The sequence below is a fragment of the Chelon labrosus genome (assembly GCF_963514085.1).
Source record: "Chelon labrosus genome assembly, chromosome: 4".
In the NCBI taxonomy this organism is placed as follows: Eukaryota; Metazoa; Chordata; class Actinopteri; order Mugiliformes; family Mugilidae; genus Chelon; species Chelon labrosus.
Window position 1 is genome coordinate 28,934,442 of NC_140340.1, and position 54,586 is coordinate 28,989,027.

General features: G+C 42.1%; 3 protein-coding genes across 10 annotated transcripts in view; all 3 read left to right on the forward strand.

Moving 5' to 3' along the window:
• Positions 1 to 2,919, forward strand: part of LOC311487288 (keratin, type I cytoskeletal 18-like) — a 3,646-nt gene extending 727 nt beyond the window's left edge. The window contains exons 2-7 of one of the 2 annotated variants that reach the window (XR_014699032.1): positions 1,119 to 1,201; positions 1,341 to 1,497; positions 1,593 to 1,757; positions 1,837 to 1,962; positions 2,209 to 2,493; positions 2,619 to 2,919. Coding sequence is in view for 1 of the 2 variants with exons in the window: in XM_084543506.1 (XP_084399632.1) it covers positions 1,119 to 1,201; positions 1,341 to 1,497; positions 1,593 to 1,757; positions 1,837 to 1,962; positions 2,209 to 2,429; positions 2,619 to 2,658 (792 nt within the window). In the remaining variant the exon portion in view is untranslated. The remainder of the gene's footprint in view (positions 1 to 1,118; positions 1,202 to 1,340; positions 1,498 to 1,592; positions 1,758 to 1,836; positions 1,963 to 2,208; positions 2,494 to 2,618) is intronic. The other variant, XM_084543506.1, reaches the window with a different exon arrangement.
• Positions 2,920 to 11,476: 8,557 nt separating this feature from the next.
• On the forward strand, positions 11,477 to 23,593 carry eif4ba (eukaryotic translation initiation factor 4Ba). 5 transcript variants are annotated; one of them, XM_084543492.1, is made up of 15 exons: positions 11,477 to 11,609; positions 13,357 to 13,497; positions 15,204 to 15,409; positions 16,077 to 16,193; positions 16,387 to 16,441; positions 16,533 to 16,679; positions 16,981 to 17,112; positions 17,312 to 17,476; positions 18,294 to 18,558; positions 18,734 to 18,822; positions 19,011 to 19,269; positions 19,468 to 19,505; positions 20,672 to 20,801; positions 21,313 to 21,385; positions 21,619 to 23,591. In XM_084543492.1, exons 1-15 carry the CDS (start codon positions 11,597 to 11,599, stop codon positions 21,694 to 21,696), a joined length of 1,908 nt encoding a protein of 635 aa, XP_084399618.1. In that variant the 5' UTR covers positions 11,477 to 11,596; the 3' UTR covers positions 21,697 to 23,591. The 5 variants fall into 5 exon arrangements, with proteins under 5 accessions (XP_084399618.1, XP_084399617.1, XP_084399619.1 ...); XM_084543491.1 differs by having other exon boundaries at positions 18,990 to 19,269; positions 21,619 to 23,590; XM_084543493.1 differs by lacking the exon at positions 21,313 to 21,385 and having other exon boundaries at positions 18,990 to 19,269; positions 21,619 to 23,593.
• Positions 23,594 to 25,009: 1,416 nt separating this feature from the next.
• On the forward strand, positions 25,010 to 52,214 carry LOC311487270 (tensin-2-like). 3 transcript variants are annotated; one of them, XM_084543473.1, is made up of 27 exons: positions 25,010 to 25,285; positions 32,193 to 32,298; positions 32,448 to 32,485; positions 40,707 to 40,739; positions 40,855 to 40,904; positions 40,998 to 41,181; positions 41,626 to 41,676; positions 41,855 to 41,977; positions 42,085 to 42,149; positions 42,506 to 42,589; positions 42,685 to 42,797; positions 42,958 to 43,018; positions 43,289 to 43,364; positions 43,831 to 43,960; positions 44,603 to 44,668; positions 44,770 to 44,886; positions 44,966 to 46,354; positions 46,460 to 46,610; positions 46,696 to 47,549; positions 47,671 to 47,802; positions 48,718 to 48,810; positions 48,997 to 49,074; positions 49,697 to 49,774; positions 49,942 to 50,110; positions 50,309 to 50,377; positions 50,678 to 50,707; positions 50,871 to 52,214. In XM_084543473.1, the coding sequence occupies exons 1-27, from the start codon at positions 25,163 to 25,165 to the stop codon at positions 51,013 to 51,015; spliced, it is 4,608 nt and encodes a 1,535-aa protein (XP_084399599.1). In that variant the 5' UTR covers positions 25,010 to 25,162; the 3' UTR covers positions 51,016 to 52,214. The 3 variants fall into 3 exon arrangements, with proteins under 3 accessions (XP_084399599.1, XP_084399600.1, XP_084399601.1); XM_084543474.1 differs by lacking the exon at positions 50,678 to 50,707; XM_084543475.1 differs by lacking the exons at positions 32,193 to 32,298; positions 32,448 to 32,485.
• Positions 52,215 to 54,586: the final 2,372 nt, after the last annotated feature.

The window sequence follows — 54,586 nt, forward strand, 5'->3', positions numbered from 1 at the left end:
ATCGTTTCAAACGCTGACCTATTTTATCATATTTACATAATGGCTTGGTGATATTTAAAACTGAGAAAGCTGAGATGAGCAGTACTTCCTTTGTGAGTTATCAAATTTCTGGCAAGAGAATGAAGGGTGTGGCTCTGTCCCTCCCCCAGAAAAACTACTCAGTGGCATAAACTGAGTAGAACTTCCTCTGATGAATCACCAGCACGAGGGTATCATCATGAGAGACTCACTGAAAAGCTCTCAGACAACCAGCAAACAAAAGCATTTCCAAATGGTTCTGCTTGTTAAATCAGAATTCGACAAGCATGCTGTGCTGAAGGAGGGCTTCAATGCGAACCAGATGTGTGGTAATGACATCTGCCCCCCTCCCTTCCCCCACACACGCACACACACCCACACACACGCACGCACACACACACACACATTCATGCACAAAAGATCTTGGGACTGGCATAGTGAGCAGAGTGTGCTCACACAGATGCTTGTGAGCGCTATGGTTGTAAAACAATTAGCTCCAGTTGGCAGAGTCAAATGTCACATTCCTCTCCAGAGACCAGTTCTTCAATACCCCATAATGACACATAGATGGTGCCCCTCCTTTTTTTGCGAGACATAAAGGAACAAGTATTTCCCCTTTCCTCTGTGACAGGATACAGTGGACACACGGGAATGCATGGACACACAACTAAACCCACTCATAAAGAATTTTGCCTTCTCTGCACACATAAACACATACAGCGATATATACAAAGGGAATGGCAGAGAGAGACAGTGCAGCTGGGTGGAAAGTAGAGAGAAGAAAATCTCCTCTTGAGGCAGGCAGGAAACTCATTTTTCCAACAACGCTAAAACAAACCAGATTCTGTTTTGGCACAGGAACATTCCCTCTTCCTGTTCTTCAGTTTGTGGTTCCTCTTTTATGACTGAATGTTACTATGGATTCAACCATGTTGTGGGCTTGATGTGTAATTGGGTTTCTGTTGCTACACAAGGAAAATATAGTGATGCCAAACAGCTCTGTGAGAAAACATTGCTGTTCTTTACCACTGCCTCTCTTTTCAAGACATAGTGCTGAGATCATGTTTACTTATAAATTCTTTTTTTTTTTGTCTGTACAGGTCTTTGATAAGATAGGGGAGAATGCCCGTTTCGTGCTCCAGATCGACAATGCCCGTCTCGCTGCTGATGACTTCAAAGTGAAGTATGTGACTTCGCTTTTCCTCTCATTTAATTCTTTGCAGCCTCAGCTGTTGAAAATTTTGAAAATTCATTGTGAGACTATTGTGTCAATAACAGCGCATTGTGTCTGTAATAAAATGTGTGTCTGCGCACTCCTTCAGGTTTGAGAATGAGATGGCCATTCGCCAGTCCGTGGAGGCCGACATTGCTGGGCTGAAGAAAGTCATAGATGAAACCAACATGAGCAGGATGAACATCGAGAGCGAGATTGAAGCTGTGAAGGAGGAGCTCCTGTTCCTGAAGAAGAACCACGAGAATGTGAGTTTGCATTATGGAGATTAATCAGCTCTTTTTGCTGTATAGATTCACAAGTCTTTCAGGTGCTGATTTCTCTCTTTTTGTCAAATTAACAGGAGGTGGTGGAGCTGAGGAATCAGATCTCCCAGTCCGGCGTGCAAGTGGATGTAGACGCTCCCAAAGGTCAGGACCTGGCCCAGCTCATGGAGGACATGAGAGCCAACTATGAGAAGATTGCAGCGAAGAATGTAGAAGACCTGAAACGATGGCATGAAAACCAGGTAATGCTCTTCTAAAAAAGAAATTAAAACTATAATGAAAGAGAATACACTTGTGATTGATATATTTTGTCCCTGTCAGATTGCAGAAGTGCAAGTACAGGTATCACAGAATACAGAAGCTCTCCAGGGGGCCCAAGTGGAGATGGGTGACTTGTCCAGACAGATACAGACCCTGGAAATTGAACTTGCATCTCAACAGAGTTTAGTAAGTATTTACAAATGTATTTCATTTTTTTCATTAACATGAAATGATGAACTCTTGTTGCTGAATCCTAACACCCTTACATCATTGCTACAAACTCTATAGTCCAGTCCATATTTCCTTATAACAGTATTATACACACAACAACCATTATTTTTTTCTACAGAAGTCGATGTTTTTTAAGCATACTCTCCTAATTTGGAATTTTAGAACAAATGTTTCATTCCTTCTTTTGAATCCCTCTATCAGAAAGCCTCTCTAGAGGACACACTAAACAACACAGAGCGACGCAACAACATGGAAATGGAGAAGTACAACAGCCTCATCATGCGCCTGGAGGAGGAACTGACCAACCTGCGCGCAAACATACAGCATCAGACCCAAGAGTATGAGGCGCTGCTCAACATGAAGATGAAACTTGAGGCTGAGATCAGCACTTACAAGACTCTGCTGGATGGTGGAGACTTCAAGTAAGAGTTATAAAGATGTGGAGGAGAAAAAACAGGTCAATGCAAGATGATGATGGTGGTGGAGGTGAATACAGACATTACTCGTTATCATAGTTTGCATGGTTGAGTGTAACTGAATTGTGAAATCAAGCAGTAGTGTTCAACGTGAATATTTTGAAAGTCAAAACTTTTCATTTGTGTTTGCTACAGGCTCCAGGATGCGCTGGACGAGCTGGCGGGCACAATGTAATTTGGAACAAAGAATCATCCCAACAATGAAAGCACAGTTGCCCACAACTATCAATTATGGAAGGAATGTCTTGCTGGCCCAACCAGCTAAAGCCATTTTTTGCACCAAGACCGCATACCATGTAAAGCTGAAATAATTCATGCAATTCTAAATAAAAGCATTCCTGCACACCACAGCAAAACAGACACAGCTGTTTCAAAAGCAACCACTGCCCGACCTGACAGCAAAATGGAAATGAATAAAACCACTTTTAAACCAATAGTCAAGGCTTGCGTGCATTTGTTATTGTGAGAATTTCCTCCTCCCTAATGCATGTTGTGTTATGTAAGTAATCACCTTTGCTGATTACAAAAAAAAGAAGTTGCACTTCTTCTACATTTCCCTTTTGCCTCAGTTATGAAAAGATATACACGTGGTTTACCGTTTTCTGAGTTTCAAAAATAAAATTAAAGCCAAACTTTAAAACGCCACTCTGCTTAAACTAAACTCAACCAAGAACCCCCTCTCTATGAAACAGCTAGCAGAGCTTAGGGGGCCGAGCCTACTCTGAGTGGCTTCAGTGAGCTTAGCAGGCACCGCCCATACGGGTTCAAGCTGAGATTTGAATCCTGCAGTGCTGTTGTTGAAGGAGAGATGTGGGGGAGATTTGAGAAAGCCTTTCAATGGACACAAAATCAGTATCCGCCCATGAGTGCCAGATAAGTCATTAGCGTGTTCATACCATTTTCCAGGCCATTATAAAGATTAAAATAACAAATTAAATACTGTGAAGAATGCCTACAAAGCATGTATTTTTCCAGAGTTGTGCCTGTTACAGGCACGTTAACTGCACATTATGGTGCAGGATATATCATGTTTGGCCACTAGAAGACAGAAAAACTCAAAAACAAGCAAGGAGCTATGCAGTGCTGACATATTCTGAAAGGATGTCTAAAATTGTTTGTGAACGAATATGGCTCAGTATTCATTACATTATATACTAGGTTTGGAGGGAGCTCTGGAACAGCCTTGTTCATGATAGACAGGAGATTCTTAGACCACTAGGTCTAGTTCTTAGACCACTGAGGTAGATGGTTGTGACTGCCTGCTTTATGTAGACCCCTGGTCTGATATGATGACCAAAGAGTAAACAAGGCATATCATCCCACAAGGACTCTTTTGAGTGCATTGCATATACAGTAACAGTAACAAATTAAATGTTAAATACTAAATTTACAGTTGGGAGGGGACTTTATCCTCTATTTCTGGTGTCAAAACTCTCATGCATCTTGTTTTTGTCCACTTGGGCAAATTCTTCCTCTTCATCTGGCCATCATTTTGGCTATGTAAGTGCATATGGCAATGTTTTGTAACAAAGCCTCTCTCTATGCAAAGTTTGAAATTTAAAAAAGATAATAATCTAATAATAATTATCGGTCAGCAGATATTGTGAAAAGAAAATTTCCTACCCTCTTGATGTGAAAGCACTGATATCACTCACACTAGATGTCTTCCATTCAGGTTTGATGATGACAATAATGTCATAACCTCTGGCAACAGGAATATAGTGGGAGTATACTTTTTGAAGTCCATTCTGCTGCAGGATCCGTGTCCTCTCTGTTCACAGTGGAAATGTCAGGAGAGGAAGAAGAGGAAGCAGAATGATCTATCTCCACCACAAAGTCCACATTAGACTCTCCTTCTGAGGATGTTTCACTTTCCTGCACTCTCTGGGAGTTACAGGCCATCTGCATCTTGCTCCTTGGTAGTTAAGGGAATGAAATGACCAGACAGTCAAGCTCCAAACAGTTTGTGACAGGACTCCAGCCAGGTGCATAAACTCACTAGCCATTGTTTTTGTTTTCTCCACAGTGAAGTGCAGTAAGAGAAAGGGCCCATGTTTTTATTTTCTTGAAAGAGTGCACATACGGCTGTGTGTACGCACACGCATGCACACACACCTTAAAATGGCCTGCTGAGCTCAATGACACAAACACAAAATCTAATGAAATAAACATTTTATGCATAGGCCCTATATTGGGGAAATGGCTGATCTTTATACACACCACTAATACAGTTGGTCTTCATGCCATGCAGACAATCTGATGTCATCCTCTGAAATACTATACATTTGTTCTCAGCAGCACACTGACAATGTTTTAATCAGTATAGTCTGTATGGTATGCTAGACTGTGATTGCATTTGTGGACCTTCAAATATCAACAGAAACATCAACAAAATAAGTTTTGGGGGATTTTTTAAACTCTTCTGCTGTGTGTCAGGTTGTTGATAAAGACGACGAGAAGGTGGGCCGGACTTTCCACACAGAAAGGCCCCAGTCGGGGCAAGTTAAAGTTGATCAGCAGACTGTGTAGCTTGTTTTTGACAATGATGGAGTTGAACGTGAGTTGTTTTTTAATATCTTAATATCGTTAGCTTCATAGCATAATTGCCTAAGTCATATTTTAACGTTTTCGTTAAATTATTTAGGCAATTATGCTATGAGGCTAACGATTTGTACGGTAACTCACTCCCCAAGACCTTGAGTGTCACTGGGGTTTTTGCCTCACATAGCCGTGACGTAGGCCGCTAAAGGACTAGCTTTAGCAGCTATGGCGACGGTTTCTATGGAGAGCATTTATGTTCGAAAGAGTGTTTATGTTTATGTATGTTTATGTTTGAAAAGGCGATTTCTAAACCACCATTTCACTCTGAAACTTTAGAGAAGAAAGTTCAACTCTGATTTCTGAGAAGACAGTCAACTAGTGACGACCAAAAATGGACCCGCTATAACTTCAAGCCATCTCCCATATTCTGTGGCAAAAGGGAGAACCTTTATATTATCTTAATATTTTATGACAAATAGATTAAACAGATTGCCAACTGGACAATCCCCAAGCACAGCTAAAATGATAAATTACATCTTGAACACAAGTTGTGGGGCAGAAGTCACTTTATTTTATGACTTTTGATTACTTGATTAATCTGTTTTCATTTTTATTTTGAATTGTTGATTACTCCTTGGTTGGTTCAAACATTTTCTCATTATCACCTATTTTTAATATGAAATCTATGAATAAAATAACTATTTCAGACTTATTACCTTATGATACTATTCATCATCACAAATGTTAAGATCTATGCAGCGTTGAACCAGTTTGTTTATTTAATTCTGCCATCAATTAGCTAAGATAGTGCTGAGTATTATTAAACTAACTGGCAGACCACAATGTTGCTTGTAATTGGAAATTCACTTGTATTATATACCAGTAAAAGGTTGCTTGGAGCGTATCCTTAGTGGAAAATAACATTGTTTAGTTTTATAGGTCTAAATGAACAAAAACAAATTGCTATTAACTTGCGAATTTACTAGGCATACTGCTATCCATTAGCATCTAAACAACCACAGTTAAAACAAAACAGTCCCAATAAAGACACTAATGTCTCATTTTGGTTGCTTTCTAGCTTTTATTAGTTCTTAGTTTGCAGGTAAGTTTAACACTTTCTTCTTCATCTCTTAAAAAAACAAAACGAAAAAAATCTCTTTAGTTTGTAGGTTACTTTCTAGTTTATATTAGTTCTTAATTTGTAGATACGTTTTAACTCTTTCACTCTTCTTCCTCACCTCCTTAAAAAAAACAAAAACACAAAAAAATCTGTTTAGCTTGTAGGTTAGTTTCTAGTATTTGACACCTTCTCCTTCCTCTCCTTAAAAAAACAAAAAAACATAAAAGCCCTTTAGTAAGTAGTTAAATTTAAGATTTGTATTACTTGGTAGCTGTAAAGATTTAATTCTTTGACATCTCATTCTTCATCCCCCTAAAAAGCAAAACAAAAACAAAAAACAAAACAAAAAAAATAATCTTATTAGTAGTAAGTAGTTAACTTTCTTATTTTCATTAGTTCTTAGTTTGTAGCCTTTAACACCTTTTTCTTCAACTAAAAAATATATTAAGTAATATTAACTAAACCCTAAACCTGGACCAGATCAGTTAACTAATATTAACTAAAAAAAAAAAAGTAAGTATTGCAAGCTATTCTAGTGCATGAGGCCAACCTTGGAAATCAAATTTACAACGTAAGGGTATACAGTTGAGGACAAAATTATTATCCCCCCTATGAAAATTTGATTCTTTTGAAAGTATTTCCCAAGTGCTGTTAAACAGAGAAAATATATTAAACACAGGTTTTTCAAACATCCTAGTTTTGTTTTGGATGCTTACATTATTTTACTTCCCACACAGAAATTAAATTATTTCACAAAAAACAAAAATTACCAGGGTCAAAATTATTAGCCCCCCTGATGTTAATAGTCAATTATGTATCCTTTTTTGCTGGATAACAGCCTGCAGTCGTTTGTTGTAGTTTTCAGCAAGTGTCCGACACATCTCCTGAGGAATACCAGCCCATTCTGGACCTTGGTCTTTAGTTCACCCCACATATTTTCTATGGTATTCAAGTCAGGGCTTTGTGCAGGCCACTCAATAACATTCACTTTGGTCTTCTGGAGGTAGTTCTCCACCAGGAGTGATGTGTGTTTTGGTTGTGTCGTGTTGTGTCGTTGTCGTGTTGGAAGTGTTGGAAGCGACGACCCAGATAGTTTTGCTGCTGACTGCTTGACATTTTCTTTCAAGATCTTCACATATCCTTCTTTCTTTATGATTCCTTCCACCTTGACCAGATTCCCAGTTCCATCCCCACAGTATAATACTCCCACCACCGTGTTTCACTGTGGGCATGGTGTTCTTTGGGTTATACGCCTCACTCTTCTTTCTCCAAACATAAGCAATGTTTCTATGGCCAAAGAGCTCTAGTTTCGTCTCATCTGACCAAAGGACATGCTTCCAGTATGCATAATCTTTCTCCAGGTCGTCCATTGCATACTACAGTCTGTCTCTCTGCAGAAGTGGAGTTTTTCTTGGTCTGCAACCTCGCAATCCATTCCTGTGCAGAGCTCTAGTGATTGTCTTCTTTGAGACTACAATTCTTGACATGGCTAAGTCATTCGCTAGGGTCTTGGCAGTTGTTCTGGGGTCTTCAGACACATCTCTCACTAGTTTTCTTTCCAGGGTCTTTGAAATGTTTCGCTTCCTACCTCTGCCAGGCTTGTTCTGTACAGTGTGGCTCTCTTTGAATTTCTTGATGATGCTTCTCACTCCACTTCGGGACACTTGGAAACGCTGTGATAACTTTGTCTATCCTTCTCCTGCTTTGTGAGCATCAACAATTCTCATTCGCAAGTCTAAACTGATTTCTTTTGTTTTTTTGCGTGATGCTTTCTCAGGTGCCAGCCAAAACCCTTACTGAAGGATTTATACTGTGTGTAAATTGGGAGATAACTCTTAATTTTAACTTGATTTTACAAGCTTTGAGCATTACAAAGTCAAAGCACATCATTGCACAACAGTGGTTTGTGCTATGGCTAAATAAAATGGTCACTTCTTAAGGGGGCTAATAATATTGACCCTGGTCATTTGTTGTTGTTTTTTTTCTTTTGAATAATTCTGTTATTGTGTGCAAATAGAAGTAATTTATGCTTTCTAAAGAAAACTAGTATGTTTAGAAATGCTATGTTGAAAATTCCATGCTCTGTTTAAAAAGCACTTGGGAAAATTTTGAAAAAACTTTAAATTTCATAGGGGGCCTAATATTTTGTCCTCAACTGTATAATCACATATTCACTTCTCCTGTCAGTGGTCGTAATGTTATGCCTGATCGGTGTATTGACCAATTGACCAATTAGTTAGAACTGCTATGTTACAGTGATTTTAGCCACTAGAGAGCAGCAGTACAGTGTTTTAAATGCTCTGTTTATACTGTGCCATAATTTGGAACCGCAAAAAAAAATGTTGTAAGCTTAAAATATTCAAGATTCAAGATTCAAGATTTCTTTATTGTCAGTTTCTCAATAGGTTCATACAGAAAAATCGAAAAAACTTTTCTCTCTCTTTCTCACATAATAATAAAAAGAAAAACCTAAATAGACCTAAAGTGGATGAAGTTGGCAGTGAAACAGTTACTATGTAAACATTCTGTATATATAAGTAAATATAGTGAATAAATAGAATAGAAATTGAATATCTGCAATTAAAATATCTGCAATTATTATATTATTACTGAGCTGCAGCTGCAGCTCTTTTTTTCCTCCAATATATCTTCAGAGATTAAAATTTGTCACTATTCCCCTGGTTCATTAGTTTGTTTCCCAGGTGTGAAACAACTGCAAATGGTGATCTCATGAGAAACTCACAGGACTATTGAAAGCCCAACTCCCCACCAGTTCTTCAGAATTGAAGAAGCTACTTGGATGAGTGGTGAAATGTCTTCAAGTCCAGTTACCTGTCTGTGGCGTTTTTGGACATTTCAAATGCAAAGCTTCAGTGTTTCAAAACATTTTTTGCAGGTTCAAATTATGGCATGAAAGCCGTGCCATAGGTTTGATTGTAATTTAGGAATCTCACAGCCTACACTTCTTTGTGTGATGTTCAAGACCAGCGTTCATATCATCTGAGCGATTGAGGCTGAAACAAGTATAACACACTTTAATTAAACAGTTTAGATTCTGTAAATTAATTCGTGGGCTTGTAAGTATAGGTCAGCTGAATGACTAATACAACATATAGTATAAGAGTTGTAACACTGAAGTCAGAACAGTAGGAAACAAGTTTGGATGGAACATTGTCAGAGGGTTAGGGTTAGGGAGGGATAGACCCTCTTAAAGACATATTGTCAAGTGTTCAACACAAGGCAACTCGTTGTAATGCAACAGAAAATTTAGGTGGAACACTGTTTGTTAAAATGTGTACATTGTGTGTATTGTTAGTTGTCTGCAAAGCCCCAGGCAGACAGAGCATCCTCCAGCCCATTTATAATTAGATCTCAGGCGTGTGAATTTGTATCATATGATTTATAGCCTTACCAGTTCCGATCCCTTACGCACCCCTTTTTGTTTTTTGGTACCAATTTTCCCACCTCAAGGCTCCAGACTAAGCACAAGCAGAAAATTTAGGAATGCACCTTGAAACGGCCTGCAATACCATTATTAACAGTTTTCCCCATTCTAACAAAATCTTTGGTAATAAATTAACTTAACTTACAGCAAAAATGATATGGTGTTTTATTTGAAATTCACAGTGATCTGGTCAGTAGCATTTCTGTCACTACAGTACGAGAACCACAGCTTAACAAATGTACATCCATAGAAGTATGTGGCCAGTGCAAAAAACAACTTTATTTTTTTCTAGCAGCTCTAGTGTGTCATGTTTAAACTGTCATGCGTCGGTTTCCTCAGCACACTGCATACAGTACATATCCACAAAATTATACTGATCTACTGATTATATGCTTTATCTAAAGCACAAGTTTCAAACATATGGCCCGTGGGCCAAAACCGTCCCTCCAGAGGGTCCAGTCTGGCTGGTGATGACTACATAGAAGGCATTAACTGCAATCTTTCAAGAAAAGTGACTGCTAATCCTAATTTGTGAACTGTCAATGACGCTGAGACCCAGAAGTAAACAGCAGATGACAGCAAAGAAATTGCACTTATTTTCGTAAAAAAGATGATAATTCAGAGATTCAACTTTATTGTCATTACACATGTACATGTACAGAGCAACGAAATGCAGTTTAGCATCTAACCAGAAGTGCAAAAGGCAGTAAGTGCATAATGTTCTTTGCACTAAAACAAAGTGAAACATCCGAAGTTGTCATTATTATGTAAGGTCTCAAATTACTAGTCCGGTCCACTTGAGATCAAATTGTACTGCATGTGGCCCGTGAACTAAAATGAGTTTGACCCCTCAATCTAAGATGTCCTTAGCATTAGTTGGTTGTCCCAAACACAAAGAGGAAGATGAGAGGTGACCGCGCCTTTGCAGTTGCTGGCCCCAAACTGTGGAACAATTTGCCTTTGCACATTAGACAGGCCGACTGTCTTCCTCATTTTAAATCCTCTCTTGAAACATATCTTTTCTCTCTGGCTTTTAACTCAGCACGAGATGTTGGTTCTTATTGTTTACATGGTTTGATTGGTTTTATGATTTAAATCTTGTTTGTATATCCTCATGTCTATGTACAGCACTTTGGCGCTGCCTTTATAAATAAAGATTGATTGATTGATTGATTGCTTAGTAAGAATCAGAATCAGCTTTATTGGCCAAGTATGTGTGCACATACAAGGAATTTGACTCCGGTAACTTTTGCTCTCTTGTATAAAAAACACAGAAGCCTAAAAAATAAATCTCAATCTGTACACATGAAATAATTTTTTTTTTTTAAATTATGGATAAGAGCAGATATATACAGCGATCCAGGAGTTTGTACAGTGAGTATATACAATTAATGCAGAGTAATTGTTGTTGGTCTGTGGAGATTTTACCAGCCTGCTTCCTGACCTTGGAGTAATACAGGTCCTAGATGGAGGGAAGGTCAGTACCAATAATCTTCTCTGCAGACCTGATTGTTCTCTGCAGTCTGTCCCCGTCATGTTTGGTGGCAGATCCAAACCAGTTAAAACTAACTTAATGCTTGATTCCGTTGTACATTGTAAATGGCCATTAACATTCAGTTAACTATTCCCAGTGACTTTCCACAACAAAATTCATTCATGACAAGTATTCTCCACTCAGTAGTTTGGATAACAGTTTCTTAGTTCTACTCAATGCTGTAGAATCACAGATCTTTCCAATAGTTTTATCAAACTAAATATTTTTTAACAGTGTCTGTCCTCTGATTGGCTACCCTGAACAGAAAGAAATTGCCTTATTGGCACACTTCAGTGTCAATCAAAGCTTCAGTTTTAACTCTGTAAGAGGAAACATCAGTCGTTGACTTAAAGCAGATGAGGGTCAGTAAGTAAACAAGGGAGGAGACACAAGTCCGTGAACGGCGATGCGCGCTCCCGACAATAAACCTCTGACGCCTTCATCCGGGAACTACACCGAACTCGCTCTCCAACATGGCGGCGTCAGGTGAGGTTTATGTGGGTGAACGATCTAGTCGGTTGAGGGGTATTTCAGAGGGTTATACCTCAATACAGTGTAGCACATGAGGTTTGAGGGTTGTTATTTCTTCGGTGTGTCGACCTGCGTCGTTGTCTCGCGTGTATAAATACGTTTGTCGAGTGTTTTGGCCCGCTAGAGACGTAACTGCTGGAGGAGGCGAATGAACGAAGCTACGACTTACACAAAACATTTTTAACCTACAGATTACACGCGGGGTTTTCTTGTGAAAATTGTTACCACGGGGTGTGTCGTGTCCACTTTTGAGTTTATATAATATTAGATGTGTTGGACCGTGGGTGGCATGCTAGGATATGTTTCTAACTGCGTCCCGGGCTGGCACATTGTATGTCCGTAGCAGAGCTCGCCGTGGCGCTCAGAGCAGATAAGCGCCCGGCGCAAGCGCGATTTGTGAAGGAGGGGCTGGGCCGAGGAGTCTGGGCCGCCCGAGGAGTCTCCCCACGTGTGCGGCGTGGCTCCCCTGCTATCGGCGTTTGATGAAACGAGCTAGTTGGGCCTGTCGGGTAGCTTTCTTAACGCTTCGCTGGTAGCCTCGTAACTTTAAGCTACCTTTTCTAGCCGGTCATGTCTTGCTGCGTTAATGGCGCACTTGGATCCTGGCGCTGCGATGTGCACTAGGCCCTAAAACCTAGCCAGCTAAGCAGGGATACTTCCCTCGTCAGCAGTCCTTTGCTGACTAAGCCCGCATAGGCACAAAGACAAAAGCCATGATAATAGATGGCAAGCCCGCGGCCAGTATGGTTAGCCTACCAGTTTACTGTTAGCAAAAGGCTTCTGCTAAAACTTAATGACACGCAGCTCTTAGCTAGCTAATGTCACACTAGTGCAGAGCACAGAAAGCTACGACAGTCAGTACACTGCAGTACAGTCACTACTAACTTCTGTTAGCGAGTACTGGCAGTTAATGCCAGCTAACTGTAAACAATGACTTAGCATGATATACTGGGAGATCGTGGTAAACATACTGTGTTGCAGTATATGTGTAGATCTTGTGACGCTGTGGGTAAAGAATGTCCTGACAGATGGGATTTTCACAATAAAGCTCACAGCCGGTGTTCTGCCTCACACCAACACAAACCAAACCTGCTCTATGAGCTGTGTGAAGCCCCCTTGGCAAGTGGTGCCAACTACTGCATTCAAACTCTGCAGAATATTCTCAGATGCTAAGGTATATTAAAACCTGCACTCTGGGTGGTCTGGATATGTCACGGTTGTCGCCTGAACTGTGAGGCTCAACTAATGGAGGCAAACCTCTGCAGCATAGTGACAGTTGGGGAGGCTGACCACTCCCTGCGTGTGTGCCTTCCCATAGGAAAATAAGTCGGTGTTTTTGTTGTCGCACACACACGCGTTGCGGTCCCCTTATCTGGCCTAGCTGAACGACATCTACTAAACCTTAAAATAGTGTTTGTCCACACAGAGGAGCTACTGTCTGCATGAGTTGAGACATACACAAGTCTTTTGAATGAGGCATTGAGTGTTGCAACATTCAGCTGTTTTATTGACTAGATTTTTTTAAACATACCATTGTGAATTGACTGGAATAACGGATTAATTCTAGTACAGTGAAGCCTGTGGTATTTTTACATGCTTTTCTTAACATCAGCAGCTGTATTCAGACTCTTCCTAGACGTAAGGGTAACTAACCCATGTTCTTTCAATGGCTGATTGTCCCCTATACTCATTTTCTCCCCAGCTAAGAAGAAGAATAAGAAGGGGAAGACCCTCACTCTGACTGACTTCCTAGCAGAGGACAGTGGAGGCACCCCCGCGCCCCCCAGCTACCCAGCCAAGTCCACGAGCTGGGCCGATGAGACTGACGATCTGGACGGAGATGGTGAGAATACACTGAAATTCACAAGCAGTACTGGTATTTAAAAGCAACCTCCAGATACCACAGAGAATTAAATCACATTTTAAAACTTTTGAAAGTGTTTTTAAACAGCATTACCTTTGCAGCTGGGATCTGCAACACGCTTTCAAAACAAAGTGGATCCACTTTTCCTACTTCAGTGTTGTGTTTGTACACTATCTGCAATTTGAAGATCAGGCTACCGTTGTAATAACGGAAAGAAAGTGACTCTGAGAGAAAAGGTTTCATATCATCATTAGTTGTCCTTGTAATTACAGAGTGATTGACTAATACATGATGTAAGTAAGACTCCCATAAAAAAAACTTGATCCCTATCTGACTCATTGGTCAAATGTCACAGAAAACTTCCTGGAAAGTCATTTCTTGAAGAGTGTTTAAATCCTGTAGTAAAATCAATACCACCCCTCTGCTGCTCAGGCAGTGGAGAGAAAGAAAAAGGAAAAAGGAAAACGTGGTTAAGTTGGTATTACCATCATGACTGAATGTAATATAAGCCACTGATCATTGTTTTTAAGTGTAAATGCGTTGAAGTGGCTTTTATTCCTACACACATTAAGGTCTGCAGCAGTGAGAAAAGGCAGTTAGTCAACCATATAGTAGAGCTTTTCAGTTTAATATACTGAAAGTGTCTGCTAATGTTAGGGCCGTACGAAGTTGTGAGTATGCTATTTATGCTCATGTTTGTGGTCTATAAATATGTTGTTACATCCTGTCTCGGATCCAAACACACTGGTCGAAAGCAGCAGACAAGACAATGCCCTGGCAGGATGTCGTTACACAAACGTGCGTGCATTTACACGGGCAAAAAGCCTGGTTTTCAGTCGATCCCAAGTATGAACCATGCAGCAGCAAATATTTTCCGCAGATAGCATTGCTCATACATGTATTACTAGTTACTGGGACATAGTTTTTAAAAAATAAAAAAAAAGTCTTAGAATTTTATGTTTAGTCATGCATGAGATGATTTTATATTTATATATATTTTTTTCCATATAACTCGGTTCTATGTTGAAATACTAATGTAAAACTGCAGCGTGCTATTGAACTATGCAACCTGAGGTGACGTTTGTTTTCCACAATGTAAATTTGAACTCTGTCCAGTTTATTTCAGACTTAAAAACAAACTTGGAGCTAAGTTTTAGTCTCTGACCTCACAACTACAACTTATATTTTTTTAAATTCATTATCTCATTGTGTACACTTGCTATGGCAGTTATGAAAATTAAATTCCAGCCTATTTGCATAATGTGCCAACATGTTCGTTTGTGTTTGTGTAATCCATTCTCCCACCGACACTCTTTAGTATAGATATAGATATTGTGCTACTTGTCTTGATAGATCAACACATCAGTATGTGCATCATGTGACTTGTAACTATTTGTATTTCCTGTAGGTTTTCTAGAAAATACCTACCTGACATATTTGGGTTGATTACAAAATATTTTTTTTCTACAAGCTTGTGATAACATGGACATGTTTCAGTTGTAATACTAGACACTAACAAGAGATTCTCTTTTGTTTGAGTGAATGTTATGGATACTAACTTTATTTTTCTTGCCTTTGTTTAGTTTTAAACATCTAAATGCAAGTACTAATGAAATAGAAGATAATTGGTTGTTAAGTAACTTAAAGAAAGTTTCATGTGATATTTTTTCTTTTCCTGTCTTCAGTCTCGACTTCATGGCACACGGAGGAAGACACGTACAGGGCACCTCCTATCGACCGCTCCATCCTGCCCACAGCACCCCGCTCGGCGCGTGAGCCCAACATTGACCGGTCCAAACTGCCTCGCAGCCCGCCTTACACGGCCTTCCTGGGCAACCTGCCCTATGATGTCACTGAGGACTCCATCAAAGACTTCTTCCGCGGATTGGCAGTAGGTGTAACATGCACACACAGAGAGGAGCATGTAACGTTTAGCTTTCAGTTACAGCATGAAGTTACAAACCATGAAATTCAAGTGTTTCAGTTGCAGTTCGGCTTCTCAGTCTCATAGATATACAGTTACAGATGCAGACTTTTGTGAGGTTTCAGTCCACTGGCTCTGTTATGTATCTCTGTTGTTTTTGCCACCTTGCAAGGTCATGAAAGGAATACTATCAGTTTCCTCATGTAGCATCAAATGCAGTATGGGTTTGCAAAATGTTTCAGATTTATAAAAATCAGAATGAACTCCTACTCATTCACACATAACATACATTTCTGGTTAGAATATTAATAAAAATATAACTTATATGAGGTCTTCCAGCTGTGTATGATCCTTTACATCAAATAGTTAAAACCATGCAAGGCAGCTAAAGGTGGTAAGATTGTGGCAGATGATTTGTCTGAATAAAGTTCCACATAAGGTCCGTTAACATTCTCAACCTGGACATTTCCAACGTATGACAGGGAAAATATTAGACTCACTTATTTGTCATTTAATGCTAAGTGTGTCCCTTCCCTATTTTAATTCACATGCTATGCTTTGCTTACCCTGGGCTGGGTTTTAATTAGAGCTTTATCTGTTTGATTTGGTATTTTGACATCATCTTTGTTTCCAGATCAGCGCAGTGCGTCTCCCTCGTGAGCCCAGTAACCCAGAGAGGCTGAAGGGCTTTGGCTATGCTGAATTTGATGACGTGGACTCTCTCCTGAGGGCCCTCAGTCTCAATGAGGAGGTGAGACAGATAATAACCTGGAACAGAACTTAAGCACTACTTTATTACCATTTTCATACTGGTGCTTTGCAGTAATATAAAAAACAAAAAGGGCATAATCAAGTACTTTAAGTCTTATGGGATTTACACACTTATTATAAAATATTCAGTTTTTCAACATTTGTTCCGTCCTTCTATTTGTTCATGCCAACAGAACCTGGGGAACCGCAGGATTCGTGTGGATATTGCAGACCAGTCTAATGATAAAGGTTTGCTTTACTCTCGTACTCTCTGCTTCAGTTGTTACCCACCATTCAGTCTCATTTATGCCACAATTTAACACCTATTCTGCTCCTCCAGAAAGAGACGGTGGAATGATGGGAGGCAGAGACAGGGGTGGACGAATGGCAGACATGGGTCCTGACAAGACAGACAGTGACTGGAGAGCTCGTCCAAGTTCAGACGCTGATGACGGCCCTCCCAAGAGAGATGATGCCTTTGGAGAGAGTGAGTCAGAAACGTCTTTGTTGCTTCTTCATACTTAAAAACATCTTCCAGGCATTTTGTACGATATATAACAATGATATGAATTTTTCCATTAAAAATAAGTTTAATTATATGTTTAGAAATTCTTAATTACGTCTCTCTCTCCCCCAGTATAACAAGAATAATACTGTGTTTGTTCTGAAAATTAAATGGACCCAATTTTTGAAGATTTCTTAGGTTTTTGTCTGCTGGAGATAACTGACTCTGTCAAACTAGCAGTTCTTTAGCATCTTTCAAACAGTGTCACTGTGTCTTGTTGCAGGATCACGTGACCGTTACGAGTCAGATCGTTACAGAGATGGGCCACGGCGGGACAATGATCGCTACGAAGGAGGAAGAGACCGCTACCGGGAACGCTATGACGACAGGGACCGCAGAGACTACGATAGAGGAGGTGAGTAATTGTAGTTACCCAGACCCTGTGATTGTCATCTTAGGTTTGTCGGCTTTTCAACTTTAATCTACAAATTTGTTAATTTGTAGATTAAAGAATCTTAATTGAATCTACAACATGAGTTTGTGGTTGCATTTCCTGAGGTGTCTCTCTTTGTCTCCTAACATTTTGACTTCCTGTCCTTCTCCTGTCTGTCTAGGTTATGACTCTCGTGGTGGAGGAGGAGGTCGTCGTGCCTTTGGCAGTGGCTTCCGCCGCGATTATGACGACAGTCGGGGTAGCAGTGATCGATATGGGGACAGGGATCGTTACGCTGACCGTGATGACCGGTATGAGAAGCGTGAGGAGAGGCGTGACGACAGAGGTGAGAGTTCAGTATATAAATACTGTTGGTTGGCATTATTTCTTAACTGATTAAGAATTATGTATTTACATTAATTAAAATGTCTAGTGTAAGATTTAGTGACGTGAAGCCATTGAGGTGCAAGTTGCAACTAACTGAATACCCTCCCTTTCCAAGTATATAGGAGACCTGACACTTAGTGTAAAACACGAAAAGTCCTCTTTAGACTCATAGGGCGTTACTTAATATGCATTATTGTCTGTATTTGTGAAATGGCTCAATTGCTGCGTTTAAAGTTCAAAGTACACATGAGACCAAGTACATCCCAAATGCCCAGATGAGTTCTTGCCCTGGCCATTTTATCAAGGATGCATAGGGAGGTTCGTTGTGTAGACTCGGGACTGCTAGGTATCCCAAAATGCAATTTGCGTGCATCATCAAGTACGCTGTCTGGACTTCAAAGTCGAACTTTATCAAGTTTGAACTCCCAAGTCTAAAGTTCGTGTGCTTGGTATTGATAAACGGCCAGTATTTGGCTTGTCTATTCTGGACTATTGCTGCAACACAACAGGCTCCAAGGAACAGGCCCTGCTTCATATGACGTACCCCATTCTATGATAATTTAAACACAATGATTCCTAGTTAATGGTGATTACTGTATTCCACATCTACTTATAGAACCCCTGTAAGAACATACCGTGTCAAATTTTGTTCATTCTTACTTTTACTACCAGAATCTGTAGTAAAATGTTTTACTTCCGAACAGTGTTTGGCTGTGCCTAATATTCACGGCTACACTACTTTATATTAATATTCCCCTTTCTTGTGTCCACACCAGCTCCTGTACAAAGACCCAAACTGAACCTGAAGCCCCGTAGCGTACCCAAGGAGGAGGAAGCTCCCAGCAGTGGTGGCGGGACTTCCCCAGCTGCTGCTCCAAGCGCCGGCAGCAGAGCCTCTTCCATCTTTGGTGGTGCAAAGCCAGTCGACACGGCAGCCAAGGAGAGGGAGGTAGAGGAGAGGCTGAAGAAAGAAGAAGAGAGGCTGCAGAGGCAGCTAGAGGAGGACAAAGGCCGTGGACCTGACAGAAAGATGAGAGACAGGTCAATATGTATATATATATATATATATATATAAATTGCTTAAAGAGCTCTATACTTGTATATGCCAAGTGATTTGAATAGCTTATACACATTTAGTCGTGTTTATAATGCTGAAGAGCATAAATATTGTTGCAGGAGGACCCTGGAGATGTTAAACTTGTTCTGTTGTTTTCAGGGACCCAAGCTGGCGCAATGAGGAAACTCCTTCTGAGCGATCCCGCACAGGAAGTGAGTCTTCACAGCATGGAAGCTCTTCTGGAAGAGGTGAGAGGTTTCTGCACTCCATTCAGATAAGAGGGATCTAGCTTTACCTCATCAATCTAAAAGCAAATGTAGCATTATATGTTCATCTTTGCGCATAAAGTTTCTGTTCTTTGAGTGTTGGATTTTCTCTGGACTAAAATTCTTCATTCTGCACTGTTGCTCTTAAGGTGACTGTGATTTTGTTCCAGGGTCACGGTGTCGAGATGGCGAGCGCTCTGGGGATAATGAGGTTTTCAGTGCGAGAGAAGGCAACACTTCCCCCGGCCCTGCATCACGGCCCCCTTCTACCAGCTCCTCCAAAGAGCCACTGAAGGTGATGCCTGCACCTCCTCCCAAGGAGAACGCATGGGCCAAGAGAAGTGCCGCCAGTACAGGCTCTAGTGATGGTGACGGGCGACCTCCTGTCTCTCCGGTGTCCCCGGGTGGTTCAACTCCTCCCAGGTTCAGGTGAGAACACAGCTGAAACCAGATTTTAGGAAGCCTTTTAGGCATGTGATGTTCTGAAAGGATCATATTTATAAAAGGGTTTTTAAGCAGAAATGCATGAACAAAACTTTCATACTCAGAATTGGCTAACACACTTGTAGAGAAGTTAATCATCAGTGTGTCTGCACCTTTTCCTGACTGTTCGTTCTTTCTCTTTAGCTCCTCAACATCTGCAGATGAAAGAGGATCTGGAAAGGGTAAGGCCTGCCAGTGAGCGTTTCTCACAAAAACCAAAACTTAGACTTTTCAAGAATACATTTTCATGGAAACAAAACCACATACATCAGTGAAAGGCTCATTTCGTGATGATATAAACATTGAATCTCAAATAGAAAATCTGTAGGGACATTAACAACCATGTGCAAAGAATAGTGGATTAATAAAAATCAAGTCAAATATGTTTTTCATAGAATCTTGCGTTCAGCCAAATCATGTTGTTGGTCTTTTAAAAGCTGTTTGTCCTCCTTACTGCAGCTGCTTCAGGGCATGTTGGACTTGTTATCAGGCTCTGCTTTACTTTGTCTGCTCAGCTTTCATCAGCCTCTGCTGTGCTTGCTCATCTGTGCTTTGAGCTAAAAGCTACATAGGCATTTAACAAGCATCTCCACAACAATCAGATTGAATAGTATGAAGTATGATGACATTGTAATTGGAGTATTGAACATTGGCATTGGTTTGACATTATGAGGGAGACGTCCTACTCTCAATCTTTGAAGACTGTTTCTGGAAGTGTAACAACCGACAGCCTTCTTCTAAAATCAGCCCTGCCCAAAACACGGTCTACACAAGATCTTTGACCTTCCTGTTTCATTGTGGACTTGTTTGGTAAGTCAAGTGTGGCTGTATCAGCTTAAAGCTACTAAAGGACACGCTTTTGAAGATTTAGTCTTTTAACACTGAACCGGGTTCAGACGTTTGAGTGGTCTTGAGCAGGCAGGGTTTGCATGAGAGCATGCATCTGGATTGTTCCAATAGATGATGGGGTGTAATATTTGGCAGGAGGAAGTCGTGATTTCGTCTTCCTGCTTAAGTTGTATATGCAAATGCACCACAAGAAATGTCGGCGTCAGACTCAAGCAATCTGTCCAAAGAGAGAATCCATATTCTCTAAGGATAGTTTGTATTTTTCAGATTGTTTCGGAACAGTTTGGCGCACTTTGCAAGCCAAAATTGAAAAAGTTTCTGTTGTATGAGCTGAACTTGTAATCAAGCAGTTTGCACCTCTCATTTGGCCCTACATCAGTGACTAACACGTTTTGAATCCAACCCAGTGGCTTTTTATGCTGCAGTGTGTTGTGAGTGTAGTCTACTGTCCAAAATCCACCAAACTCCCATCACTCAACTGTCTGGCTTCTCCTTTAAGATGAGAACAAGGCTGATGGTGTGCGTCGGGACCGGGGGCCCCCACGGGCACGAGGGGGGCCTGCAGGGCCTGCAGCTGGGCGGGGCCGAGGAGAGGGGCCCAACAGAGACCGAAGAAAGGAGGCAGACAGGTCAGCCATCCAAAGCTAGCAACTCCAAGGTTCAAAATGAGACAGGGAGGACATTTTCTGGGCATCTGTAAAGAGTGGCCTGTGCTCAGTTACACAACGGAAGATCATTGATTCTGGTGCTGTGGACACCAGGAATGCTAGTACACCAGGATTTCTGGCCTGACCATTAATGCTCTAACTTTTCATCTCCTAATCATTTCAGTCTCCACAATGTAGCACAGGAAATTATCAATGACATGAAACATCAATCATACAGAAAAAATAACTTGAAATCTGAGTTTCATGTGATGTTTGTCTTCTGACAAAGTGGACTGAGCAGCACAGTGTGAACTGGGTGCCAACCAACTTGTTGAACTTCTATGTTCATTTCAGATGATGAAAGTTAGTAGACTATGCGGTCCTTCACTTCCTTAAGTAGAGTTCCTTCAGTTCATTGCCTTTTGATCTGTGTGTTCACAGCAAGGCTTCCAGTGTCAAAACATTTAAAACCCCAATATTCTTCTGATTGTAGAAAAGATAACAGAAGAGACCGAGACTCCAGACAACCTCCAGAGCCAAAGAAATACGAAGAAACCCCAACCCCCGTAAGTCCTTCACTGGGTGACTTCTGTCAAACCCCTTACTGAAGGTTCCCTGTTCGTTTTAGTTTTACAATGGACAATCGGCTCATCACCACTCGACTTCCCTAAAGTTGTTTCATGCTCCTTTACAAGATTGACGTCTTTATTTCTTGTTTATGCAGTTGTTGTTAAAAAAAACATCCAGAGTTACTGTACTTATTTTTTGCTCTTTTCTTTTTTCTTCTTCCTCCCCTCAGAAATTCAGCTCAGCCAGTAAGTACGCCGCTTTGCTAATGGACGGAGACCAAGGAGACGACGCAGAGGACGTCGAATAGAGAGGAAAAATAACAAGACGAGGCCTGAGCGCAAGCAGAGGAGAGAATGACGAACGCAGGAAAAAAAAATAATAATCTCACATAGCTTATGAAAAATCTCCTCACATGGAAGGTGGCTCCTGGGAGGACATCACTCCTTCCCTCCTTTACTCCTACATACCTGTCCTTTACTTTCAAATCACCATCCCCTCCCTCCTCCCCTGACCACCCTCGCCGTTCAGGACTTGAGGTTCTAAAAACAAACAAAAAAAATAGTCACATACTGGACTTGTTTTAAAGAGGAATAGCCGACACATGGAAAAGTGATGGATAACAATGAATCAGTTGTAATAAATAAATGGAAAAAGTGGGGAAAAAATGTATTTGTATATTTGTGGATCACAGGTGTTATAAGGTGGGGATCTAATGACGGAAGATTTAGTTTAGTGAAACCTTTTTTATTATCCATTTTTGACTCATTGTGTAATACATAGACAAGTACACAATTTTATTATGAGCACTCTATTCCTTAGAAAATACTGTAATTTGGTATTACAATAAATCTCTTAGCAAAGTTATTGATGAAATTTAGTCATGAAAATCCTGTCTTCCAGTACTAATGGTCAGGAATGTTGAGACTACTAATTTAATAACAATCATTTATTCTCCATTGAACAAATTTGTTAGAACTGATCTGAGTATTATAAAAAAAATGTCTTATTTATTAGACTCACAGCAGGATTCATTTATGTCCCGACAGAAGGATAAGCAGCCGTCTCAGTCAGGATCAATCAAGTGCCATTACTATTATCGCCATCATTGTACAGATGTTCTCTAGACCGTCTAATGGAGTATTATGTCACTTAGAGGCCCGTAATGATCGTATTTCCAGCAGTATTTCATTCACTGCAATCGCCTAAACCACTTCCTCAAGTAAGGACTACCAAGACAAAAGGAGAAAGTATAGACCTGCCTATAGTAGTGAGAGGATTTCCATGGGATTACATGAACTTGTCTTCCAGTTTCCAATAAATTGGGGTCATTATGTAAATTAAAATAGTATGTGGTCATTGTTTATGTAATTTAGTGGAGTAGTTAAGTCCAAGAGTTAAAAGGGGGGGAAAAAAATGAATTCAAGCAGATTTTTTCTTGCTTTAGTGTCAGCGCTCGATTTTAAATTACCTGTGTCTTTACCATGATGGTGAGTTGGATCATCTCGACTTTTTATGTGCAGCAACAAAGTGTTGTTCTCCTGGTGTGGTCTACGAGGCAGAACATTTCCCTAGTGTTTCTTCAGTCTCTGCCCCCCAGCTGAGGGCCGGACTCCTGGCGACAGCTGCTTAGGATCCTGCTGAGCTTTACATCCCACACACGCTCTCAGAAGGTATGCATGGTAGTACGTCCAACCCAGGCAAGCCATTCTATACAGCAGATAAAAACATGCTGATCATAAGAACAGTGACTGACCACAAGAGTGTGTTGGCTGTGTCTAAGGTTTCAACTCCAAGGCTGGGACGCAGACTAGCCCATGTTAAATATTAGGGCCACTTGGAGTGTAGATGGAAAAAGATGTTGACTCTTGGTGCGCTGGATAAACTTCCTGTGTGCACAGGAACGCATAAAACTCCTATTTTGTTTACGTTTGATTTTTGGGTTAATGAGACATTTCTGTGATTAAATCTTTCAGCTTGTATTTGAAATCTTGTGTCTATGACCAGTATTAAAATGCAGAGATGAGCCTCCACTCTGCTCATCTAAGGGAATAAATTTGGGGAAAATATAAAAGTGGAAGAGCTTTCAATTTCATGCTGCTTTACTTTCTGTACATTTCAGTGCAAATTTTTTTTCACTCAGACACTTGAGATATAGATTCCATTTTCACCTATGAAATGAGATGTCATAAAACCTCCACAAAGCGGTTCAGATTACACTTGCATTCTGCATAATGTCTTAAATGCGTAAGGTCTACGTTGTAGTATTTGCTGCTTTTACTTGAGTAAATATCTGAATTCCTCCACACCGTGGTGCTGTGATTCAGTGAAAAGAAGACTCCCATGTGTGCACTTAGGAGGACTTGTCAGCCCCCACCCCTGTTACCATGTGGATCAGCAGCTGGCCCATGCAGGAGAGTCCTTCCTCTCTTTGAGCCACAACATGACAGGATTATGTATTAGATTAAATTCACATAATCATGTTCTAAATTTCCCCTACAACCTGTCATGATCTTCTGTAGATGCAGTTGCATTTCCCCGCTGAAAATCCTGTCTTGCTAAAGCACGTAGATGGTTTGCCGCCTAAATTAGCTCCCGGCCGCAGATTTGTCGCACATTTAAACCAAAGACTGCTTTGTATAGTCTGACCAATGGCTAAAAATGTAGTTTTAGAAAGAGCTTATTGTTGGAGATTTTCCCCTCGCAGCCCTAAAGCCTCCAGCTTAAAGCAGTCTGGGGAACCCAGTTTGAGGAAATACAGTAATGTGTGTGTGTGTGTGTGTTACAGAGAGAGAGAGAGAGGGCTGTAGTGTGAAGGAATTCATCTGGAAGGGGAGCTCAGATCTAAGATTTAAGTACAGAGCCTGTCATTGTTTTCATTTGAGTAGAGAGAGAGCTGCATGCAACTAAGGGAATAAAGAGGACATTAATGATGTCATGTGTCCTGTCAAATTGGGTGGTGGGGTTCATGCACCCTAGATACATGCAGTGATTTAAAAAGATTAACCTGAGCCCAGAAACCCAGACGAGTCGATAGTTAAAAGTTTCTTATTCGCCACAGGCAGAGCGAGGAGGAAGAAGTGGGATCAGCGCAATCAAGCTTACAGAGTTTCAGAGCGTAGAGGGATGACGTGTGTGGACGAAGTTCTATCTAATCACTCCCCCATGATGAAGAGGAGTGTGAGAGGGGCTGAAGCGAAGCCAAAGGAGAGGGGAAGGGCCTGACATCAACAAGCCAAAACAGCTGCCCCCTTCTCCCCCGTGGAGAGTCGGCAAGAGGAGCCTGATGGAGAGAGAGTGGGGAAGACTGGAGGGTCTGTAATCGCAGAGCAGGAGAGGGAAGACATTTGAGGGTCTGTAGGGGCTGAGGAGAAGGGGGTATTCGCAAATGGAAAGGGGGAAGGGAAGAGAGAGGTGCTGAGTGGAGGCTTGCATGCTTTCAGAGTGAGGATAGCCAGAGAGCAAGGGACAGGGAAGAGTGTAAGAGGAGTGGAGGGTCACTCCTTGGTGACACTTCTTGGAGGGGAGGAAGAGGGGTTGTAAGAGGAGAGGGAGGGAGAAAAAAAAAAAGTCCTCCGGGGTGGACTTGAAGGCAGGACAAGCTGTCAGAGCGAAGGGCAGAGGTGTGAGGAGTCACTGTGAGGGAAGAAGGAAAATGTTGAAGAAGACATAGCATGAAGCGCTGAGGGGGGGAAGGTGAAGGAAAGAGTGAAGCAGCGACCTGGAGGGAGCGGATACGTTAAAGACACAAGGTGAAAGAGGTGTGAGCTGGAAGCATGGGCTGCATTCACAGTACGAGCACTGGCAGGATAAAGAAGCACGGCACTGATGGGGACGCTGGAGGTATCCCCATAAAGGCAGACCCTGAGGTACATCCTGAAATCCTTCAACTTGCTGAGGTGAGTGCTCTCAAAGGGAACATGGCAGTAATCCATGCTACTCTATGCTACTACATCTAGTGCCCAGTAGCAGGTAAAGGGAAGAGCATTTTGAATATGACAATATTACATCAACTGTTAAAATCAGTTTAAAACAGTCTCATTATAACATGACATCTTTGACATTTGTGGCATGATGTACGTGATCGTTGCAGTGTTTGCCATTTGACTCAGCAGGACAGGCTGAACTTTAATTGTTGTACACCACACTCATCACATACTAGTCATGGAGAGCAACCAAAGGAATCCAAACAATGACCACTACATTTCCAAATTAGAAGAAGCCCGGACTCCAACGCAGCTCTGCCTGTCTTATGAAATATTCCTCCACTCTGTGTTTAGTGAGTCAACATTAAATAGAACAGCGGGCATCTCATGTCGCACATGCTCGCATGCCAAAGGGATAAGCGTGTTTTGCAGGTCCGTTTTAGACCTGCACAGGAAGCACGGCTGCGTGTGCTGCCAGTGTTTGTGGATTTGATTGGCTTCCTGTGCACTGTTTTTCTAATGCATGCATTAGAAAGTCAGGAAGCGATGAATGAGAAAGAAAACAGGTACACACTGGAGAGTGGACAATCCACTTGATTCCTGTTAATGATGTCCCTTGAGTGTCAGGGTTCAAGAGGAAGTGGTATAAGTTACTGTCTGGCACTGACCCTCCGCCTGCCTGTCTGCCGGCTCTATTTAGGAACATGTATGGATTTAGGAGCATGCATAAAGCTCCTGGAGGACATTTACAGGATCTAAAATAAAGGGTGCCCGTTGGGTTAACACCGAGGCTACACACTAGAATGTGTCCTCGCATGTCGGAGTAAATCACGCGGTGGCATGCTGCGTGTCGGTGTCATAAAACACAAGGAAATATACATTTCAGATAAATTACACCTGAATGACAAAACATGTGAGTGGAGTTTCCCATTGAACTCCTGGAGAGTGCTGGAACAATAACATTACTCACATCACACTTAGCTCAATATCCCCTAAAGCCCTGATTGTGTCTGTCTGAGTTTCTGTATGTGTGTGTGTGCGTGTGTGAGAACATGCCAAATAATGATAACATAGTCCCTAGAGAATGGGTGGACTCCAATGCAGTGGAGAGGAATGAAATGTGTCATACGTGCAAGCAGAGCAGGAGTTCTTTATGTTGTTTGTCGTGTCTCTTCCTCTCTCAGTATCAAACACACACTCGGGCCTTCTCTATTTTCAGCATTTTCATGGCTGTTTAGAGGTGACGGCCTGTACTCGTGCAGGTTATAAATACCCAGCCAGAACGGGAGCATACCCCTGACTCTCGCCACCTGCTGCCGTCCCTTCCTGAGCGTATCGTGAGACTCTCTCTGTGTGTGTGCGCCAGAGGTTGTGACTCCTGCTCCAGCATGTCATCACTTGCGAGGTGCCACTGAAAAAGGCAATGAGGCATTTCAGTGCCAAGGGGGGAGCGCGAGTGTGACCGTGCTTTGTATACGTTTACAGTGAGTGCACGGCCGACACACACAGCTTTAGATAACTTTTCCACCTCAGCGTAGATGAATTAATTTGAAATGTTACTGCTGCTTTTTTCCTCCAGTAATAAAAAGCTCATGCGGGCACAGTCATAAAGAAAGCCATTATACTTCTGTTGGGGCCTGATCCTCTCTTCATCTACATGCTAGATGTGGAAGTGCTTTAGGCTCTCTGCAGCGGTCAGACATGCTTGGAGAATGACATACGCTTTGGCTGCAAAAAAACAAACAGGGTGGAGTTCTTTAATACTGCAATGGAATACTGTAACGCCGCTGATAGTCACGGGAGCCTCTGGAGACTGAATGTCCGCTCAGCCAGAGGTCCTTCCCCCTGGCATCAAAGCGCATAAAGAGGGCGATCAGAATCTAAAACACAACTGCGCCTTCATACTCGTAAAGTTCACAATCAGTCCAGCCGTGAATAAAAGACTCAGCAAAAGCCTCTGGAAAATGTACCAACTTATGGAACATTAAACAAATGAGCTTTTTAGTCTCTCAGTGATTTCTTTTCCGCTGTTTTATTAGGTTGATTTATACTGACTCATGTCCTTAATGTTGTGCCCAGCCTTACTTTTGCTTTCTCATCCCTGCCCCTGCGCTGTTTGGAAATGTGCTGATACCAAAAAAAAGTCAGGGAGCGAACAATAAATGGGTAAAAAAATAAATAAATGAAAGAGTAAGACCACTATGTTGGAAAAAGACATCTCCATTTGTGAGACTGTGTAAGTTTTAAATGTGTTCTTTATCCCACGGCTTTACTTGACAAATGATGACCATAAAAATCTGCTTCCACTAAAGCGCATAGACCGAGATCTGGTCACAATCTGTGATGAAGCATATGTTGCCAGAGTTTTTAGATTTCTGTTTATCAGGAGTGCGACCAACGTGTTAACACCACAAAAGAACACCCATTCACTGAACACATTAAAACCTCTTTAAATCTCTTTTTCATATTAGACCTTCCGTCAAATGTGAATAAATTATACTGCATTGTTCAAGGCTAAAATGCTTTTAGATGCATTAGAGAAGGTTTTAATCATCTAATTTAAGATGCATGCTGTTATTGAAGCAACTTGTCTTTGAACCTTCCAGTGTAGGGGATGTTGAATTAATGGATTTTAATAGATGTGTGTTTGTGAATGAAGGGAACGGGGAGATATTTCAGCACCACTATTTTCATTACATCATTACACAAACTTAAAAAGATCTTCATGTGGTTAAAGCTGAGCTGCAGTACTGCGGTTTGTCCAGCAGGTGGCAGCCTTGACTCATCCTGAGTTTTAACTTCATGTTGACTTACTGTCATCAAAAGATGAGAAATCTCAAAGTTTTCAGCACAGAACTGATGAAATGATGCTCTTTTAAAGTGAAATAATGAAATCACTGTTTGCCTCTTTAAATAACTGACGCGTTGTCTCAAAGATGTATTTGGATGACATGTAACGAGTTGCTGAAATGTCACGTTTTATGTTTATTTATGTTTATTCATATGTTCTTCAACTTGGCCGAGAAAAAAGCCGAATGCACGTACAAGCACCTCAATTATAATTCAGTTACAAGGCTAGTTAAGGATTAGTTTATTGGTGATGTTTTATACTTTCAACATATATTTTCAGACGTATAACCATACTGATGTAAGCTTAGCATTCAGTGAACTGAAGTTTGTGTATCCATTGTTTTTTGATGTGCATAGATCAGAAGCTGTAGCTTTCCTTTATCGTCAGCGTGGTTGAAGTAACTCTTCATCTTGTGGGTGAACTTAGGTCAGGGTTAGGGTTCGGTAATGAGGGGAGACACTGCATGTGCACAGCAACTCAATAAGCCATTACATAAGTCCAACTGATCCAGCCTCCAATGTTCATGAGTTATGTAATGAAATTAAAAATGTAAATTGCCGGACAGGATGATGAGTATGATCCTTCTCACCACTCATGTGCTCTCTGTCATCGTCAGCTTGTTTCACTTCCTAAATCCCCTACATACACACTGTCACACGTACACTGACCCAGATTCATCACAGTCAGTGGAGGCCACCGTTTGTAGCGGCAGCCATTCATCATAACAGCACAAGACACGTGTCAATAGTCCAGTGCTTCGGCTAGGGGGTCAATACATACAGCATAATGGTGGTATGTTCCATCCATGCCTGCAAGCACTGAACCAGTCCAGCACAAAAACCTACTGTTTTCCACCTCAGAGAGCTTTTGTTGTTTGAAATGTCAGGAGCATCACAGTATTGCTAAAAATGAATGCATCCCAGTTGTTATGTAGCTGATGTCTTTTATTTGGCGGTGAACATTCTTTTTTTTCTACGTTTTAAACACCTGTACTTGTGAAATCTGTGGACATTTACTCTACGTGTGAAGCTACTGACCGCAGCAATGCTAGTGATGAGCCCACATCCAGAATTTTATCCAGATTTTTTTCAACATAACTGTTTCTGGATTGCTTCCCACAATCATCATGGCTTATTATTCAAGACAGTAGTTTTGTAGAAAAGGCTGTAAAAAATCCCAAATGTCCTATCTACCCAGAACCAAATGTCGGACAGACACAACTTGCAAGCTTGCAAATGAACATAGTGAAATATTTATCAGACAAAGAGCCAGATGTTTCCCTCAGAGCTAAAAAAGATTGAAGATGGTTGCCAGGTAGCCAGAGGCACAACTTTAAGGTACTTAACACAAGCAACTGTTAGCAAACAAGTTCACCATGGTAACTTAAGAGCTGATAATGTGACTATGCAGGTAAATGCCATTGTCACGTTTGTATATTTTGGAAAGAGCCATCTGTTTCACTCTGCTGGCATTTATTCTAACCACTTCCTGGCTGTGACATCATATTTGCAGACAAACAGGTGAGTATTTGTGTGCTATAGCGTACTTCCTTGGATTAAAAATAACTACTGCTTTAATGTTCCGGATGTATTGAAGTGTTTTAAATGTTTTTGCTCAATGAGTAGCATTTGAAACTGCTAATGGATTTAAAATCACATGACTTAAGAACCAGTTTAATGCTACGATGAAAACAATGAAGTTTTTATGCATCATTTATCTTCTAAATTATGTAACCACACAAAAGCCTAAGGAAGGGCTACATAAAACATTAATAATATATATTATGCATTCATTTTTTTTTTCTAGTCAGAAAGGATTAGATAGCAGTGTTGAAGAGGCATAGCTGTTTTATAATACATTGCAGTTAAGTGAATGAGTTGGCAGCCGCTTACAATTTAAGATGGTGGGAGAAGTGAGACTCTGGCATATCAGTGAGTGTTTGTGAGAACATCCAACCTGGTGTGCATGCACCGCCACCTTCCAGAGTTAAAGTCAATGGCGCTCTTGTTTGGAGATTCCAGGCATCAGGCATCCAAATAAGTAAAAGAGAAACGCATTGAGCCATTTACCAGGAAAACAAACAGCGGTGTGTGCAGGTATACTGTAGCGTGTCTGTTGCCGCCCACCTCTCCCATTGCATCATACAAACACCATGTCCCTCCTGATGTTTCCAGGTCCCTCCTCCTTCCTCCTCTGCTCAAGGAAAATTATAATGGTTTAATGTGCTTCACATGCTGTCAGAAGGCTTTGCTTTGGGAGGGCGTTACCATAACTTTATATAAACACTGTCCCATTTCTCGTCACTGGGATACTTGAGTCTTGGTTTATACAAAGAAAAATCCAAGGATTATGAGTCAGGGCAGTGGCTTTATTTGGCTTTAGAGCACGTGTCCTCACCAGGACTGTGTGTGTGAATGTTTGCAAAAGGTGGATGTTATGGTGTGAGTTTCATATCTCATTTACACCAGTATATTAAACTTTTAAGCCAATCATGTGTCAGTTTTAAGGTGAGTATTTTGAGAAAGTGAGAAGACAGTTTGAGTCTGTCAGATTTACCTCTTGCCTTGCCCACTGTAGCTCATGTTTCGTGTTTTCACAGCTGCCATTACTGCCACTACTACCTCGCAGTGTTGAAACTAAGCCTGTCATCAAGGACGAGAAAGTCCAGTTACACCAGCCCCGCTTGAAGAAACAGGAAATGTTCATTTTAGACTAACAGTGTTTAGTTGCAAACCAGGTTACCTGATTTGCTTGAAGTTTTAGTGTCCTTATCAGCATGTGGCAAAAGATTTGTCCCGAGTTAAAGGGCTGCCAAACTTAGGGACACTTTCTGTGTCACTGTAGAGTTTGAAGATTGTCTTCACTGTTTTGTTTATTTGGATAACAGGAGCTAACTTTTTCTGGTCAATACCTCAAACAGAGCCAAAAGAGGCAGTGTCTGGGTCCACTGGTGACCAGGGATGAGTTTATGTTCAGACCAAAAAATTCCCACAGCCGACTTCTGATCAATGAGCTACTGCAGCATCATGCTTCTAGCTATTCCTGAGGTTCAGCATGTCTTGCTAGGCTGGCTGAGTTGCATATACATCCCTAAATTCCAGGCCGGAGCAGGCGAATGCAGAGTAATGGCCACTGCATTGGCAGCACTTACAGCTAACAACTTGCTAAACTGCCTATAGCCACCTGTCTTCTTTCTCACCACCTTCTTTTGTCAGCTTCCTGCACAACTGATGTTCGTTACTTATTGTAACCCCAGATAATCAGCATGAGTACGGGAAAATATTTTAAAAGGCAAACATATTTTTCCCCCTATGTTGGAAAATCAAGGAGGGGTTCATCCTCTGGGGAACACTGATTAATAATTAATAGTTCTTGAAATATTAAAGACTGGACAAAAATGCCAGCCAAAATGTGGCTCAAATAAAATCAACATTGCTGACGGATAAAATACGGACGTCCACATCAGTAAAACCATCAGACATGACAGATCTAAAATAATGAATACATGCAAAAAAAACACACTTAGTCTAAGTCATCTGCTGTGTAACTTTTACCTTCTCTGTGACAATGAAATACAGTGCTACCTTAACCAACAGCACACATAGCTGATGATTTTTCATCATCTTTGCTGCCTCACAGACTGAGACAGAATAAGGACAAGTTAAAAGACAGCACGCATTTAAAGACAGCGTGACAGGATAGGTATTTTTAGTGGAGGTAGCTGAATGTACAGCAGGTACATCAGCTCATGATGGTGAGTCACTTAATCAGAACTTATCTGTAGTGACAGCAGCTACACAGGGGACAGTATACATCCAGCGCTTCAACTGGAATAATGCTGAGCTCAAATGCACTGTGGTGTGGAGAAACTGAAACCTAAACAAGTTACAACCCCACACGTATTCTACAGCGTATATGATCGTGACAGCATTCATACTCTTTTCAAATGCACACACTTACTGCATGATTGAGGAGCAGCATTTATTGCTCTCAGCTGGTCTCTGTACCGACTGCCCTGTGTGTCCGCAGCTCGCCAAAGCAGGGAGTCACACCTTCACAGTGAGGAGCTTCAAGAGGAGACAAACGTGCGATGTGTGTAAGCAGAGCATTGACAGCCCCGCGGCTTTCTGCAAGGGTGAGTCCGCAGTTCACTCAGGTCAGGTAGCACGTCGAGATGCACAACTGACCAGAACTGATACACAAAACCACACAAGTTCACCCTTTACTGTCTTTGTCCGATTCCACTCGGATTAAAATGTGCTCCTGTCTGTCCACTGTTTACAGAGTGCAAGGTTGCAGTTCACAAGACATGTGAAGCCAAGGTGAGCCGAACACTTCCCCTTTAAATTCACCACAGGCTGCACATCTGACCTTCCTCCTGTTCTGAGTAAATTTTCCTCCTGTGTCAAAGGTTCTCGGGGAGAGATGTTAATATGAAGTGAGTCTTAAGTGAAGTAAGCCATGTGCACTGACCTAGATGTCTGGTTGAGGAAGGCCATCTCCCTCACTTGCAACCAGCCAGGTTGCTATGAGTAATTCGGTCATGTTTTTTTCAAACGTGGCATAGCAGGAGCTCCTGAGAGTTATCAAGCACCTGGGAAGTGTCAGGTTTTATTGCAAAGTGATTAATCAATACAGCTTGATATGAGGCGTTTGTGCTCATGAAAGAGTATCTATAGAGTATAAGAGTATAATACATCATTATTCATTTTGTGATGTGAGGAGGACCAGAGATAATCTATGGGCTGTATGCTCAGTGAGGGATCAGTGGAGGAGAAAGCACAAGAAGCAGCACAGTTCAGGGAAAATGCACTTGGCAAATAAACGCTGTCTGTGTGTCCATCCTGTGGATCGGTCGCTGTGTCTTAAAAGAAAGCCAAAAACAGTGAGTGTAAAGGAAATGGTTTGGGACAATTTGAAACCGTATTTGCACAAAAGCACTCACATAGTAGCACCTGTTGTCTGTTGGTGGTAAGAAAGGAAACAGTCTTGTAAACACTTTCGATCTCTGTTTAGTCCACTGAATTTTGCCATAACATCCCCAGAAAGCCCGGAGGAAAACAAGGAAACACTTACGAGGCCAGTATGTGTATGTGTCAGTGCAGGCTTAAACAGATAGGTTGACCTTTTCTTTTGAGTCAGGTGCTTGACCTTTGCTGCTTTTGCACCAGGAGTGGACTGTTTCATTTTAAGACGACATATTTCCACTATGTGAGAGACGCACTCTCTCTGTCCACAGCTTATCTTAAACCTTTGGCTTCAGCTCAGTGTCACAAGCCACTGAGAAAGTCCATGACCTGGCTGTTACGTCTTATTGTTCTGCAGCACAAGTACACTAAAGAAAACTATTTTGGATCTGTCGTGCAGGAGGATCTATCACCTTTATATCTGTTCTCTTGAGGTCGCCACGGTGTGTGGTTAGCTTACCTTCCTGCCTCCTCCACCTTCAAACACACACACATCATGATGCTGCGTGGCAGGGCACTACCAGCTGTTGTGCCTTAGCAACATGTATTAAAAGAGGGTTATTATTTTTGTCATGCTCATCCCCCTGGTCGCCACGGCAATAGCCAAAAGCGTTTCTCTGAGGCTGCAGGAGAGCCTGGTGCCACGAAACGAGGGAGGAGATCGTCACACAGGACGATGATCAGTCTGGATAGGAGAAGTCTGAGCGGGTAAATATAGAAAATAACCAGAGTGCCGTAGATGCCTGCCAGTCTGTGATCATGGGGGGGACATAAATAAGTGAGAGGCAGCTGGGGAGGCAGAATCTGTGTGTGTGTGTAATCGGCCCCGTTCGGGGGTATTCATAAATAAAGAGGAACATTAGGTCAAGGCTGAAAACTGCTTCATGCCACGGCATCTATTTTCTACGTCTTTCTTACTACATACTAGTTCTTGTTTGTGCTTCTTCCATGTCTTGCATCTCACTGTCATCATCTTTTATTTTACCCCAATCTCTGCTAGATAGTCCCAGTTACAGCTTCTCCCACCTTCTCTGTGGCATATATTTCTCCTTTTCAATGCTTTTATCTGTGTGACATGCAAAATGTTTCGCGTTTTCTTTCTTCTTTTCTGCATCATCATCAGCTGTATCTCCCTCTGCCTTTGGGTCCTCCTGCCACTTTTACTCTAGCTCTTGCCATCTCGTGTCTTCAGCCTCAGGCCAGCGGAGAGGTCACTGGGCATCAGCACCCTTTGACCCTATGACTTCACAGGGCTGCCTACAGTCTGCATGCGTGAGGCGTATTGATGTGTACGTGTGTTTGCACGTGCAAGGGAAAGTACTACACAGTTGCTTTGCTGTATCCGTGCGTATGACACAGGCAGAGCGGGAGGGGGGAAAAGCAATGTCTCTAGTGCTGCTGGCACACTGAGTGTGTGTTATCATGAGAGAGGGAGGGAGGTAAAACGAGTTGGCGAGAGAGAGTGAGCAGAGAGTTTTAGTGTGTGCGAGAGAGGGAAGGGGAGGTAGTGTATCACACTCCACACACAGGGCTGCTCAGAGGGAGAGGGAAAGACTGAAGCTGCTTGTTGAGAGGTAAAAACACGCTCTGCGCTCTATTTACTGTGTAAAGCTTTGGGTTTAGTTTGCCTCGGCATGTCACAGTTTCAACTTTTCTAGTGCCTGCTGTGTCCGTATCTTCTTTTAAGTGACAATCTAAAATCCTTCTGCGGCGTTTGCGCTGATAATGCAGCATGTGACGGTGCATATTATTCCATCAAAGCTGTATCCAGAGTGTTATGGGTCTGCCCGGAAAGAGGATTTTGTTTACTGTGATTAAGGCAAGTGCAGAAATTGAAGAGGAGACTCTCGCTGTGACCTACAAAAAACCCCCACAGATTTGAATTATTCATACAAGAGAATGAATTCATATGATTTACTTTTTAATGAGATAGTTGTTGTGAAGTGAAGGTCACCACCTAAACTCTTCTAGATGCTACTGTACACGCCTTTAATCTAAAATAAGTCTTGTTTGGCGTAGACTGGATGTGTTAGGGTTTTTGGGCGTCCCTCTGTTTGTCTGCATCTCTCGTGCGTAACGTTTCTAATTCTTTATCAAGTTTATTGCTATCACAAGGCATGTTCCCTCTGTTACATCTGTCTGTCTGTTGCTATGTTGTGTTATAGCACAGGCAAACATCTCTGACCAAAGGACACCTGACAGAGACTAATGGCTGTATCACCGACCCTGTCAGCTGTCCTGACATCATCTGATGGATCCTAATGTTGCGTAGCGAAATACAAATGGTTACAGTGCTCATGCATACCAGCTGCTCTCCTAACGCTTCATGCTGATTTATGGATTCCCATAGCCGTCATGATGCTCTATGTGCTTGCATAATATGTATACACAAACATATTTTTCCTAATGAGCGCCAGCTGAGCTCAACAAAGTTTCCAGCAGTATATTTTGGCCTGCATGATGGTAGCGTTTTGAGGCAGATGCCGATTATTAGTCTAGGTCTTTCCATTGTCTTGAGCCACATATTCCAACCTTTTGCCTCACCACAGGAGGCCCGGTGGACATACTGTCCTGTGGTACAGCACAGACTCTCCATGCACATCAGTGGGAGGATTAAAAACAGAGATGAAGACAGAAAACTGTGGATGAAGCCAGATGAGCATCTTTGTAACTCAATTAAGGTGGTGGCTTATCGCTGTCACTTTGTTGTTGCTATTTATAGCCATCGCCGACATGATATACTATGTACAAATAATTATCATGGTTGATTTAATTTTACTGCTTAACTCGCCTTGTCAACATTCAAGTGTTGCAGGGCACACTCGCGTACACACAGATGCATGCTCTGAGTCTTTATATTTTCTTCTTTGCTTTTAATTTCCTGAGAGCATAAGTGATGGGTGTGCGCAGAAAGCTTTGTTTAATATTCCAGGAATTGCAGCGTTACTATTTTTTTTACCAGGGCCATAAAGTGTATCTTTATTTCAGCCTACTAGATGTCACTAAATGTGGTATATACACTGGATGGATACAGTTTTGATACATGTATTTACTATTTCTTAATTAATGTCTGGCAAATTCTGTTTAGCAAAGCACCATCAGGACCAACTATGAATGCACGTTACACACAACACATAGTACACATCAGTTGCCTAATACCACTGCTGCTGCAGGAAAAGCAAGTGGATTTGTGTGATGAGTGGCAGACAACTAGATGAAATGATCCTTTAAATGATCTGAGGGTCTAAAATAAGGAGCTCTATCAAAATAGCTCAGTGAAATCTCTCTGCTCTGTGTCTGTGGTCGGGAGGCATGTTCAGCTGTTGACATCTCTCTCCTGTCCAGCGCTCGCTCTCGTTTTCCATCTCTGTTTGCCTCTCCTCTGTCCATCTTCCTGTCCTTTTCCCCTCTGAGCTCTGCCTATCTTTTCTACTCCCCGGAGACTTTGCGTATGCTTTGAGCCCTTGTCGGCTACCAGTTTGTTAGTGACGTGCCCCCGACTCTGCAAGATACTTATCGAGGTGTTCTTTGTCATCTGATGTTGTTTATTTAGGTTGAGCACATACTTGTATCTTACAGAGTGTAAGTAGAAAGAGAGGAGGAGAGAGAAGGGAGTAACAGACTACGGGGGGAAGGAAATGCGAAGTGAAGGATCAAAGATGAGAGAAAGGGAAGAAAGGCAGAGTGATAATGAGGCAAGAAAGAGTACAAGTAAATCATTGCTGCCACTCCTCTTTGCCTTCCGTTGCCCCAGGTGTAAAAAAACTCTGTAAAAACTTAAAACCCTCAGATTTGTCTTTAGCTTTCAGTCGACTTTGGCCGTTGGTGCCTTTTTGGGAAACTATGGAACCTGGAATAAGCTGCGATTATTTTTGCTTTTCCACTTTCGGATAGGGAGGCTTACTCACTTCTCCCTCTCCAGAGTGATGTCAGCACTGAGTTGAGTGTCTAAATAAGACTCAGTCCTCTTGGATGGCACACTGACGCCTGTGTCTCAGACGCTCACATTTATCTCCTGCTTCCACTCCTTGCTCTGGCGGATCTCTGTGTCTGATTTCCTCTCCCAGGAAAAGGACAGATGATTCAAGATGTGACAGACATCAGATCAGATTCAGATCCCTGCTGCACTCATGCTGCTGGGGAGGAGATACACTACAGGGAAACTCTGAAAATTTAATGGAGAACTGTAATAGTATTGAAATCTGTCATCTGTTCACACGTTTCCAAAGTAATGTCTTAAAGGAATAGATCAGTTTTAAAAAAATATCCACTTTCTTTGATTCTTAGACCAGCCCTCCATGGTGTCGTCCATATGATTCCTAAGGAGTGGTTTTGGAGCTCAATGTGGGCGGCACCGGCCGTCGCCACCTTGGCAGTGACTGACTCCTCCTAGCTCCTGGTTAATTCAAAGAAGGGCAAAGAAGCAGGCCAATGACGCCGAGTCAGACTGCGAGGAACTTTAAGATATTTGCATAACTTTAAGCATTGACATAACAGGGGAAGGGATGAGTTTTATATAAAAAAATAATTTGGAAAGTTGTCATGAATGGGGAAATTAGCTAAAAGGGCCAAAACTGTTTTCATTCCAGGGTGTGAAGCTTGCTTTGGGAGCTATCGTCAAGTGGTCATTCGAGGGACTGGAGTTTTTGGCAGTGTTGGCTTAATTTTTCATCTCCGGAGGTTTCCGCTTGGGAGGCAGCTGCTTATGTTTGCTTGGCTAAAATAGGGTTTTGAGCAAGTTTGTTAACCTTCGGATGCAGCTAAAATAACTGTTTGTGGATTAAATCCAGCTCTTCATCTAACCTTTTATTTCATTTGCTTGATTCGTCCAACAGTATCCTAAAGCAGAGTTTGTCATGGACACGGCAAACTGAACCATTAAACAGATCCAGCCCACTAACAGTCAGCTAGTCCCCGAGGGCAGGATTGAGTGCTGTCACTGGCACCTCAGTAAATGCTAACTGATGAACAAGACAAACTGAACCAGATGGCTCAAGTCCCAGTGGCTCCGGCGTACAGTCCACATGCATTAATGAAGACCCTGAGGCTAGCAGAGCTACCAAAGACACGTGTATACTCTTCATGTATTTGTGTGTGCGTGGATGTTTGAATGTGTGAACTGAGGCCGACCAGCAGTTACATCCTGTAGCAAATTGCTTCCTGTTGACTCTGGTGTCTTGCTCCTCTGCCTTAACGCTACATTTCTATGCTGTCTGCCTCTAGGTTCTCCTTTTGTCTTTATATGTGTGTGTGTGCATGGTTATACATGGGCATACATGTGTGTGTTGTGTCTGTCTCCTACTGTTCCTTCCTGGAACTGACCTCTTTATCCAGTTAACTACCATTATTAAACCTGTTAAGAAAAGAACCCCCCCCCCCGATGGCTGTATCTCCATGTTCTTTCATTTCCTGTTGTATGTTTGTGGTCTATCATGTGCACTCACTAAAGTGCACATCATGCATGTGCTGTGGGGAATATGACAATCCAATGAAGGTCCAAAAAAGTGACACAGACAAATCAAAACCAAAAGAAAGGAATGTTAGCATGTTGTCTCTCTGTCTGTCTGTCTGTCTGTCTGTCTGTCTGTATGAGAGCAGCATGACAATAATCACATAATGACATCATCTTGTTAGTTCAGAGGGAGCATATTTTGACTTTTCTCTGCCGTGCAGTTGCCAATTACAGCATGGCCCTTTCCCCTTCGCTCCCCCTTCTACTCATTCTTCTCTGAATCACATGCCTGTGCGTGGCTGCCCTCCTCCCGTTCCCTGCCACACTCACCTAAACTTTCTGTCAATCTTACTCCGTGCCCCCTCTGCAGCATTGTCTGCCGTCTCTGTGTGCCTTGAAATGAGAAAGTTTGTGCTTACGTTATAGTGACGTTCCCGTCCCGTGGCTCTTAAGACATAGAGACAAATGATAAACCGTGCTCAGGATGAACTGATGTCAGGGTGTTGGTGACCTCACAGAACTTAAATAATCTTCTGCTAACACCTAGTGCCAAATAGAGCACAGGTCATAGAGAGTCCATGCTGTGGCTGCTTGGCCCTATTTTGGCAGCGCGTAAAGGATCAACAACACACGATGGCAGGGGGCTTCATAACGTTTTTGGCAGTGTATATTCTCTTCCTGTGAAGATGAATGAGGGTCATGATGCAGCAGCTGCAGCAGCCCCTCATGATGATGCAGTTAACTCGCATTAACCAGTTCATCATCATTATGTTGATGCTTCTGACATGTGATAGCTTACAAAGCATGCTGATACCCTACACCTACTAAACGAAGACTAAAACAACCAAGCCCTGACTCTCTAATAGCCTTACTTAAAAGCTGAAACTGAAAACTCTTGTGCATTAGTTTGAGCAGGGATGAAACCAGTGTCTACTTCCGGCCATGAAAACAAATGCAGTGGTCGCACCTCAGCTTGCCCTGCCGCCTGGTGAATGCTTTTCTGCGCGGCCTGAGACTGAGACTGCTTCAGCTGTAGATCATCATGGCTGCCATTTGACTTGTTAACCTGTCGCCTGTCTCCTGTCAGCACGTGCCAGCACCCAGTCACAGAGGGTGGCTCAGCTGCCAATCAGTCTCATGGGAAAGTGTAAAGGTCAAGAGCTGACACGGTGTCACCTGTCAAGGTTCACTGTTGGAGCATAGCTGCAATGGAACACCCAATGTTTGATTACATTTCTTGCGTTGCTTACCTAGTTCACTGTCTATTTCACTGGGGTTACTGGGGGCACTGTTTTTTGATTTGCATCATGAATTGTTTCATCTCATGCATTCAAATGAGAAAAAATACCACATGCGTTGAACTACCATTTCCTACTAGCTTCTCAGTTCAGTGTCAAGAATTATCCTTAAATAAAAAAAAGTGCAAAATAGAAGCTGCAAACCTGTTTGTAGTTGATACAGAAGTACCCTGTTTAAATTACCTCAGATTCCCTCTCTCTGTATGTGTTGGCAAGTTACTGTTATTGACTCATCAGCAGAGTACAAGGACTGTGTACCACATGTAGCGTCTTCCTTCAGTAAACTTTATCTGTCTCTATCCTCTCCTCCATGTTAAGAGGCCAAGGAACAATCAATCATTTTTATTGAGCACCTCTTGATATCCTGAACCGCACTCCTGCTTAATGCCTGGTCAGCACAATAAACTCCAGTTAGTAGTTCTACTCAAAGACAGTAAATTAAAAGGAGCCAGTGGCGTCAAAGATTTTAATTTGTTTCTATGTGTCTAAGTTTGTGGGCGGCAGTATGTGTGTGTGAGTTTGTGTGTGTGCAGACTGACATCGCGCTTCACTGGTCCATCATGTGCAACGTCTGAATCTGTGCTGACAGTCTTGAAAGCAGCTGCTGCAGACGGCAGAAGAAGAGAATGAATTTTACCCCTCCGTCAGCTCTTCATCCTTCCTCCTCATCCCACAGGCTTCCATCCGTTCATCTGTACTGCTGGAGCGGGACCAAGAGCATTAAACCAAACACATGACTTGGCATGAGCTGGTTCATTCCCAGTTTCTGTGTGCGTGTAGTTATGAGACTGTTTCAAAGACTTACCCTGTGTTTCTTTCCTTTCAGGTGACTCCAACCTGCACTTCATCGTCAGACCTGGTAAGTTTGAACATGTTTTTGTTGCAAATAAGCTTTATCCAACATATACTTCATCATCAGACCTTACAAATAAGCTTTATATTATGTGTTGCAATCTTTTCTTTTTGTTTCTCAGCACGGATCCACAAAATCAGCATCACAGAAGAAGAGAGGCTCCATACCAAGGTGCCAGAAAGCCAGAATTTAACACATTCACAAGGAAGAGAATGACATTTTGCAGACTTTAACTTGCAGAAAATCAATTTTCACTATGTCCAGGAGTAAAAGTGTGGAAGGAGTGATGGAGCATGTGATGGAGCGCCACTACGACTTTGACCTCACCTACATCACAGAGAGGATCATATCGGTCTTCTTCCTGCCTGACCTGGAGGAGCAGCGGTACCGTAGGAACCTGCAGGAGGTGGCCTCCATGCTGAAGTCCAAGCACCAAGACAAGTTTCTGGTTAGTTCGAAAAACCATGTATAACATACACCAATCAGGCAAAACATTATAACCACCTTCCTAATATTGTGTAGTTCTCATTTGTACCCCCAAAACAGTTGTGACTCATCAGAGAATGGACATGGGCCTTCTGAGGGTGTCCTGTGGTGTCTGGCAACAGACACCCATAGGACCCTTTGGTCCCTTTGGGTCCTATGGGTTGAAGGGAGGGGCCTTTATGGAAAATCCCACATATACTTGATCAGTTTGGGATCTAGTGAATTTGGAGGCCAGGTCAACACCTTGCGCTGATCTTCATGTTTTTGGAGTTGTTCCTAAAGTGTTTTTGTGTGTGTGCCTGTGTCAGGCTGCATCCTGCTGGAGATGTTTATTTGTCATATTGCTATATATATGCTCCGTTTGAGTTTGATGTGTAAGTTTCTCGTGTGTCTCTGCCTTTTGCAGCTGCTGAATTTATCAGAGAAGAGACATGACATCACCAGGTTGAACCCAAAGGTACAAGTATTTACACCAAAAATGTAGCAGTTGACACAGCTTAGGATGCCAAACACCACTGCATAAATCAAGAATTATACAGAAAGTACATACAGTATACATATATTTGAGCTTGGTGGTCTTGATTTTAAAGACTATCCTCCAGAAATCAAAACATCAATCCTCCTCTGTTGTTCAGGTGGAGGACTACGGCTGGCCGGACTTTCACGCCCCACCCCTGGACAGGATATGTGCTGTCTGCAAGGCCATGGAAACCTGGCTGACCTCTGACCCCAACAATGTAGTGGTCCTCCACTGCAAAGTAAGTGTACCCTGAACACAAACCCAATTGCTTTGCAGTGAAGAAAATCAAAACAGTGCGGGTAAAAAAACTGTCATGCATAGTCATGTTGCTCTGTGTTCTGACAGGGTCACAAAGGAAAGACGGGGGTCATTGTGGCAGCATACATGCACTACAGCAAGATATCAGCTGGGTAATCCGCATGGTTAATAGCCTACAAGATGTTCAGTATACCAACATGTGAAATGATCTGTTGCTCAGGAGAATGGAAACCATATAAACCTGGAAAACCACAAAGACTGCACTAATACGCTTACATTTTGTTGTCATGTACCCAAAACCTATATGTATGTAAGTGAAAATGCTGCGATTGTCCACTGCCAAAGGTGCCTTACTGTCACAAAAGACAAAAAAAAATATATATATATTTCTTTTTATATCTCATTACCTCCCAACTGCACATGATTACTCATTAATAGTATGTCTGTATGTTATTAGACGCGTCTGTGCCATCGTTGGTTATTAATAAAGTTCTGGTTGTGTCCACAGGGCGGACCAGGCTCTCACCACACTGGCCATGAGGAAGTTCTGTGAAGACAAAGTGTCCTCTTCCCTACAGCCCTCTCAGAACAGGTCCAACACATATCTGCATACTTCCTCCTGTGTCATAAATCACGAAAACGTGCTCTCCCCTCTCATCACAGTATCTCTTCAACTCTCTCCGACAGGTACATCTACTACTTTGGAGGTCTGTTGTCCAGTACCATCAAAATGAACAGCAGTCCTCTGTTCCTTCACCAGATCCTCATTCCCTCACTGCCGAACTTTCAGGCAGGAGGAGGTCAGTTTTACACAAACTAATGTTGGTTTACTAGCTTGCAGTTCTTTAATGGAGTGTGGAACGGTGAACAGAAAGTGTTTTACAGCGTTGAAGGAAAAAACAATGAAACCTTTGTCTGCACACTCTCACATAATGTTGTTCTCCCCAACTTTATTTGCAGGTTTTTACCCTTTTCTGAAAATCTACCAGTCTTTACAACTGGTCTACACCTCAGGGGTATAGTAAGTACCTGTCAGTTTGTCCAGTTGTGTGACTGTACTTGTACTGTGAGTGTTTTCAGCTGCAGACAGACGCTTGGTGCTTTCCTTCCCTCGGTCCCTTAGACAGATGTTGACTCTACAGGCCACTGTCTGTGTTTAGGTGCTGCCTGGTCTGTGCTTATGTTAAATTTACTGTTGTTTACAAGTGTTTTACCCAACTGAGACATGTTTGGATTTGCGTTATGTATGTTTTAAGCTGACGAGTGTGTGTGTGTGTGTGTGTGTGTGTAGTGATCCCCAGAGCTCCAGAGCAAGAAAGCTGTGTGTAACTATGGAGCCAGCGCTACTTCTGAAGGGGGATATTATGGTGAGAAATATCTAATCGTGAACTGTGTGTCTCACTAATTAAATAGCTTACTTCGATTTAAACCCTCTCCATATCCACACATGCATATAGTACATAAATGGAATAGTTGCAATGCTGTGGTCCGTGGCTTCCATTTTCACTAACCAAACTCCTCAGCCTTGATGCACTTTTGTAATTTTGGTTTCAAAATGTGCTTGATTATAACCACTTAGGCTCTAAATCCTCCTGTGAACATGCATGCTTAAATGTTTTCTGTCACTGTTTTGCATGCCTCAAAGAGAGACATGCAAAGCCCAGTTATTTTTTTTTATCTCAGTGTATCTTTTTGCTACTCTCTCAAGACATATGATGAAATACTGTAACAAAGCAAACTAAGATTTATAGTTTGTCGTGCATTTTGAGAAGTTCCATGCAAAGTGAGCCTCAGTGTTGTCACTCCAACTCTTACCTGCATCTTTGTCTTCAGGTGAAGTGCTACCACCGGAGGAGCCGAGCAGCAGAGAGGGAGGTGGTCTTCAGAGTCCAGTTCCACACCTGCACTGTTCATGGAGCCCAGCTGTGGTTTGGCAAGACCGAACTGGACCTGGCCTGCACCGGTATGAAAGCACAGGCACAGTAGTTTGTTTGGAACGGCATGGAATAACAGCCATAAAGGCGCTGCAGAGTGGAGCAGAGGAAAGGAAAACCATCACTTCAGGGTGGTTGTTTGTTTAGAGTACATTGCCTTGCTACAATAAAATTTGAATATACTGAAAACATATGAGAGAATAAACAGGCAATCATCCTGTTGTATGGTTCTGTTGCTTCTTTGAAATTGTTTACACGGTTGTATAATTCAAGACCCACTTCTTCCTCAGATCGCTGTGGTGTTTGTGTGTACTTTGAGGCAAATTGCCAACGACAGTGTCAGTTTGGATGAAACAGAAATATTTGCACACGGCTCGCTAAGCAGTGGTCACATGACAGTTGCTCTAAGTGCTACATGTTGACGCATGCATACAATGTATAAATAATACTACACTCATGTATGCAAATAAAAAAATCTATGACACGATGTGCTCTGTTTGCTTAAGTCATAGTCTCTCTTTGGCCTTTTTATTTGCATTAAAAAGAATAAAAGCACATATCTATAATTAATAACTTTCTACTTCACAGATTCCACCTTCTTGTGGATTTTTTTATCACTGTCTTGCATTGCAGATATTTTAGTCACAGCCTTTATACTCGTCTTTCTGTAGATGACAGGTTCCCTCCAGATGCTGCAGTGGAGTTTATCTTCTCCAGTGGACCAGAAAAAATTAAAGGTGGATATTTAATCTGTCTGCCTCTCACTGCATCCTTTGATACATTCCACACACCTAATCTCCAGTTTTACAGTTTCATATCAAAATGTCTCTCTTACAAGGTCGAGAATACCGCAAGAACGACGCATCCATCAGAGTAGACTACAACACAGCGGACCCCGTGGTCAGATGGGATTCCTATGAGAACTTCAACCTGCGCCATCAAGACAGCATGGAAAGTAAGAAACACGTGCACATGTGTAAAAGGTGTGCTTTACATGAAAACATCACACCACTTTCTTTGCGTCTTTCTACCAGATATCTCTCATACGAGGGGGCCTCTGGACGGGAGCTTGTACGCCCAAGTGAAAAAGCGACGTGGACCAGGTGCGACTGCCTCATCACCCAATGGATGTCTCACCAGCAGCCCAACGGTGAAGCCCCAAACTCCTGCCAAGCCCCAGCCTCATTCCTACACCTCTAACTCCAGCTGCTCCTCAGTCCCCTCTGACACCTCTCCTCCCAGGAATTGCTCTGAAGGTGAATCCCCTGACTGCCCATTGAGAAGAGGAGATGGGGAGGACAGAGCAAAGGAGAAGGCAAGAGGAAAGGAAAAGGACAGAGAAACAGCAATTTTAGATGACGGAGACCCATCAAGTCCCGGTGGCTTGAGGCGAGAGCACTCGTGTTGTGGTCGAGCAGGCACAAAGTGTGGTGATGTTGGATGGGAGAGGGACAGAGAGCCCTGTCTTTCTAATGGTCACTGCCTTGGACGTTGCAACAGCATTAAAAACCACCCAAAAAGCCAAACTCTGCCAGTTTTACCATCCAAATCCATGTCCCCTCCTCCTCATTCAGCTCATATGGAACTCTGCCATCGCCACAGCGCCCATCCTTTACCAGAGTTACCTTGGGAGCGATCACCCCCTCCTCCACCACTGCCCTGTCTCCACAGGCCATGCTACCCTTATTCCACACCTGAACATGTACACCAACGCAGCCACACCCTCCCAGCCGCAAACAGACTCTGCACTGGGGAAGAGTACCACCTCTTCCATTATCCCAATCACGGCCCAGGCCCTCACCTCTCCCATCAATCACAGCCCTCAAGCCCTTACAGAGAAATGCTATTCGGCTCTCCTGTACCATCATCTGGTTGCCCTTGCCAGGATTGTACCAGCAGGCGAGATCACCAGTCGGCCTCCGTCAGAACATTCCACCCTCTGCACTCAGACCAGTCAGAAAGCCATCACTGGTCCCAAGGAGTGGGGCTACAACGAACAAGAGAGGCACCTCCACAGTGGGAAACTGAAAATCCATGGGAGATGGCAAGAGAGGCAGAGTTCTGGCAATGCAAATCAGCTCTGCCCCCTTTTCACCTCTGCCACTCCTCTGTGGACCAGGTTCCAGAGCAACCTCGGTTTGCCCTCGCACCTCACCAGAGCTACCCCATCCCACAGTCACTCATTGACATGCGGGATGGAACCAGCAGTGGGTACCACACACCCCCACAGCCCCGCAACTCCTGCCCCTGCTCGCCTTATCAGTCATCCCCAGCCGAGAGCCATGGGAGCCGGGGTTATGCCTCTGGGTATCACTCTGGATCAGCCTCACCTCTGCCAGCTAGTAGCCCATCTCCTGGGAGAGGAAAGCTGCTGGAGACCCCCTCAGGATCCAGAGCCCACTCGCACACTGAACAGCACAAAGGTGAATGAGGAAGGATTATGTTTACAACTGTTTTTCAGAAAGAAATATCTTTGTTGCAGATTTTCATTTTGTTTGATCTTTGTCTTTTAACTTGTCCTGTCAAAGAGGAAAAGCCAAAGACGGACACAGAAGACGACATATCCCAAGGTTCAGAGAGTAAATCAGACTCTAACTGTCAGTCAAGCACCCCTGGACTGGACTCTGATCATGACTACACACTTATTGGCAGCAGCAGCCCAACACACACAGAAGACAGGTGGGTAAATGTTTGCTTTTTGACATTACATTGATCCAGATGTGTAGAAAATCGCCATTTTTTTCTGTTCTTTGTTTTTTATTAGTGTAAATGCTGACAGCCCTCCCCAAAGCCAAAAAACTACTACTCATCTGGAGTCCAACATAAGTAACAACAAACCTACCACACCAATACCAAAAGAGACACAAACCCACAGTTCAGACATGTCTATAAACCCCACGCAACCACCAAGTGAGTCTTCTCAGAGTCCTGATGGTGAGCTAGCAGCATCTAAGGTCACAGGAGGTGCACATGGATCTAGCAAATCTCATTCTTCAAGCTACGCTACTGTCGTCATCCCCCCAGTCCAAGTGCAGCTCAATGGGTCTGCCATTCCTGCAGATACACCATCTGACTGCAGCAGAGGGGTATCCATGAATCTTTCAACCAGTCTAAGTTCTAGCCCTTCTAGCACTTCCCCAAATTCTCCTACTGGCTCCCCCGAGCTGCAGTCTTCTCCTCAGCGCTCCACATCTGCTTCAGACACAGCAGGACAAAGATTGACTCCAGACAGAGACAGCTCAGCCGACGCCAAACCTCCGTCTCCTGTGCCCGATGGATATCAAACACCAACCTTTCCCTTAGCATCCTATTACTACTCACTACTAAATGTCCCTCATGTCCCTTACACCGGGTACACCGCAGTAACTATTCCTGCAATCCAGCCACCACTCCCAGAGAAAAAACGCTTTTCCTCCTCGTCGGGATCCCTGAACGGACACATCTCTCTGCTCCGGGCCTCGTCAGCGCCTTCACCCACGCACCATGTCACTTTCTCCACTGCTGTGGGAGAGCAGAGGAGGGGGTCTGCACAACAGGAGGCAGACATTAGGGTAAATGCCAAGTTTGTCCAGGACAGCTCAAAGTACTGGTACAAACCAGGAATCTCCAGAGACCAAGGTGAGGGTTTTTGTATTTGACCAATGAATATAAAGTGAAATAGGTGATGAATTGTGATACATCAGGGTGAACCTCTTATTTTCCAATACAACACCTCTTCTCTGACTCTTCCCCACTCCAGCCATTGCCGTGTTGAAGGACAAGGAGACAGGAACTTTCCTTATTAGAGACAGTAACTCCTTCCAGGGTGCCTACGGCCTGGCCCTCAAGGTGGCCACCCCTCCTCCTAATGCCAACATATCTGGGGGCAAAGGTATATTGCGCAGTATTGTATATTGTGGCTTAATAAAGTCACAAATAATAATCATGAATATATCATCAGGGTTATCTTGAGACTGGAGACTACATATTTTTAGTGGAAAACTGTTTTCTCCAAAGTAACATTTTTCTCCAAACATAAGAAAGTAAAATGGCATTTACCAGGAAGCTCTCACTCTAGGTTACGTGAATAGGCAGGACCTTTAAGGATCTCGTGTCATACCATAGATTAATACTGCGTTGACAAAGCAAAGTTTTTAATGGAAGCTGGTGAGTTTGTGTTCAGAGTGTAGGCAAACACGTTTCTCAAATAACACCTTTAGGACAGTGTGTCCAGACATCACCAGCCTATCTACGTGGGTTGCTGTGGTAAGGACGTAGCCGTCTTTAACTATGTAGTTTTACTTGCGACGCAGCTTTAAATTGCCTTTTTTTGGTCGGTTCCTTCCAGCTTTTCCCACGCACAATTTATTTTGGCACTTGTTCACAGACCGTTTGTCTCCGTGTTGTTTTCCATGGCACTCAACTATTAGCAGCATGGACTGTGCTATGCACTTCCGTCACCTTGGTTTTGACCTTGTGCAGTGAGTGACACAAAAGGCACTCTGACTTCCAGTTCAAGTGGTCTGTCACAATCTGATTGGAATCGCATTTCAAACCCCCTACAAAAGCAGTTTGGATCTGTTTTCTAAAATCACTGTAGATATACCAAAGAAATGGCATATAGTTAATCTGAACATAGCCTTGAAGTCAGGATTTTGTCAAGGACAAGAGAGAGAACTGCATTATGCTATGTGCTTGTTGTGTTTTTGTTCATCCAACTTCAGAAAATATGCCCAGCAGCCTTGACAGCCTGCCTTATTTATCATCTTCACTCCCTCCCTTCTCACCCTCATCTCCTCTTTCCCAGGGGATCCTCTGGAACAGCTGGTGAGACACTTCCTCATCGAGACTGGGCCACGGGGAGTGAAGATCAAGGGCTGTCAGAATGAATCCTACTTCGGTCAGTTATGTGGTGTACACAACTGGTGCTGGAAGTTTCACATATACAGTATAGTTATGTATGCGATTCTGAAATGTTTGAACCTGTAAACCTAGGGAAAGTGTTTGTTTATTTACTCCCTTCCAAATCCATCGTTTTAATCCCTAATCTGTCACAGCCCTAATCTGTTTCACCTCTTTGTCTCAGGAAGTCTATCAGCTTTGGTATACCAGCATTCAATTACTCCCATCTCTCTGCCATGTGCCCTTCGCATCCCAGAAAAAGGTAAGAGTAGTATCATTAGGTTTAAATGTGAAGTATTTTTCTCAAAAATTATATAAGCTGCATTAGTTATGAGAGAACAAATACTCTAGTCATTTTCAGTACTGGTAAAATAAGTCAGATATAGGTAGTTGTGGCAATGATAAAGGTCCTATATAGGTAAGTAAATAAATAAAATGCCCATGTTTCAAACTTTACTTAAAGGGACAGTTCACCCCTAAATCAAAGATATGTTTTTCCTTCAGCCCCTATGAACAGATGCACTCTTCAATCTGCACACTGATAAAACTGCTCACAATAAGGTCTTCAAGTTCTGTTGAGTTCTGGGAAGATGCTTTGCTTCTGTTTTTTTTTCAGCTCAGTTTTTGAAGGAGTTTCATTTTGTCTAGTTTCATTATATCTGAGAATCAAAATCTCTGTGGTTGGTATCACTAATTTAACTTATTTTATGTTCTAACAGGTTGCTAAATTCAAGCAAGTATGTTCTGGGACAGGGTGGAATTAGAAAGTAGCTTAACAATATAATTCTGAGAGTTGAATAAAGTACCTTAAAATGTTCTTGAGTATATATACTTCTGTTTATTTTGACTATATTTTTTGTAACTGAAAGTTTGTGATGTTTCAGATCTGGTTGGGGAGCTTCAGGAGATGCAGAGTGCAACAAATACCAGCACAGCAGCTGACCTCCTCAAACAAGGAGCAGGTAGCCCAAGGCTTCTTCCAGTGTCACGTGATCCATCACACAAGTCCTGTAGTTGTAGTTCTCACGTGTGACCAGCTGAGACTGCTCAAGCTTCAAATGTTTTTTCCCACACTGGCCTCTGAGAACATATGTTAATATTAAAGTTTTTCATCTCTCTAATGAACCAGCTTGCAACGTTCTCTACCTGAACTCCGTGGAAACAGAGTCATTAACGGGGCCAGAGGCAGTTTCCAAGGCAACCAAGTGCACTTTGGCTCTGAGCCCACGTCCTGTGGCTACAGTGGTTCACTTCAAAGTGTCTTCTCAGGGCATCACGCTCACTGACAGCAAAAGAAGGTACTTACTGGACACTACAGTTTTCTTATTAGGAAGAGCATCACATTTTAATGTAGCGGGTGTCACTTGAAGTTGTGGTAAAACTGTAAGAGTTGTTTCTGACACATCACGACCCACTATGTACATCAGTTTAAGAGACAACCTTCCTTGGAGTGTACTAAAGCAAAAAGAGTAACAATAATCTTTCTTTTTGCGCAGGCTATTTTTTAGGAGACACTACCCAATCAACAGTGTCACTTTCAGCAGTCTTGACCCTCAAGATCAGAGGTGGGTCACTGAGGCATAAGAAAAAAAAAAAAACTAAAAAGAAACTACATGTGCTTGTACATGTTAATGCTGATTATCTTCAGTAAAGGTGGTGATAAATGTCTGCTTGCTGCTGCTCTTCAATATTGGCTTATATTTTTCTAATATAAGTTCTCTTTTGTGATTTGTTTGTCGGCTCCTTTACTCTAAGAAAGGAATGAACAGTAGACTGCTGCTCTTATAAAACTGTCTTCTTGTGCTTGTTATTCATGCACTCCTTTGTTTTGTCTCTGTGTCTCTATTTGTGTACCCGTGCTTCAGGTGGACTAATTCTGATAGCACGTCAAGCAAGTAAGTGCTTGTGTCACTGTGTGGTTGTCTTTGTGAGTGTTGTATGGCATGCTCCAGTCCAGTGCATGGCACTTGATCACTACCAGATTAAATGTGGTTTCTGTCAGATTTAAACCCAATCTGATCGCCCAATCTGACCTCTCACACCTCCTTTCTGCCGCAGGATGTTTGGCTTCGTGGCGAGACGAACAGGCACTGCCACAGAGAATGTGTGCCACCTGTTTGCAGAGATGGACCCAGAGCAACCAGCTGTGGCAATTGTCAACTTTATCAACAAAGTCATGCTGGGACCACAGCAACGCAGATGAAGATAGAGGAGAGCTTAAAAACTCTGGGTCATTAGGGAACTGGGGGGAGATATTCATACGACTTTTACATATTTTCTAATAAAGGCTGTACAACGGTGCTGGGCTGCATGGAAAAAAGCGTCAAGGCCAAAGAGTGACCTAATTTTGGTGACCTTTGCTGAATGAGATTGTTATTACGGTTTCATCTTGTTCGTGTTGGTTATTTTGGCCGTTGATGAAGTCTGCCACACAATGTATGAAAAACTTCACAAAGTGCATGAGAAAAAGCCTCTTTATCACACTGTGATTTTCATTTAATTCTTCAGAGTCAAAGGAAAATGGAGAGGAAGGCCTTAACAGGAATGTGGTAGAAAGTAAACGTCATGTTTTAAGGTGGCATTTAAGGTGACATGTAAGGTGGCATAATTGATATTACGTTCCTTATGCAAAGAAAAAGGCAAAGCAAGTGAGTTAATGAAAGCCATTTTGAGTTCTGATTATTTAAGGAGAAAGTGTTTTTAGTTACATTTGAACGTTCTGATTATATACTGTACAGAGTTTCAAAAATCTGTTTTTTTCTACTCATAAAAGTGTATTTTGTTCATAGTGTATGAAGATAAATCTGTCCAGACTTTAAAACACAGATCTATTCATAAATCAATTGTACGGGAAGACCTTTAACAAAACATCATGAATATTCAAAACTTTTAACAACAGCTACTAAAGATAAAAAGCCTTAGTTTCAGAAGATGGATGGGGAAATCTACAATGTCAGTCTGCAGTATTGGCGGTGATATTAAACAAAAGGGCATGCATAGAAAATCCATATCGCATTGTTCCTGTTTTAGATTTCAACCGGTGTTCATGGAAATGTGAGTGAAATGTTTTGGAGAGATAGTTCACTTTAAGCCAAAGACTTGTTGTGTAAAGACATTTTGAAGTTGTTGTTTTTTTTTTTTTATCATTATTATTGCTGTTGTTTTATAAATCTATATCTTTCTGTTTGGTATTTGTGTGTTTTCTATAAACTGGCAGTATTTAGACGACTTAAGCACAATTATTATTTTCATATAGGATTTTTATGTGAAAGAAGTAATATATTTTAGGCCTCTGAGGTGGTGAAAAGAATGGTGTATGTCATATTTGACAAAGAGAATTAAACCAAGAAATTCCTACTAATTGCAAGTGTGTGCTTCTTCTTTAAATGTATATACGGACACAGAAATAAGGTTACTGATTTTCAAGCAATCTACTTGTAGGATTTCTCACATCTCTGCTGATTCGTCACGGCAAACATTTCAAGAATCCGTATAGAGAAGGTTAAAAGGATGAGGTCCCACCGAGATTTGAACTCGGATCGCTGGATTCAAAGTCCAGAGTGCTAACCATTACACCATGGGACCAACTACGCCTAATGGAAGCCAATATATGTACTTAGTTACTCTCTTTGTGATATACATATATAGGTTATCTGGTATGCCTGTGTCGTTCATGACTAGGAACATTAAGCTACATCCCCGGTTATATCATACCGAACGACACGCTACTGAGTTACGCGATTACGCAGTGTTTCGGCATTGCTGGTTTGCTAACTAAAGCTAACCTAGCTAACAATGCTAGCTAAGCAAACGCGCTGTATTAAAGCGGCGTCGGAGTGTGAAACCATGAGCAGCGAGCCCGTTAATAGCATAGGCCTACGAATCTGTGTAAAGGTGCAAATCGTCCCCAGAGTTTATCCGAACCGAAATGATCGATATAACCAATATAAAACTGAGGGGTCACGTCAATTACTTTCACTTATGTTGTCTGTTTCTAGCTAGGCTAGCTGCTTGTGATCCGATTCGGCGTCGCAAAATAAAAGCTTTGTTTTCAAAATAAAAGTTTGAAATTTGATAAATGGTTGAAATGTTTCGGTTCACAATTTTAGCTTTAACATATTTAAGGTTTTATTAATTAACGTAAAGTGAAACTACGTCGATACAATATTCAGGGCATAGATGATGGCTCTATCATATATATTTAAGCTAAATTCAGGAGGTGGAATTATAAGCAAGAAATAAGACAACCCATCAACACCTACCCACCTGAAACGTGACAAGACACACTCTGGAAAAGCTGAGTAAAGTCATCCAGACGAAGCAACATATCAAGATTATATCAAGGCTCATAGCTAACCTGAACTGTAGCCTGTTTTTCAAGCCCAGTGGTTTTGCAAGTTCCCATTCCAGCTTCATTCTCAACACACTTTTTTAATAACAAGCCTTTTTAGTTTTCATTTGTTGCTTAGAAACAACAGAGGCTTTGCTAAGTTATGTCTGCCTGGAATTAGTTCAACACAGAAGCTGTGTTTTATTGGCAGGGACACTGGCATTTATGGCTGACTAGTTCTGTGCCATATTGAATCAGTCCAACAGATTTGGCACTGTGCCATTGTTATAGCACAAGGATCAATGTGTGAAAGTAGAGTAATAGGTGATAAGCAGACATGTTCTCCCTTATTCTTCCAGAAGAGGGAACTAGAGGAACCTTAATAAACTGCTCTAGTGTCCTTTAAGCAGTCAGGTCTCCGAATTGCAGTTCCTGGCAAGCCTCTGCAGAAAAATAATGAAAGAAAAAAACAATGGACTCATGGAGTGAGGTTTAAGATTTCTCTGTCAGTGAATAAAGGTTCACAATCAGTCTCACTGCATCTTCACATTTGATATTTGGATCATGTGACAACTGAAATACCTGTTTTCAATAAACCTTGTTATTTTTGTACTTTACAGAGTCTAAGAACTGTAGGTGTCCAGGATCAGCTTCTGTCCTCTCTTGGCTGTCTACTTGAGAATTGTAAAATGAAAAATAATCTTTGGTTTTTTAAGTAAATATTTGCAGAAGACACAGGAATCCCTGCAATGTTCAAGACTTGCCGCAATACAAAACTTTGAAGACAAGAAAGAGATATCTGTTGGAGAAGCTTAAATGTCATATCTCAGATAAGTCACACATTAGAACAACTATGGTATGGCAATTATGTGTTTGGCTTACTGGTACAGATCGGTATGATATAGAAGCAGTCAAGACAGGATATTAATTTAACGGTCTGATGGAAAGGACGACATTGAGGTCCTGAAAGTGTTCTGGAAATGAAATTCTGATAATGTTTTCTGGAGTTGAGTTTAGTCTTGCATGATTTCACAGGTCTCCTTCAAGCGTCTCCCATGGTAAATGTCCTGGAGGGGTGGTCGTTTATTGCCTGTGAGAAACTGTGCTGTTTACATCACCTGCTGTATAGCTTTACAGTCCAGCAGGGCGGTGCGGCTTGGACACCACACAGTGATGCAGCTGCCGCAGTTGCTCTCAGTCCAGCACATGTAAAAGGTATTTGGAGCCATGTTGAAATTCCACGTTTTCATCACCCAGTAATACTGATCCAAACAAATTTAAAACTGCTGACTCTCTCTGCTTTATTGATCATCGTCCTTGTGTCTTCCTGCACCCCACCATCATTGGTCTAAGCTGTCTGTGTTTATAAACACACTTGAAACTCGATTAGTGAAAGATTTCAGAGTAAATAAAAAAAGGGTTAAAAAAAGGGTTAACATATTTC

Excerpts from the sequence above, each read along its gene's own strand:
- eif4ba (XM_084543491.1), top strand. Across the intron at positions 16,680-16,980 it reads AGATGATGCCTTTGGAGAGA|GATCACGTGACCGTTACGAG; the intron begins GTGAGTCAGAAA and ends GTCTTGTTGCAG. Across the intron at positions 20,802-21,312 it reads CGAAGAAAGGAGGCAGACAG|AAAAGATAACAGAAGAGACC; the intron begins GTCAGCCATCCA and ends TTCTGATTGTAG.
- LOC311487270 (XM_084543473.1), top strand. The coding sequence starts at position 25,163 with ATGGGCTGCATTCACAGTACGAGCACTGGCAGGATAAAGAAGCACGGC. Across the intron at positions 41,182-41,625 it reads AGCACCAAGACAAGTTTCTG|CTGCTGAATTTATCAGAGAA; the intron begins GTTAGTTCGAAA and ends TGCCTTTTGCAG. Across the intron at positions 49,075-49,696 it reads CCTTCGCATCCCAGAAAAAG|ATCTGGTTGGGGAGCTTCAG; the intron begins GTAAGAGTAGTA and ends GTGATGTTTCAG.